Raw genomic sequence first — 70,540 nt, 5'->3', positions numbered from 1 at the left:
ATAATTCTTTTATAGTTTGTGCTTTTTTGTGTCCTGTTTAAGAAATCTTTGCCCAACCCAAAGTCACTTAGATTTTTCTCCTGTGTTTTCTTCTAGAAGTCTTATAGTTTTAGCTCTTACATTTATGTCTTAGACTTATTTTGAGTTCATTTTTGTATATGATATGAGTCATTGTTCTTTTTTTTTTTCCTATATGTATGCCCAATTGTTCAGCTGTTGGGACTACCATTAGTTGAAAAGGTTATTCTTTCTCTCTTAAATTGCCTTGGCACCTTTGTAGAAAATCAATTGGCCATGTCTAAGTGGATCTATCTCTAGGCTCTATTCTGTTCTGATTTTACTAGAAAAAGTAAGATTAGAGCACAGTGCCTCTCGTGAAAACCCATTCATACTTTATCCAATAATGTATTTATCTAGGATGCCAATTAGAATATTCCTACTCCAAAGCTAAAAAGAAGAGTGGATATATGTATATGTATAACTGATTCACTTTGCTGCACGGCAGAAACTAACACAACATTGTAAAGCACTATACTCCAATAAAAATTAATTTAAAAAAAGAATATTTCCATTCCCTCTGAAGAATATAGTCTATTTTTGTGCAAGATTGTAGTGTGCTTTGGTCAAAAGCATTAATATCTGGGAACAGTTTAAATACTGTAACTCATGGAAACAAATGGTCAGAATGGTCTAATGCCTTTTGAGAATGAGATGTGACAATCTGAAATATACATCTTCCCCCTATTTCTGCATTTCTTTATCTGACACAACTCCCAGGTCATTGAGTGTCCAAGAGAACCTCTGCCGTAAACCTAGGAGGACGGGAGCTGGTTTCAAATACGGGTCCCCATCTTAGTGCACCTTAGTAATGCTTCCCAGTTTCTAGGACTATCTTAAATCTTCTCTGGTTGTTCAAATATCAAGCATGAGACTACCTGGGTGAGCTTCTGTTCCTTTACTCAGTAATTAATATGCACGTTCATCTGTTGTAGACAGTCTGGTGTTACGCACATGTGTGATCCTGCATTCCCATCTCAGGGTGTGAGGGGGAAAAAGGTGAAATAGCACTTACATTCTCGCCACCACAAACCATATTTTTGTATTTGCATTTAGTCTCTACCACATGCACAGAAACGTAGAGATACTCTCATAGCATGTTCTACTTTCATGTATATGTTTGATCACATATGATGTTCTCTAGGGCTTCTTACTCTTTGGTGTTTTAAACACTAGCAGGAAAAAAACCCTGCGTGTGTTGGGGGAGTTGATGCTTTGATTTTGTTATAAGGTGATTTTAAAAACCAGCTACCATACGGCAGTGTCATTATTCATAAAAGAAATTTTGGCTCCAAAGGATGAAGACCATCTCAGACTGGTGTTGTCCCTGTACCAGCATCTGAGAACTGCCATTTAGGCCCATGGAAAGGACACAGGGTCAGAATCAGGCAGTCTTGGGATGTCAAGGGTGTTCGAGAGGGGATTCCTGAAGGGGAGGAAGTTATGTTAGGTCAGCCCTCCGGTCCTTTCCAACACAAGGAGCGGTTGATTTCATGATCTGGAAAAAACCTGGAATTGCTTCTAAGTCGTCTTGCTCTGATGGCTCAACCCTCATCCCAGGTGCCCAGTTTCCCCAGAGGAACAGATATGTGAAACTTAGGGCTGGAAGTGTCCTTAGAAATTCAGTTTGCTCTCTTTACTACGGGGAATTGATTTGTCCACGGTCACCCAGCCAGTCAGTGACAGGGACAGGGACAGCTTTCCTGGGCTTTCTAGCCGCTGGATCAGCCAGCCCAGCCTGACAATGCGGCCGTTCTGGCTGCCCGCTTCCTTGCCAGCTCTGTCACCTTCTGGGGTTGCGGAGAGTACGGGACAGTCACCACGCCCAGTTTGTTTCCCCCCTGTCTTTTCACAGTGATCCTTAGAGGAACTGTCATTCCGATGCTTTCTGTTTTCCACTGTTCTATCGCCGGTTCTGATGGGGAGGTGGGAACGTGCGCGGATGCCTGTCTGGGTCTAGGAGAATGCGTGCAGAATCCAGGAAGTGCTTTCAACCTCTGAACTGACATTTCCTATGTTCCGATAACAACTAAGTGCTAATTACACAGGATGAGCGCAAACCGGAGGCGGCTGGCTGGGGTGGTAGCGTGGGGAGCAACGATTTGCTTTCTTCCTTTAAAATTTTCAATATTGCTGAGTCATTAATTTTTAATGAATGGGAAGTTGTGAGAAATACAGAGCGACGTGTATACAGGCTCCACGCTTTTGTTTTTGAGTTTAGAAAAATGATGCCCGAGAGCAAAAGGCTGGACAGCTGCTTGGTCTCCTACTTGCGGGTGGAACTTAGAAAATAAAAGTGGAATTACTTAACATTGTTTTCGAAGCGTTAGTCATCGCAATTCGAAAAAAGGGAAGTCAGACATATACATGGTGGAAAAGAGCAGTCACTATTTGTGGGTGATGTAAGCATATGTGTCATCATATTAATTAATAATTGATATTAATATGAACAGGGAGATGAGTGAGGTGGCCAGTTATAAAACAGCTACTCAGAAATCTGTATTTTCCCTTTAAACCAATAATGATCATTTAGAAATCATAATGGAAAAAGGATTTCATTGTCAGTAACAACAAAATGTATTAAAAACCTAGGAAAATTTTCGTAAAAACGTGTAGGAGCCAAAGTGAAAAAAATCAAAGACTGTTAAAGGGCATAAAAGATGACACGGATGTTCCTGGATAGAAAGACCTACTATTGAAAGTATGTCAGTTCTTCACGAATTATCTATAATTCAAGTGCAGTTCCAAGCAAATTATTCGTGAGCTTTAAAAAAAGCCCCACAATTAATCTAAAGTTTATCTATAAGACCGTACATGGGAGGATGGCTAGGAAATGGGTGTGTGTGTGTGTGTGTGTGTGTGTGTGTGTGTGTGTGTGTTTGTGTGTGTGTGTGTGTGTGTGTTTCTAGCTTCTACAAAATTTATTTTAAAATTTTCGTATAGTAAGTTTCACTTTTTTTGAGGTACGGTCTTTATGTTTTGACAACTGTGTGGGGTTCTGCAGCCACCACCAGACCAGGAAATGGAGCTGTGCCACCTCCCACCCCACCCAGTACCCCGAGCTGCCCCTTTGTAGACGGAACCCCGCTCTATCCCTAATCCAAGGCAGTCATGGACCTCTCTTCTCCCCTCTAGTTTCGCCATTTCAAGAATGTCATATAAATGGAGTCACACACACTGTGCTTTCTTGTGTCTGGCTGCTTTCACTTAGTGTATTTCAGATTCATCCATGTTGTGTGTAATCGATAGTTTGTTCCTTATTATTATTATTATTATTTTTTGCTGAGTAGTATTCTGTTTTATGGAGATGTACCATATACTATCCCGTTGTATGGAAACATACCACAGTTTCTTTATCTAGTCATCCACTGAAGGACGTCTAGATTGTTTCTGATTTTTAGCAATTATGAGCAAAGCTAAAGCTGTAAGTTTTGAAGTTCTGTGCACAGATTTTTGGGAAGACGTGTTTTCAGTTCTGTAGGGTGAGTGTGGACATGCTTGCCTTATTCCTGAACGTAGGGGGAAAGCATTCAGTTTTTCAACGTTGAGTATAATGTTAGCTGTAGGTTTTTTGTAGATGTCCTTTATCAGGTTAGAAAAGTTCCCTTATGTTCTTAATTTGCTGAGAGGTTTTTTGTTTTTTTTTTTTTGAGACTGGAACAGCACAAGCTTTATTCAATGGCCAAAGAATGGAGAAGTGGAAACCTAGTTTGCAGAGGTTTTTTTTTTTTAATGTCATGAATAGATATTAGATTTAGTCAAATACATTTTCTGTATCTATCCAGATAATGATGTGCAGTTTTTATTCTTTAATCTCCTAATATAGTGGATTACAGTGGTTGATTTTCTCATGTTGATCCAGCCTAGAATTCCAGGCTAAATTCTACTTGGTGTTGATTTTTTTTTCTTATGAATGGCTGTGATTTGCTAATATTTTAATGAGGACTTTTGTACCTATATTCAGGAGGGATATTGGTCTGTAATTTTCCTGTCTTGTGTAGTATTTCTCTGGTTTTGGTATCTGGGTAATCCTGGCTGTATGGAATGACTTGGGAATTGTTCTCTTATCTTTTATTTTCTGGAAGACACTGTGTAGAATTCGTATTATTCCTTTATTAAATGTTTGGTAAAGGGCTTGGAGTTTCTTTCTTGGAAGGTTTTTTAAAAATACAAACTCGATTTCTTTAGATATAGGACTATTTAGATGATCTATTTTGTGAGCTTTGGTAGTCTGTGTCCTTGGTCAATTCCATCCAAGTTGTCTAATTTCTCATAGAGTTGTTTATAATATTACTTTGTTCTTTGTTTAATACCTCTGAGATTTGTATGATATTCCTTATTTTGGTAGTTTTTGTCTTTTTTTTTTCTTGGTCAGTCTGGCTAGAGGTTTATCAATTTTCTTGATCTTTTCCAAGAAAGAGCTTTTGGTTTTATTGATTTTACCTACTGTTTTTCTGTTTTTAATTTAATTCACACTTGTTCCTGTCTTTATTTTTTCTTTCATTTTGCTTGCTTTGGGTTTAATTTGCCCTTTTTTTTTTCCCCTCATTTCTTAAGGTAAAGTCATAGATGACTTATTTGAAAACTATATTCTTTTCTAACATAAGCATCTGATGTCTCTAAACTTCCCTCTAAACAGTGCTTTACTGGCATCCCACAAATTTTGATATTTTGTATTTTCATTTTCATTCCATTCAAAATATTTTATAATTTCCCTTGTGACTTACTTTTTGACCCAGGAATTATTTAGACATGTGTTTAATTCCCAAATATTTTTCTGGGGGGGGGTTCTAAGTATCTTTTTTGTCATTAATTTGTAGTTTAATTCTGCTGTGGTCAGAGAACCTACTTTGTATGATTTCAATTATTTTAAATTTGTTAAGGTTTGTTATGTGACTGAGGATATGGTCCATCTTGAAGACTATCCTGTAGTTGTCTGGCTGTTCTGTAAGTGTTAATTGGGTCAAGTTGGTTGCTGTGTTGTTCAGGTCTTCTATATTCTTGGTGATTTTCTGTCTACTTATTTTATCAGTTTCTGAGAGAGTGTTTATGTCATTAAGTATAATTTTTTTTTTTGCCATGCTGCATGGCTTGTGGGATCTTAGTTCCCCAACCGGGGATCGAACCCTGGCCCCGGCAGTGAGAGCTCCAAGTCCTAACCACTGGACCACAGGGAATTCCCCAAAGTATAATTTTAGAATTTGGCCTTTTCTCCTTTCATTTCTATTGTTTATTTATTCAGGTATTTTGATTCTCTGTTTTTAGGTGCATAGACATTTAGGATTGTTATGTTTTCTGGATGAATTTTTTTATCATCATATATTCTGAAGATATATATATTCCTTAACATGGAATGATCTATACAATGTTTTGCTGAGTAAAAAAAGAGCAAATATAATGATTTTATTTGTGTAAATTTAATCTATCTCTCCATCATCTGTCCATTCATTATCTACCTATCTATCCATCAGTCATTTATCTATCCTTCTAATCTATCCATCCATCCATCAATCATTTATCCTTCTAATTTATGTATCCATCCATCAATCATTTATCCTTCTAATCTATCTATCCATCCATCAGTCATTTATCTATCCTCCTAATTATCTATCCATCCGTCAATCATTTATCTATCCTTCTAATCTATCTATCCATCCATCAATCATTTATCTGTCCTTCTAATCTGTCCAGCTAATCTACCTACCTCCAACCATTAGAATAGCAAGGGGTTTGGAAAGATGTTATCCAAATGTTGATGGTATTTATATTGAGTGATTTAATTTCAGGGAATTTTAATTTTTTTCCTTATGCTTTTCTACAGTGTGGAAATTTCCTACAAGTATCTTTTATCTTTATAAAAAGTAAAACCAATTTTAATGGGGGGCTTCCCTAAATTAAATCCATAGTGAAGGTCAGGGAAACAAAGGAATCAGTAAGTGTAAATAAGCAATTTACAGCCTTACATGGAAATTGATCTTTATATTTTCTCTCAACTCCTCAAAAATTTTTTACACATATTTTAAAATATATTTTTACATCCAAAATATATATTAACATCCAATTTTTTTCTACACATGTTCAAGGAAATAGCAATTTCATTTTTTCCCCCATCCTACATTCCTTGGTTAGCTGCTGATTCAACATTTCAGAATTGGAAAGTTTTCATCTCATAAGGTTAATACTTATCATTCAAAGAGTGCATCTAATTCATCTTTTCCTGTTGCCGAAAGTGTTAAAATTTTTTTATTGTGGTAAAATATACATAACATAAAACGTACCATTTTAACTACTTTTAAGTGTACAGTTCAGTGTCGTTAAGTACATTCACATTGTTCTGCAACCATCACCACCATCTGTCTCCAGAACTTTTCCATCTACTCCAACTGAAACTCTGTCCCCATTAAACCCTAACTCACCCTTCCACCTCCCCCAGCCCCTGGTAACCACTATTTTGCTTTCTGTCCCTATGAATTTGCCTATCATTTATACCTCATTTAAGTGAAATCAGCCAGTATTTGTCCTTCTGTGTCTGGTTTCTTTCATTTAGCATAATGTACTTATGGTTCATCCACGATGTAGTGTGTCAGAATTTCCTTCCTTTTTAAGGCTGAATAATATTTAGTTATATGGACAGACCACATTTGTTTATCCCTTTGTCCGTCGATGAACATTTGGGTTGTTTCTGCCTTTTGGTTGTTATGAATTGTGCTGCTATGAACGTGTGTGTACAAATCAGATAATCAATTTTTAAAAGGCAGCGCACGGGGGAGGTGGGGGGAGGAGTGGGTCTAGGGAATTCAAGCGCCCTGCTTCTAATCCGAAGCAGAGGAGGGACTCAGGCTAACGCACCCAAAGTTAGCCATACGAGATGCTGGCAGGTAAAAACCCTTGATAGAAATTAAAATACACAAAGCCTCAAAGGCAGAGCCATAACTTTTAAAACAAAGGATTTCAGTTCATCTCCAGTGTAAGAAGAATGACAATCTGCTCGTCAAGCTCTTGGGACTTGAGTGGGGTGTTTGTCTTTCCCGACCCACAGTCACCCCAGTTTGGTCTTGTGACTCAGAAGGAAGCACATTCCCCCCAGGTCACGCTCCGCCTATCCTGGGATGAGCAGGAAGGACCCTAGTCCCTTGCTGGAGCCACAGTCCTTGTTAGCGAGGTCAGCATCTTTGGAGCAAGATTTTTTGAGAAGTAACAGAGAGTGTCACATGTTCATAGCAAAAAACAAGTCTAGAATGGATTTCAAAACATGACCCTGGAGATCCCCCTACCAACACCATCCCACCTCCCCTGACCTCCACCCCAGGAACAATCCCAGGAGGCCTTCTGGGAGGTGGTGTGCTTGGCAGATCTTTGCATCCTTGATGATAGGCATAGCAATTACAATAACAGCCTTTCCAAGGGAGGAATTTGGAACTCAGCATCCTTGACACAATAAACACTGAATTGTAAATGGATCAACATTTGCTAAGAAGGAGTGCAAATTGAATATAAATTGAAATGGGACACTAAAAGTGTGAAATACGACAAGTGTCTTGGGATCAGTAGATAAGAGTGGAAATGGATGAACAGTGGGTGATAAGGAGGGACTGGGCCACATCCTTAAATCACCACTTCCTGAAGTAACCCTCAGTTTCTCCTGGTGTCAAGGGTGACCCCTGGTCCCCAATCCCTCGAGGGACTGGCCTTTAGGGAGGTGGAGGGACTGCATCCTGCTGGTTTTCTATATCGTGCTGGGACGCAGGCCACCACTTCCCTTTCTGTTCCTAGACTGTGTCCATAGTGGGACGAAGAGGCAGCATATGCCCCTGATGGGCAGGCTTCTCTGCAGTTTTGTTTTGGGTGATTGGAAGGATATTGGGTAGAACTTACATCAAGATAACTGGCATGGGCTTCCCTGGTGGCACAGTGGTTAAGAATCCGCCTGCCAATGCAGGGGACATGCGTTCGAGCCGTGGTCTGGGAAGATCTCACATGCCACGGAGCAACTAAGCCCGTGTGCCACAACTGCTGAGCCTGAGCTCCAGAGCCCGCGAGCCACAACTCCTGAAGCCCGGGCGCCTAGAGCCCATGCTCTGCACCAAGAGAAGCCACCGCAATGAGAAGCCCGTGCACCGCAGCGAAGAGTAGCCCCCGCTCACCACAGCTAGAGAAAGCCCGCGCGCAGCAACGAAGACCCAACGCAGCCAAAAATAAATAAATAAAATAAATAAATTAAAAAGAAAAAGATAACTGGCACATTTAACTCCTTTATTTGTAATTCAAATGCTAAGGCTTATAAAAGGCATTTATAAAAATGGATCATGTTGTATGGATAACCTTTCTTTTCTTTCTTTTTTTAAAATTGAAGTATAGCTGATTTACAATGTTGAGTTAATTTCTGCTGTACAGCAAAGTAATTCAGTTATATATATATATATTCTTTTTCATTTTCTTCCATTATGGTTTATCATAGGATATTGAATATAGTTTCCTGTGCTCTAAAGAATGACCTTGTTGTTTATCCATTCTATATGTAATAGTTTGCATCTGCTAATCCCAAACTCCTACTCCATCCCTCCCCCACCCCCCTCCCCCTTGGCAACCACAACTCTGTTCTCTATGTTGGTGAGTCTGTTTCATAGATAGGTTCATTTGTATCATATTTTAGATTCCAAATATAAGTGGTATCATATGATATTTGTCTTTCTCTTTCTGTCTTACTTCACTTAGTATGATAAGCTCTAGTTCCATCCATACTGCAAATGGCATTATTTCGTTCTTTTTTTATGGCTGAGTAGTATTCCATTGTATATATGTACCACATCTTCTTTATCCATTCATTTGTCGGTGGACATTTAACAACGTTTCTTTTCTTTTCTTTTAAATTAAAAAAATTTTTTTTGGTTACACCATGCGGCTTGTGGGATCTTAGTTCCCTGACCAGGGATCGAACCCACGACCTTGGCAGTGAAAGTGCAGAGTCCTAACCATTGGGCTACCAGGGAATTCCCTAACCTTTCTTTTCTTATAACATGTCCTTGGATATCATGGAGAAGGAGACCAAGAACCCCCAAATTTCCCTAATGACTGCTTCATCACTCATTTCAAAGACCCAGTTCCCTGGGCTTATCAGAGTCAGTTCCTAGAGTATAATCTGAAGGGCGGTGAAAGCTCTCCCTCCACCCCAAAATACTTCCCTGAATAGATCGGCTTATGGTTTTGTCCACATCTGTAGCCATTTGTTTGGTTTAAGACATCAGTGGCCTCTGCTGAAAATGCAGACTTTTGTTGTTGTTTGAGAGGGTAGCCCACCAAGCTGTGGGAGAATGGGCTTTGGGCTCTGATGACCCCGGTTCTCATCCCTGGTTCACGCTCTCACCCTCTGACATTGAACAATTTATTCTGCAAAGTCTCAGTTTTTTCCTCTGAACCACAGTGTAGCACCCACCTCACAGGGGAGCTGGGAGGATTACAGGAGATAATACCTAGATCAGCACCGTCCAGTGGAAGTACAACGTGATCCCTAGGCCTAATTTAAAATTTTCTCAAAGTCACATTAAAAAACTAAAAAGAAACAGGTGAAATCAATGTTAATAATATAGTTCATTTATCCCAATAGATTCCTAATATTATCAATTCAACATGCAATCAATATAAAAAGTATAAAAGAGATAGTTTACATTCTTTTTTTCTTGTACTGAGTCTCCAAAACCTAGTGTGTTTTACATCTCAGTTCATACCAGCCACATTTCAAATGCTCGGTGTCCACATGTGGCTAGTGGCTGCCCTACGGGAGTGGACAGGGCCTGGCAGTAGCTGGTGCTGTGTGGGCTCTTTACCGCTCCCTTGGTGTGTGAATTTACCAGCTCCAGCAGGCCAAGCAGCTAGCACACTCTTGATGGAATGTTACTTGTGTCAGTCTCCTACTGCTGGATAACAAGTTGCCACAAACTTAGTGACTTTCAACAACACCCATTTGTCATCTTGGTTCTGTAGGTCAGAAGTCCACGTGGACCCAACTGGGTTCTCTGCTCAGGGTCTCACGGGCTGCAGTCAGGGTGTCAGCGAGGCTGCGTTCTCATCTGGAGGCTCGACTAGGGAAGGCTCTGCTTCTAAGCTTGCGCAGGCTGTTGGCTGACTTTGGGTCCTTGCGGCTGTAGGACTGAGGGTCCCCGTTTCCTTGCTGGATGTCAGCTGGGACCAGTCTTTGCTCCCAGATACCACCCACATCCCTTCTTATGCTTTCCATGTGGCCCCCTCATGCTTTGACCCTTTGACTTCCCCTTCTGCTACCAGCTGGAGAAAACTCTGTGCTTTTTAAGGGCTCGTGTGATTAGATTAGACTCACCCAGGTAATCTCCCTTTCGATTCACTCAAGGTCAACCGATTACCTTAATTACACCTGTAAAATTCCTTCTGCCATGTAACATAACATAATCAGTGTGTGATATCTCATCACCTTCATAGCTCCAGGGATTAGGGTGGGAAACCTTGGGGGCCATTTTTGTGTTCTGTCGACCCCATTACTGCAAGTGAGGCTCAGTATGTGGCAGGCTCTCCTGCCCGCCTGGTCTGGATGTCACAGGAAGGGTTATGTGGTGCTTTGAAGCTGTGGCTCTCTGGAGGTGAGGAGGGGAAAGTGCTGAAGGGGATGAGGCATCTGGAGTTGATTTTGTGCTGATTCTGGTGATTGCTTCTGGACATTCTCTCTTTTTCTCTGAACTAACAATCTTCCCAAGTGTTTGACCAAGGTCAACTGGTGACCAGTCCTCCTGCTAAGTATACAGACCAGGGGACACTGTGATTTGATGGTAACACTTTTAGTCCTTTTGGGTTTCTGAATGCAGTGGTGATTTTAGGGCCTCTTGAATATTTTGGAAGCAAAACAGTACTTGTTGAGAGGCTGGTCATCACAATCCTTTTTCCCCCCGGTTATGAGGATTGGATCCCATTTCGTGGCGAGGAATGCTGATCAACAGCAGGCTGTATAGATTCACCCTAGGCACAGTTAGGACTTGAGCAGATCCTGTGTTGGAGGCCACCTGGGCCCCTTGAAGAGCCAGCTTTGTACCCATTCCCTGAAATAAAGGTGGTGCGGTGCTTTAGTGTCTTTTACCAGGAAGTTAAATAGAAGATGTTTAACAGAAATGTTTTGTATTTCTTTATCCCTATTACAAGTCATTGTTCAGGGTTTCACATTCCACCTTAGTCACTTGGCACTGAAGTTTGGAATCACATTTTAGTCTGAATGTCCTGGGGAGGAAGCCTCAGGACCCCACTGTTTCCACGGCGGAATGCATACCTGGCTGCCAGTGACAGGTGCCCCCTTGCCAGGCCAGTGGCTCTTCTTAAGGAATTCTGATACATGGAAGTTGTCCAGTTACCAGGGTTTCTGGGGTGTCTTCAGTTACCAGAGAGAGAGACGCGTACATCAGTACAACTGGTTTTTTTTTTCCCAATCCTGTGCATTTCATTATATATGCATTTCAGAAATGTTCTTGATTGCCAGGGAATCTGTACGAGTTTCCTGTGGATGCTGTAATGAATCGCCAAAAAGTGGGGGGCTTAAAAAAACAGAAATGTATTCGCTCACAGCTCTGGAGGCCGGAAGTCTAAGTCAAGGTGTCAGCAGGCTCTGAAGGAGAATTTATTCCGTGCTTTCTTTCTGGAGGCTGCCTCACCCCTGGGTGGTCGTTGGCTTGGGGTTGCGTCACTCCCATCTCTGCTTTCCTCTGCATGTAGTGAGTCCTCTCTTCTTATAAGGACACTCTAAATCCAGGGTTGTCTCACCTTGAGATCCTTAACTTAATTACGTCTACAAAGACCCCTTTTCCGAATAAGGTCACGTTCCCAGGTCCTGGGGCTTAGCCCGGGGCCATATCTCTTTGGAGGGATCACCATTCAACTCACTAGGGAGCCCACAGCACAAGGAAAGGGTAAGAACCCTCGTGACCTTCCTAGAGGATTACTGATCTTTCCTGTCAAAATCTCACTTTTTCATGGTTTTTGCTGCTGTAACTTGCTTGTATTCTTGGCTTGCAAATTGAAAATAACGCCTCCCCCCCACCCCCGCCCCCAAAAGAGCTTCTGGACAGGATTAAGTTATGGTGAGGACTGACCATTTTTTTTTTTTTACTCTCAAACATTATCTAATCGGGAAAGCACTGAGTGGACATGAGTCAAAAATCTCTCCCACATACATCCTACAGCACGAAACGTACTAAATGCTTTTTTGGCAGGAGGAAACTCCCGCAGTGCTTGGGACAGCGCTTCTCAGCTCCAGGCTCATCTGTTTCATGTAGCTCAGTCTCAAGTTCAACACCCACACTCCCTGCCACTTCTCCCGAGACACTGGAAGCCTCTGCTGGGTCGGAGCTGGCCTGCAGTTTTGTAGTTTCCAAACACCTTTCACCCACGTGACTTCAGCGGCCGGGACGCCCGACTCCTCTGCTCTCGGGTCCCAACTTAAATGTCACCTCCTCGAGGCTGCCTGCCCACCCTCTCTGTCCCGAGGTCCCTCGCGTTTTCTCTTCTCTTTTTCCTTCGTCATCCTCTCCTGATGATATCTACGTGGTGGGCAGACAGGCAACTTCAATGCCTAGGGATGACCTAATTTTTAAATTTCCTCCAGTCAAAACCAGAAGAGAGAAGTGGAAAACCTTGGGTGAAAACCATGTCATTCAACAGCTTAGGCAAAGTAAAATTTTGGTGATTTTAGTTTGAACATTCACTTATAATTTTTCTGAAATAGCACAGTAGCTAGGAATCGACCACTGTACTGAGTTTGAAACGCTTCCATCCCCAGACCCACTACCGCTATTTTATGCTGGTTTCTCTTCATTTCTTTTTATTGAGTTAGAATGCACACACCATAAAAATGCACCGTTTTAAAGTGTGCCCTTCAGTGTATTTTAGTACATTCACAAGGTTGACCCAAGTGGTATTTGGGATGCTTGGCTATTGCAGAGGCAAAGCGTTTTAAATTTTTTCTGCTATGGAATTTGTGTAGTGTTTATTAAGGGGCACAGAATTAAAATCACATTTTAAAAAATTGAGGATATGAAAGCTCACTGTTTTCTGCACAGTCTGTTGTGTTAGGAAGGGAGACCTCCCATGGCGGGAGGAAGGGCGACCAGGAAGGGGAGCTGCCACCCTGGAGATCCCCAGGGCCATGGCCAGGGAGACCCACTGCCCACAAAAACTCTTCTCAGTGACACAGTGCGTCCTTCTATCCTGTCGACAGCCCGCCACAAAGGTGCCGCAGAGGCTTCCTGTGATCGAGCCTGGGGACCTTCCCAAGGGACGCCTCGCCTGTGTCCCAGCCCCGCTCAGGAGCCCGCCCAGCACGCCCCCTCCCCCCAGCTCGTCCCTTACTCTCCTAGCTGTAAGGTGGACACCGGCCGTGGGGACACGCCTGTCCCCTGGCATGCTCAGTGTGTTCGTGGTGACACTGCTCTTCTACGCAGGGGGCCCCTTCGGTTCCAAGAATGAAATGAGGCTTTCCACCCCCCGCCCGCCCACGTGGCCCACGGGTCCCTGGCACGAGTCTTTCTCCTGCTTTGGTCTTTTCTTCCTCCACCTGTGAAAAGCCTTTGTCAACCTTTAAGACCCATTGCAAATGCTGCTTCCCCCACGAAGCCTTTCTTGCATGTTCCGGCGGGTTGGGGGTGGCGGGTTGGTGGTGGTGAATTCCATGCAGGGGGTGAGCCCCCGCTTCCTTCACATCAGAGAACCTGGGTCTCTTCGTCCTCTGCTCCTGGTTGGTCGGCTCCTGTTGCCTCGCTGCATCTCAGTTTCTGTGTTTGGTGGGGTGGAATGCTGCTGGCCTGCCGCCTGCCCTGCCTGATGGTCTGGAGGCTCCGGCAGGCAGCCTAGGGAGGAGCTTCGTAGACAGGGTTGCCGAAATTCGGCCTCTGTGCACTGGTTTTGGAGCAAATCTACGAGACAGAGTTTGGGTGAAGTAGAAATTTGCCAGGCAAAGGGGGCCGCAGCGGGCCAGCGCTCTCAAGACTGTGTGTCCCGCCCTGGAGGGGGGCGGGTAGTGAGGAGTCAAGGAGCAGGGCGTGGTCAGCTCGTGGACCTTCTTCTGATTGGCTGGTGGTGAGGTCATCGGGAGTCAGCCGCCTCAACCTGCCGGTTGCAGCCGGTCTGGGGTCCACGTGCTCGTGGGCGGCATGCAGTTAGCGCCTTCCACCTGGTGGAGGTTTCAGTACCTGCCAAACAGCTCACAGGACATGGCGCGCAGTATCATCTCTAGTCCTTGACGGAGAACTAAAGGTCCTTGACTTTGTTTAATGGCTAAAGTATTGTTATTTTGTCTTGCTTGACTGTTTTCCTTTCTTTCTACACTTTCTCACTTCTCCGATTAAATGTATCCTTTGACTGAAGTTTTCTACAGACCAAAGGCAGGCGGAGGACATGGTGGGGTCTATTCTGGGAAGGCCTCCGAGGGTCCTGCTCGGTTACAGCCGTCTCCAAGCGCGCTGCGTCTGTGCGTCCTTCTCTCTCCCTCTGGATTCCCGCCTCGCTGGCCCCACGCAGAGCCTTCTAACCATGCCTAGATTTTGCTTCGAATTATCGTGATTTGTGCACCTGTCCCATCTTCCCCACTCAGCGGCCCCAGGCTTCCTGAGAGAGGAGATACGGTTCCTCTTCATCCCTCCTGATTCCTCAGCATACCCCGCATGCGTACTTTTTCTAAACAGTGAGGTTAAAAGGTTAGTCTTAGGTCAAGGACGAGGAATAATTCTCTCCTCATCCTCGATGTGCCCGCCTCTGTGTTTTGGTGTGAGCACATGGATTCCCGCTGCCTCCTTCTTTTCTTTTCTTTTTTTAAAAAACTTTTATTTATTTATGGCTGTGTTGGGTCTTCGTTGCTGCACACGGGCTTTCTCTAGTTGTGTCAAGCAGGGGCTACTCTTTGTTGTGGTGCGCGGGCGTCTCATTGAGGTGGCTTCTCTTGTTGTGGAGCACGGGCTCTAGGTGCGAGGGCTTCAGTAGTTGCAGCATGGGGGCTCAGTAGTTGAGGCACATGGACCCTAGAGCGTGTGGGCTTCAGTAGTTGTGGCACGTGGGCTCAGTAGTTGTGGCTCGCGGGTTCTAGAGCGCAGGCTCAGTAGTTGTGGTGCAAGGGCTTAGCTGCTCTGCGGCATGTGGGATCTCCCCGGACCAGGGATCGAACCCGTGTCCCCTGCATTGGCAGGTGGATTCTTAACCACTGCGCCATCAGGGAAGTCCTTGATCATCTTTTCATGTGCTTCTTGGCTATTTGGTTAGTGCAGTGGCTGTTCAGTCTTCCTATTTTCTTTTTTAATTCAAGTATCACAATATTTATTGATAGACACAAGTATATAAAATCAGGGCAAGGGCATAACTTCGTAAGTTCAGCAGACTTGATTGCAGACTCTTATAAGAGGGACCAATTCAAATTTACCATTTGTTTTGCACCCACAAAAACCAATTCAAGGACATTGATGATCTCTCAAAACTGATCGGCTCTAGGGGCTTCCCTGGTGGTGCAGTGGTTAAGAATCCGCCTGCCAATGCTGGGGACACGGGTTCGAGTCCTGGTCTGGGAGGATCCCACATGCTGCGGAGCAACTAAGCCCGTGTGCCACAACTACTGAGCCTGAGCTCTAGAGCCCACGAGCCACAACTACTGAGCCCGCATGCCACAACTACTGAAGCCCGCGCGCCTAGAGCCTGTGCTCCGCAACAAGAGAAGCCACCGCAGTGAGAAGCCCGTGCACCGAAACGAAGAGCAGCCCCCGCTTGCCACAACTAGAGGAAGCCCACACACAGCAACGAAGACCCAACGCAGCCAAAAATAAATAAATTAAGTAAAATAAATTTAAAAAACAAACAAACAAATAACTGGTCAGCTTTGTGCAATTCGATTACGTTTCTTTTAAAAAGCCTAAAGCACTTGCCCAGGCTCAAGGCTATGAAAACTTGGCACATAAAAACCCACTGGAGACAGAAGTGTACGGGCAATACACTATTACAGCAACAACCCCCAGTTACAGCTGAGAATTTTCCCATAACAACCTAGTGGATAATTAAACATCGCCACAACTCAAATATGAGCAAAGTGCATTCCTATAGTAGCCACTGTTCCTATTGCGCTTTCTAACTTAAAATTTCTGCAAAGATCCATGCAATAAACTGCCTCTGCCTGAGAATTTAGGATGGAATCTTTTTTCTTATTGAGTCATAGGATTTCTTTTTATGTCTGGATATACGTTTTTTTCTTGGAAACGTGTGTTGGCATTATCTCCTCCCAGTTTTGGCTTGCCTCTGCACTCTGCATGCTGTCTTTTAACGAACACAAGCTCTTAATTTTAATGAAGTCCAGTCTATCTAGCTTTTCTTTTCTAGTTAGTAATTTCTCTGTCCTGTTTAAGACATATTTGCCTACCTCACTGCCATCCCCAACCCTGTTACATTCTTGATCATGAGCTTATTTCTTCGCAGATGTCCTGTCTCATCTGCTCTGAATTCCTGACTTACCGGCTGCCCTGACCCCATTGCACTGATATTCTTCAAAGCCTCTCTTACCTGTCCAGATCAGTGATCTGCTGACAGATAGACCTCTCATTACTCCCTGTTTCTTGGGCCTCTCTCTCTGGTTTTCTGAGTTGTGCCAGTTTTGTGAGTTTTCAGAGTTTCAGCGTCAGTGCCATGTCTTGCAGTTAATGACTACCTCAGTAGTCTCGTCTCGCCGCGCCGGCGCGGTCTTAAGCGGAAACTTCAATTTAGAGTCAACACGACGTGTCGAAGGGGGTCGATTCCATTAGGGTCGTCCTTTATTAGCCTCCTGTGGAAGTATGCAATCTGCAGGAATTTCCACAATTTGCGTTTCCTACGAGTTGTACTTGGAGGACACTGGGTCAGACTGGGGGAGAGGGGAAAACCAGAGGCCTCTTGAGATCCACGCGGCTGACAGAGCCGGGAGCCAGCAGGCACTGCGGAGCACGGGTGGCCAATCCGGAGAGCAGATGAAATTGGGAACGTTAAAGCCCAAAAGAGGAAAAAGGGCTTCCACTCCTGCATGGTTGGTATCTGACGAAGTGAGCCTGCGTGCTGGGGCTGGGAGGAGAAGGCGTTCCCAGGGGGAGAGAGACCCTCCCTGGAAGACTCGGCACCCCACCTGATGCGGATTTGCTCCCACCGTCCCCCAAAAGCTGGCCTGCAGCGGCTCCTTTGTCCTGAATTATGAGCCCCCAGCCTCCGTGAAGCGCAAGAAAACTCAGCCCACCCTAGTTAATGGCAGGTAAACGCAGCTGATGGTGGGTGAATACAGCCACGGTCTCCTTTGGAACGAGCGTAGCAGGTTTTGCATGTCAAAAGCCCCTTCAGAATTAGGAACATGTGCAGAAGAGTTAACACAGCAGGTTCGAGACTGGGGTCTCCAGAAGGGCCACCTCCCAGGGTCGGCCCTCAGCCGGCGTCTGGGAAGGTGGATTTGGGGAGGGTCCCCCACTCCCAGGACTGAGGCGCGGCTCCCTGCGCCTAAGCCGTGTGAACAGACAGGGGGGTTGGGGCCGGACGCCTGCTGTCCTCCTGCGAGTCTGGGGTTTGGGTGCGTGTCAGGCAGAGGGTGCTCGTGTGAACGGCCCCCCGAATAAAGACCCCGCGCGCTGAAGCTCTAACGCGTCCCTGACGGACAGCACTGCACACGTGCTGTCACAGCTCGCGGCTGGGGGAATTCAGCGCGTCCTGTGCGACCCCACGAGAGAGGACGCTGGAGCCTGGTCCCCCTGGACTTCACCCCCCACCCCCTACCCAGTCCCCGGGCTGATCGTGCTCTGCAGCCCCTCACTGTAATAGACCAGCTGTGACGACAGCTCTGTGCTGAGCCCCCGAGTCCTCCCAGCGACCCACTGAACTTGGACGTGTTCTTGGAGACCCCCAACTCAGACCCCCAACTCATATCCTGGAGCACAGAGATGAACAGCTGTGCTTCCAGCCCCTCTTCCGTTGCTCCCCCTGAGATCTTGCAATGAACTTACCCTTGTTATGTAAGGCACCCCTAATTCAGTGCTGTGCTAAGTAGGGGTACTGAACCAGAATAAGATTTTACCCTTCATCTAAAGAAGCGTTCAGTGAAATAATTCACAAATGCATACATTAAGTCCCAAATTATGTTAGAAAGATTTCAGTGTGGCTGGAGTCTGGTGTTTTGAAAATGAGGGTCAGTGAAGGCGGGGGTAGGAAAGAAGATGACTTGAGGTGGATCTTAAGGGTGTGGCAGGCAGAACGGTGGCCCCTAAAGACACCCACACCCTAACCTGTGGGCCCCGGGAATATGTTACCTTACAGGGCAAAGGGGAACACGGTTGCCGCTGGAGTTAAGGTCAGCTGACCTTAAGGTGGGGAGCGTGTCCTGGATTGTCCGGGTGGGATGTGTACAGTATATATGCCTAAGGTAATCTCAGGGTGCTTGAATGTGGAAGAGGGCACACGGACACACGGGTTCTTGGTGCCACCACCAAGCGCCTCTGTTGTCCTGTAGATTTCCAGGGCAGGAGTTGGAGCCCTGCTGTCGGTGACTTTGGTTTTCTCAGGAGAGTTGACACCTGTCCTCTCAGCAGACACACTGCAGAGCTCTCCTGAACCCCCTTTGCTACGCTTGGGCTTGGAAAGTGTGAAGGGAGAGGTGGGGACTCGAAAATGGAAACACTGTCTCCCACGAAAGCTCTTCACCAGTTCCCTTCCCTAGTCGCCAACCTCCCCCAACCCACAGAGCTCACTCAGTCCCCACTAATCCTAAGAGGCAGGAATGATTAGGTTGACCCGTAGAAAACTGTCCTTTCTGTAGATGGAAAAACAGTTGAATATTGGCGATTTCATACCGTTTAACATAATATTATCATCAACGCCATTACGTGGATGAGGAAACTGAGGCTTAGGAAGGTTAAGTCATTTGCTCAAGGTCACACATTTGGTGAGTCAGGGAACGTAGAGTTGAACAGGGGCCTGACTCCGGAACGTGCTGGTCTAAGTGCGGTGACAGGCTGCTGTCTCCAGAAGGGGCTCCTGCTGGACCATGGGGAGAGAGAAGGCTGGGAGAGCACGGTTTTCAGATGCCAGGATGAGCACCTAGACCTGCCGTGGCAGCCACGGGGAAACCAGTGTACGACGGAAAGGCTAAAGCTGGGGGAGCAAAGAGTAGGATAAACAGGGACGTGAGGTGGAGGCAGGAAGGGGAGTGAGTTGGCTGCTGCGGAAATCAGGATGAGTGGGAGATGCTGGAGGTAACTGAGGAGGAAGGAGTGACCAGGGATACTTTGTTGTTTGGGTCTCCTGTCCTTGGCACCGCCTCTAGCGCACAGTAGTGGCTCGATAAGTGCTCATTGCATAAGGGCAGAGCTAAGCAGATAAGGTTAGCAATTGTTCCTAGCATCGAGGAATTACCACGTTGAAAATACGGGGTTTCAGGAGCAGCTTTAATGCAAGCCAGGGTACTGTGAACAGTTCCTGTCATGTATATAGTGACACCTACTGCCAATAATATATGCTGGGACCCTTCCACCAACTTCTCTATATTTGTTGCTCTTATCTTTTTACTTAAGTGGCGCGTTGAGCGGAAATTTGATCACACATCATTGTGCAGTGGACGGTGTTTATAGGTTAGTAAATCTGGGTGGGCTTAAGGGGCCACATAGGTGGAAAGATATGAGGATAAACATACATACAGGCTGTTGTAAGAACTTCTGAGGTCCTAGGCGTCCTGAGTTCTGGATGTTCACCCCACATCATAACAAACATATTAAAATACTCCCACATTATCTAAATACTCTTAAAGAATTTAAGCTTTAAAAAAATAGTTTTCACTGGAAATTATTTGGCAATGGGGCACATTTAATTTATGATTGCTATGACTGCCTGGGAATCATGATATTAGAAAATTCTTACCAAGTGATTTCTAACTCACGCATGGTTTTCAAATATAATGACATGTTTATCAATAAACTACAGTTATGAAGTTGACACGTTATATTTCAGGGATCTTTCTTTGAATATTTATTCACTTCAGATTTGCAGTGTATTTTTTTGCATTTGGGGCCTAATAAAATTTCTTTTTCAGTCCCAAACCTTTTCATAGGTCCTTGAAAAGCCTCATGAAAAAAATGGCCCGATGAACACTGCTGCTTGTGTATGATTGACCAACTAGGCATAAAAGTCAATGAAGAATCTCACGTTTCTCTATTCTAAGGCTACCCCAGAACAGAACATGGAAAAACAAGTCTTCTTCTTTTCATTTCCAGGACTTTCTTTCTCATTTCTGTTCCCCCACTCCACTCCCACGTTTACAATAAGTGCCAGCTGACATGCAGGAGAGGCTGGACGGTGACACAGATACACAGGGGACCCTTCTCAACACAACCCATGTTTTCTGGGGAAAAGAATTTATGATGAAAATTTCCCTAGTTGGACATTCTAGCCTTAACAGCTAGACACTGCCGCTTTTATTTCCGATGTTCAGAGGGCAGTGGTTTCAGACACGCCTTCAGCTGGCCCACAGCAGCTCCAGGAACTTCGGCCACACTAGCAGAGATGACAGCCTGACCCGGCCTGGGTGGTGGCGCGGGGGCCACACTGAGGGGACCCCTGGCCGTCTGCAGCATCGACCTCGGGGCCCTTACCATCCCAGCCTTGACCTGCGCTGTCAGATCTACACCTCGGCCCCGACCTCGGCCAGCTGACACCCACCATCCACCCCACAGCCCTGACCTCCGCCATCTGACCCCCTGCCTCAGCCCCAACTGGCCTGACTTACGCCATCTGGTACCCACCATCCGCCCTAACCTTGACCTGGGGCGACGGACGCCCCCGCGGCCCTCGGGAATTCCTGCGGACACTCCCGGGACCCCCGGAGCGGACCCCGGAAGACTCGCGGACCGTTCGGCCGCCGACGCCTCCGAGCAAAGTGATTTCTCGGAAAGCCGAGTGCTTCGAAGAAGGCGGGCCAGGCGCGCCGCTCCCATTGGGCAGCCCCTCCCTCCTTTCCGCACCTATTGGCCGGCACGGCCGTCGCTCTGCGCGCCGGGCCCGCCCCCGGCCTTAAATTAGCGCGGGCGCCCGGGGCCGCGGCGCATCTCCGGAGCTCGGCGGCGGGCGTGGGAACGCGGGCGGCGGCCGAAGGCTGGCGGCGGCGCAGGTGGGCGGCGGGCTGGAGCACCGGGGGCGCGGGCGGCGGCCTGGGGGTCCTGGGCCTGGGGCGCAGGCGGCGGGCGGCGGCGCAGGTCGGCCTGGGGCGCGGGCGGCGGCGGGCGGCGCAGGTGGGCCCGGGGCCTGGGGCGCGGACGGCGGGAGGCGGCGCAGGTAGGCGGCGGGCTGGGAGCCCGGGCCGGGGGCGCGGACGTCGGCTGGCGTGGAGGCAGCGGCCGTGCAGTCTTGGTCTGCTTTCTCTGTCCTCGTTTTCTCCTGAATCCGAACCGAGCATCCAGGTGCGGCTGCTCCCAGAGATTGGCTGTTGCTTTAAAATAATCTCGTTTTTCTTAAAATCTGGTTGGCATGGAAAACTGTAGAATGGCCCGTACAATGCAGGGAAATATTGACCCCCTTGTTGTAAGACCTTCTCCTTTCCCGCTCAAATCCTACTCTTGGAACAGGGCTGGAGTCATAACTGTGAAACTGCCCCTTGTACAGCCGCGCTGGTGGGGTTAGATTGTGACGGGGCGGGCTGGATTTTTAAATTCTGATCGATGACAAGTAAGACTTCTGAGTGCGGTTGGAGGTCTTTTGTTTCCATAATAGCCCGGTCGTTCCTGGCAAGAAAGTCTGCTTAGGGCTCACAGCTAAAAGAGCATTTTGGTGTAACATGAGCCCCAGGGCAAAGGGCAGACTTTTCTAAGGTGAGGTGTGCTCCTTACCCAGAGGGGCGGTGAAGTGCTTTGTGAATGGAAACTAGAGACTGGATTTTCCAGAGTTTAAACTACCCCCCAACGTATGCGGGATGTAACCCACTTTTTTTGAAAGCCAAGTTAGGAGCCAGCCCTTAAATGACAGTCTTTTTGGATTATGGCAGTTTCCTCTCCAGCGAATTGGGAGAGGTTTAGGTATTTCAGCAAGATTGGGACCAGGAGGAGAAATGGCTTTTGTGCTTTTGGTCTTATGGGTGTCCAGGGCAAATGACCAGGCGCCCTGAGAGACGTGGGGAAGGTGAGTCCTGCACCTGCACCACCTGTCAGGCCCTTCCTGGAATCCGGGTTGGGTGGGCCCAGGGCAGCCTCCTATCACCTCCTGCCTGGGAAGCCTGATCCCCGGCTGATTTATAGGGATGCAGATTAGCTCCAGATAGGACTTGGCCATAAAGAGAATTATTACCTAAAAATCGAGGAAGAGGAAGTTTTAAACATGTGACTGGGCTTATAAACGTTTCCTGGCTCTGTATTTGGTGGAATTTTGTTAGTGTTTAGTAAATTGTTATGGATCACACTGTAAAAGAATCTTAGGCTTTTAACGCCACTTAGAATCTTGGAGGGGGGCTTTCGGTGACAATTTAGGTGAGCTGTCCATATGCTGAGATCCTCTCACTTAACCGTGGCTTTTCTCTGCAGGGTGAGTAAAATGAGATCCTGCTGGGGGCCTTGGGGGTCGGGATGCCTCTCTGGGCCTCAGATTTTTGTCTTTTGAACGAAGCGGGGGCTGGATTAGATGATTTCTAGAATATTTTCATGTTCTGTGACTCACTCTTCCTCTCAATGCCATTCTCTTACTTTTTTTTTTTTTTTTTTTTCTTTTTCTTATAAATCACCACAAGATTCGTCCTTAACAGTTTGGGGGTTATGAATCCATTAGAAATCCTGATGAGAAGGTGTTGACCCGCTTTCTAGCAAAATGCCCGTACAAACAAAACTTTGCTTTTTATTTCAGGAGGCTCCTGGAGCATGGACTCCAGTTTATGAACTTTGTACTAAGGGGGTGAGCAAAATGCTAACAAGCGGGAACATTTCATTTAATCGACAGATCCGCAGACACCAGCCTTCTTTTGTGTTCCGGTCCCTTTGGCCCTCCTCCACACAGCTCCTTCCTCAGGTGAGGGGAGATGCTCCATCTTTCCTCCAGGAAAGCCCTGTGGGAATCTCTGCCCTGCTAAGTTATTTTCTGGGGTGCGTGGTGGTGTCGTTTCATCTCTCTCACCAGGTGTCCCTCCCAAACCTGTCCCTTCCAGTTTATAAACACGAGGGACTGTTTTCAAATTCTGGGACTTTGAGATCCATGCACTTTGCCGATGAGGAGAGCCTCAGAGAGATGGTCAAGTGACTTTCCCAAGGTCTAGTTAGAGAAAAGCCTTCGCTGGGGTCTACAGTTTCCAAATCGAAGTCCGGTTCCCATTTCACACGCTTCACTCCTTTTGAATCCACAAACGGGCAACTGGAGTTAATTGGATGAAAAAGTTACAGGTGGCGCTCATGGGCCCTCACCTCCTCCTACCTGGGACCTGGACCCCTTCTCTGACCGCATAGCCATCTGCGGGGTGGCTGGAGTGTCCAAAACACACACACACTTTTTGCTTTATGGACCAGGATGGCTCTGGATGTGACCATGTTCTTAGGGATGTTATGTCTTGTCACTGCTGATTGTTTCAAATTTGTTGGCCTGAAGAGGTCACATTTTAATCGGAAGAATTGAAATGCTGTTTTTTTTTGGGTGGGCGTCTGTCCAACCGCCTAGGGGATTTCCACCCTGTTCTTGTAAACGTGGGCTGTGAGTCGATACGGTACGGTCGTGCTCTCTTTCTCTGTGCTGTTGGGAAAGCTGTCTGCTCTGGCTAGAATGTTCTTCCCAAGGGTGTCTTTGGGCGCCCGGGGTGGTGAGGCCCCCAGATTCTGGTGCATTCTGGGAGAGGCTAGCTTTGCTCTGTTCTGTCACTGCAGTTGTTTTCCTCACTCTTGTCCTCTATCTCCCAGTTGGTCATAAGAGTTCCTGAGGAGGCAAGTTGGGACAGTAGTAACAACATGTGCTATTGAAAGAGAATCTTCTCAGGTCCAGGCAGTGTGTGAGGTGCTCTATATGTGTGGTCTGAGTCCTCACCATGACAACGCCCGGTATCTGCAGTTATCCTGGTGTGTCAGCCAGCGTAGCTGCCACTCCGAGGTTAAATGACGATCCAGGCTCACCCGGCTGAGGGATGGTGAGACTTGAATGGGACCCCAGCTTGGTCCCATTCCCAAAGCAGCTGTGAAGGGGCAATCTAGAAGGGATAGCCTTGAGGATTTCTTGTTTCTCGGAGAGCACAAATGTCATATTTGCTCTCGCATGCTGGTCCAGTGGGGCATTAAGTCATGGAATTGGCTCTCAGAGCGATCGACTGCTCATTGAGGGCACCTGAAAAGGTGAAAGTGATTTCCCCCATCTCCTGCTAAAAATGGAACGATGAGTGACGCTCTCAGATGCGGCTGTGTTTGCGTGAAACAGAACAGGGGGTGAAAGCTGGAAAGAGCACAGCCAGAGCCTTAGTTGGGGCCACATCTCTGACGCACAGCTGCAGATTTCCCAGTGAGCTTTCAGTTTCCATTCAGGGCTGGAGGTCCTGGAAGCCGGCATTGTCTTCTCACAGCAGGTGGCCCAGAGTTCCTGGATCCGTGGGTTTCCCCCAAGCCGGCACCTGTGTTGTGATCCTCTGATTTTCCTGTTAGCAGTTCTTGGCTGTTGAGTACCTGGGGTGCTGTGAGTAATTAGACAGTGTTTGTAATTTCACAGGCTATGTTTTCTCTTTCCAAGGATGTGTGACCGCAACGGCGGCCGGCGGCTGCGGCAGTGGCTGATTGAGCAGATCGATAGCACCATGTACCCAGGGCTGATCTGGGAGAACGACGAGAAGAGCATGTTCCGGATCCCTTGGAAACACGCTGGCAAACAGGATTACAACCAGGAAGTGGACGCCTCCATCTTCAAGGTAGTGGCTTGGCCTCCCTGCCACCTCGTGAGCTCCTGGGGGAGCTGTGGAGTGATTGCTGTCTTTCTTATTTGCTTGAAAGTTAATCCAATTTTTCTTAAAACAAATGAGTGCCGAATGTGTCTCAAAAAATATAGTAGGTGATTTTACACCTGTTATACGATTTAACCCCATTCCAGGTTAGTTGTATATTGTTGGCATTTTCCGATGAGGGAAACCGAGGGCACTTTCTTCCCTTGCGCTACCATTTCTTTTGCATGAGGACTGGCAAACACAGAGAGAAAATACTTCTTTTAGACTGAGACCTTTTCCCCCGGGCTGCCCCCTAAATTCCATTTAGAATTCTAGGAAAGGCTTAATTCTTCATTCTTTCAGAGTTGCTACTTCTGCTTGGCAGTGGAGGGTCAGCTCAGATGAGAGAGACACCATCTGTCATGACTTCTGGGGCCAGGTCATGTGGGTGTCCTGAACCTGCAGCCGGTGTCTAAAACTAGCCCACTTCCCTTGAGAATCATCAGTACCCCAAGCATGGAGCGAGCTGCTGTGTAGTTCCACCACGTGCACTGAGACAGCGGCGCTGACTGAGAGTTTGCTCTGTGCTAGGCCCAGCCCCACGTGTTTTATTTGTTTTCCTCCCACACAATCCTATGCAGTAGGTGCCGTTCCTGTCCTTGTTCTGTAGAGGCTCCAAGAGAAGTGACTTGTCCAAGATCTCCCAGCTCTTGGATGGTGGAGGCAGTGTTTGAACCCAGGCATCCCAGCCGTGAGCCCAGGCTCCCAACCCCTAGCCGTACCCATCACCTAGATTCAGGCAGAAGAGCTAGGGCATCCCAGCTCTGCAGCCCAGCCGGCTCATCAGGATCCCCCGTCGGTCATCAGGGCCACAGAAGTGTGGGCTCCACCCCTTGGGAGATTTGGAGCCCTAGGTCCAAGGTGAGCCCAGGCCTCCATGTTTGCAAACAGACATGTCAGAGGTGATCCGACTCAGAATCTGGGTTGCAAACTGCTGCCATATGTGCTTGTTGTGTGGGCATTTGGGGGCCAGAGTCCGGGGAGGGGAGAGTGAGTGAGTGTGGGGAGGAGCCAGGAGGCTGAGCAGGGTGGGGGGCGGGCAGAGCCAGACCCCAGGCGCGCATGAGTGAGGGGAGCAAAGGCCTGCAGGACCCCAGCGCAGCACTGGACCCTTAGCCGGGATGACTGTCCCCGACACAACCAAAATGACAGAGATTGTACCTTGGCCCCGGAGCAGAGCACTGATAGGTCAAAGCTGGCTCATGAGGCATTTCAGTCCTTCACGTCTCTGCCTGGTGTTTGCAGGGGGGCTGCACGTCTTAGCACTTCTGTTACTGTGTAACCCGGGTCACAGAGCTCTTTGACAATCTGATGCCAGTTGCCTGCCCCTCCAAGAAAAGTGGGCGCGTGCGGACGTTCTGCGCTCACCTTCAAGGGGGCCCTCGTGGCCTGGACCTCCATCCGGCAGGTTTCTTCCCTTCAGGGACCCCAGGTCGGGAGCCTGGGCACTGCTCATGCCTCCTTTCTCCTCCTTGGTGGCATCGTGGATTCCTCTCTTGGAGAAGCTTTTTGCCTTTGGCATCACAGTGAATTTCTCTTGGGAATGGCTCCATCTAAATTTTAATATTGCCCAAGGTGCAGCCAGTCGATTGGGAATTCTAGATCACAGATGGCTGTAAGCCAGGGCTCCGCCACCTGGGGCCAGATTGTTCCTTGTGTGGCTCCGTCTTGTGCACCTCAGAGGATGTTAGCGTCATCCTGGCCTTGACCTTCTAGATGCCGGTAGCACCCTCTGCCCCACTGTGACAACCAGAAATGCCCCTGACGTTGCCAGATGCCCCCTCCCCACTGAGAACCCTGCTAGGAGCGGACCGTGGCCAGGATGAACAGATTGAAGCGGAGGCGTGGGGGTGCTGAGGGCACAGTTGGAGGCTGACCATCCGTAAAACTGCTTCAGGAGGGGGCTGGGGGCGGGACCAGTGGCTGCACGGCCCCGCTTGTGGCTTGCCGGCGGAGATGCAGGCCTCTCCATTCACCCTGCTCCCGCTCTGCTCTGGGGGGTAATGAAATAGAGCCCCAGATTTATACAGCTTATGCAATGTTCTTCATGGCCGTTTCAACAGCGTTGAGAAAAATGTGCAAGATTCCCAATGTTTCCGTTGATTACGCAGTCCCTCAGTGTGGCAATCTGAAATGAGTCTACAATCTCGGCAGGAATGGGGGCGGGAGGGAGACCGGGCGCCCACCCAGAGCTGGGCGGCCACCCGAAGGGCGACAGCCTGGGCTGCTGGACACGCACATGGTGGAAGGACCCGTCTGGCCCGTCCCCACGTGGTGCTCACTTCCATCCACCAAGGGGCACGTCTCTGCCATGTCCACCAACAGAGCTCTGCTGTTGGAAGAAGCCAACAGTCAGGCCTTGAGCCATCTTGAGGATTTTCTGTTTAAGTAGAGAACCTTTTGTTTCAAACATTCAAAGAAAACCTTTCAAAAATTTATGAGTTAAGAGAGAAAAAAAAAAAATGAGCCTGCTTTCCTGCCTTAGTCAGGGATCGTAAGAAGCCACTTATACCAGAGAATCCTTCATTGTCTGCAGGTGTCATTGTGAGGTCAGCTTCGTGGTGTGGACCAGAGACGGGAGATTGAAAAAGACATTAGTTCATTTTGTATTATCCCTGACTGTACTGATGAGGCCCTGATATCAGCTCATATTTATTCTTAAAAAAGTATTTTGCCTCCTTTTCATAAAGTTGAGGGGGAAGATCTAGTTAACTGAGGGTTATGACTCGTTAATTGTTCTGCCATTGACCAGGCTTTGTGACAGGTCTGAATAAATTAGAACTTACTTAGTAGCAGATATTTCAAATTCACTAGGCCTTCGAGGAAAAAAATCACATTTGACTTTTAAAGCACAAAATGAGACAGTAATGTTTTTTGTTTTCAAATTTTATTGAAGTGTAGTTGACTTACAATGTTGTGTTAATTTCTGCTGCACAGCAAAGTGACTCAGTTATACATATATATATATTTTTATATTCTTTTCCATTCTGGTTTATCACAGGAAATTGAATATAGTTCCCTGTGCTCTACAGTAGGGCCTTGTTCCTTATCCATTCTGTATTTAATAGTTTGCATCTGCTAATCCCAAACTCCCAATCATCCCTCCCCCTTGGCAACCACAAATCTGTTCTCTATGAGTCAATAATGTTAAATGGGGAAGAGCCGGTGGTCCCGGGTTTAACGCTGGCTGCTGACGAGCGCAGAGCAGCACACGGGCAGGGGAGACGTAGGTTCCGGTGTATTCTGAGCCGCTGCGTGGCTGCTGATGGCCTCAGATCACTCTGTTCTGTCTAGCATTTGCTCTTGAAGAGTCCTGAGAGATCACCCAGGTAAGCTGGTACTTGCGAGCTGGCCAGAGAGCCCTGCAAGGGCTCAGGGCAGGCTGGCGGTGGGGCGCCCGATGCAGCCCGGTGCACGTCCTGACTGCGGGGCCCTGCTTTGCTCTTTGGATCTGGCTTTCCTGATGGGGTGAGTGTGAGCTTTGAATGGACGGGTGCCCACGGCAGTGCCCCGTGGGCTGTGCAGCTCTGGATACACCCCAGCTGGTCTAACATGGCCCCCAAATCCACGCTCTTCCAGGCCCATTGGTAACGCGGATTACCAGCTCAGTGGTTCTCAAATGAGGGTGTGTGTGAGTCATGATAGTACTTCCTTAGGGGACACTTGGTAGTGTCTGGAGATGTTCTGGGGGTCACAGCGGGGAGAGGGGATGCTACAGGCACTGAACTTGTCTTACATCAGGGGAACAAGCCAGGCCGATTTTATAAATTTTATTTATTTATTTGGCTGCGTTGGGTCTTCGTTGCTGCGCGCGGCCTTTCTCTAGTTGAGGCGAGCGGGGGCTACTCTTCGTTGCGGTGCGTGGGCTTCTCATTGCGGTGGCTTCTCTTGTTGCGGAGCACAGGCTCTAGGCACGTGGGCTTCAGTAGTTGTGGCATGCGGGCTTCAGTAGTTGTGGCTCACGGGCTCTAGAGCTCAGGCTCAGTAGCTGTGGAGCACGGGCTCTAGAGCGCAGGCTCAGTAGCTGTGGCGCACGGGCTTAGTTGCTCCGCGGCATGTGGGATCCTCCCAGACCAGGGCTCGAACCTGTGTCCCCTGCCTTGGCAGGCGGATTCTTAACCACTGCGCCACCAGGGAAGCCCTACCAGAACTATTTTAAATGGGAATCTGACTCAAGGTGTTATGGAGTTCCTGGCCACCTAAGTCAGAATCACTGGGATGTTGGCTAAAGATACGGGTTCCCAGACCTAACCCACAGGTACCCAAGGAGACTCTTGAGGGGCAGGGCCCAGGAATCCCTAGCTTAACGAGCTTCCCAGGGGATCGGTACATGCGTTAAGCTTGGGAACACCTGCCTGCTGCTTGCTGAAGTAGAAATTCCTTGGGTTGGAAGTCGGAACAGCTGGTTTTTAATCCCACACTGGGTCACCTTGGGAAAGTCAGCTCTTAGAATTTCATTTTCCCGGGTGAGGGTTGAGAATTCCCTCCAGATCTCCTATTATTTTAGGCTGGAAGACATGTCTGATTTTGCCTGACACCAAACGTTATTTTCACCTGACAGTAGTGACCTCCTGATTGGTGTGTCTGTATTCCAATTTTGAAATCTAAAAACTGTGCCCATCCACGTTTTTAATTTTTTTTTTTTTAAATACTGCCCCATTTTACATTTTGACTTAAAAGTTTCCAGCTTTGAATTTCTGGTCCTAGTTCAGATTCTAAGGTTTGGAGAGGTCAGAAAATGGAGCTGTAAAAAAACCCACAGAGAGGGAAAACATTTCTTTGCATTTTAAACAGTACCCTGGGGAGCGGTAGGGGAGAAGGGGGTGGGGAAGGTTAGAATAAATGCCAAAATGCAAAACAAAATTGCTGTTAAAAGTAGCAGGGCAGTGGATGACCGCAATCAGACTTTTTTGCAAATGTTCCCTTTTCACGCTAAATTTTAGCTAGAGGTTGATTTGAAAAGGCAACAAATTGCTCTTTGTTTTGAACATTCTAGTGAAACCATGTGAAGCTTCCTCTTTGTGCTACTTGACCTCGGGCTCCTCCCGGCCCTCTGGTCCAGGGGAGGATTTGCAGGGGGCAGAGCCAAGATACGTACGTACGTGTGTGTGTGTGTGTGTGTGTGTGTGTGTGTGTGTGTCCCTCCGTCCTTGGGCCTGGGTCCGAGCAGGGGGCAGAACCAAGATACGTGTGTGTGTGTGTGTGTCCGTCCGTCCTTGGGCCTGGGTTCGAGTTCCGGAACGCCCTCCCCCCGACCTGGGTCTTTTCACTTCTGTCAGAGGAAGTGGTCTGCTTGGGGTCTCTGAGCCCTGAAATCCTGGACTGAGGACCTTCAGGAGGGCCAGCAGAGCAGGTCCTGCCCGTGGCCCTGGGTGTGTGTGGTCCCGGGGCCAGCTGGGTACTTCATGGGTTTTCTTCTCTTCCTTCAGGCCTGGGCCGTTTTTAAAGGGAAGTTTAAGGAAGGGGACAAGGCCGAGCCGGCCACATGGAAGACGAGGTTACGCTGTGCTTTGAACAAGAGCCCGGATTTTGAGGAAGTGACAGACCGGTCCCAGCTGGACATTTCTGAACCGTATAAAGTTTACCGAATCGTCCCCGAGGAGGAGCAAAAATGTAAGTATCCTTTCTTTATGGGCACTTGGCCCAACGGAGGCCGCCTGGGTCTGGGGTTCGAGTCGCCGCCCACGGGGTCCAGCTAAACAGATAGTTCTCTCCTTTACGTCAGCAGAGGTTGAGGTCTCCTTCCGCTGACCTCACCCACCATCTGCTGACTGTGGCAGCTTCCAGTTGAGAGGCAGCGGACGGGAGGAAGGGGCGGGAGACGGGGTGGCAGCTGGCACTGCCGCTCGCTGCCTGTTGGACCAGGAGCGAGCGCTGGGGCCTCTCTGGGGCGCAGCAACGGGCTTGGATGGGAGCAAGGCTCCCCGAACAGTGCCGATGAGGGATTCCTTTTGTTTTCTAGCAGCTTGCAGAGCAGGCCAGGAGAAAATAAGGCGGACAAAGAAGGGATGGCTGATAGGGGTTGAGGGCAGAGTTCTTGAATGAACTTGCAGATGGCGCGCTGTTGGCTTCATTGCTGGAGATCGGATATGCTTCTAGATACTAGATCCTGGCCGTTGTTTGGGAACCCCCAGATGTGATCATTCCTGAAGTCTCCTCCCGCTGTAAAATCCCAGGAAAGCAGTTGTGAGGAGATTAAAGCAGAATAGCAAAAACCTGCCTCACATCGCCCCCGCCCTAATGTCCACACTCTGCTCTGGTCAGACTTCACTAATCGATCAGGATGTGTTGAGCTCAAATCTGGCCTCAGGCGTTTTCAAAGTGCTGTGCTCTGCAGCTGCTACAGATTAGAGCTGGCCCAGGAGATGAAACCTAATTACCACCCCTAGTTAAAAACATTCTTTCAGCAGGTTGACTTTCTTAGCCGTTTGATGTAGCAGTTAGAATCTTGGCACAGCATCCTTTCCTCCATGGCCGCTTAGTCAGTCGTCCAGTAATGCTGGGAAGAAAATAGAACCCTTGAAAACTGCCTAGGGCTGGGCAGGAATTCTGAGTTTCTGAGGGGGCTCTTCCCACTGCAGGGAGGTTGAAAATGTTGGTACGTAATTTTTAAAAAGTTAAGATCGTGACTCTCAGAAATAAATGGTGAGCCTGGGTCGGAGAGTAGTCTAACTCATTAACGAGGGCACCAGCGTGCCGTCGTCTAAGATTGCTTCACAGAACATGCAACGCAGGTGCGCACGGTCAGTGAAAGGCAGAAGGCTGAGCCGAACCTGTGAGTGTCCTGCCCGGGCAACACAACCATGCTTGGGGGTGATCTTCTCTAGTGATCATTTGTAGCTTAGTTGTCTGTGAATTAATACCTAACTCTACTGAGTCTGAACCCTAATGGATAATCAGTAGGAAGTCAAACAAACTGACCTTCCCCATGGAGAATCAGATGGCCCTGAGGGGGACACCTCTTAGCTAATACTCTGGGGTGCTCTATTGCCGTCTGACTTCCAGTTTTGGATAAATTTTTCATCATCACAAAGTATAATAAATTGTGACTTGAAGGAATAGAGAAGTTTCTCTTAACCCTCCCACCCACAGGGTCAGCCAAGCTTGAACGGGCAGGTTACCCTGGCTTGTTTATAGCTCGGAGCGCAGCCTGTATCACCTGCAGGGGTGGATGTTACAGAAGCAGCGGTTCTCAGGGGGCAGAGAAGCCTCGCATTTGCATAATGTCTAGGTGGGCGCACTCTCCTCTGTACCTCAGTGGTTTGCTGGCTACTCTGGGGGTGCCCCACCTGCCCCCTGCTGCCCCCATCAGCAGCTTCTGAGTGATTTTTTCAAATCAAAATCAAATCAATATTCAGTCCGGATGAAACAGTGGGTCAATTCTACAGATGATTGGGACCGATGAATTCCAGCAAACGAGTGTTTGTTGGTCATAATACATCTCACATGGATAAATGTAATGAGGTGAGTTTCTGGCTGGGGAAGAGGCCTGAGAGGGGGGAAGAAACTAGCCAGTCCAGAGTGCTTGTCGTGGGAACGCTCGTGTGCCTTTAGACGGTTCCTGCCGCAGGCGGGTTCCAGCCTGGGCATCCGCGAGCCTTTATGGTGCGCCACGTGCGTGCACAGATGCACACATGTCTATTGGGAAAGGCCAAAATGAGATTTCCTGCCCATTAACTTTAAAAAAAAGACTCCAACCTGCAAACACATTTTGTCAGGAAATCTTTGCGTGTCAGATGCCCTAGCTTGTAACTCTAACCTCTGTTGGTTGTAGAGTAGATCTGATTTGAGTTCATCTTAGATCTCAGCAAATAGAAGGAAGATACCAAAGTGCTGCCTTGGTCCTCTGAGTGCTGGACACAGCAGCAGCCGACTTCTCTTGTGCCTGCTGACCAGATGACTGAAGCAGCGCGGGAAAAAGGTTTCTAGGCCTTTCCCAAACCAATGAAGACGCACATTGGCTTCTGTTTCCTTCAGCCTAGCCTTAAGAAAAAGCACTGACTGTGGCCCTGACGATGGTTGTGATGCCTCAGTGCTGGTTGTCATGCGCTTGTCCGGTTTTCCGTAGGCAAATTAGGCGTGGTGGCTCCCGGCTGCATTAGTGAAGCCACAGAGATGGAGTGCGGTCGCTCCGAAATCGACGAGCTGATCAAGGAGGTGAGTGGCGGCAGCGTTTCCAGAGGTCCGGCCCCGACAGAAGCTGCGCGTGTTCGGTGGAGAGCAGCGCCATCCCGAATGCTCTGCCGAGGCATCCGGGGCCGCGGGCTCTCGCTCGCTCAGGGATGGGGCGTGAGGACCTGCCATCCTCGCGAGGCCAGCCTCGAACCGCTGGTCAGCCCCCTGCAGCTTACAGCTTGTCCTTCATCCCAAGGGCTGGGGCCGAGCTGCCTGCTCTGCAGCAGTGAAGTTCCCTCAAGCTCTAAGCTTGTCATATTTTAAACATTTTGAATGGCACCGTATATTCCCTTGCCTTTTTAGGCAGGCTGTAGTGAAAAAGTAAACGTTCTTTGCTGCTTGGGGTTGTCGTCATGATATGGATTATCATACAGCTCTCGCACTGGTTACTAATATGCAGCTCTTAGTCCTTGATGGGTTGGAAAGCCATACAACCAGGCTTATTAGAATTGGACACAAGCTCATAGTTCATAGGCTATAAGTGAAGGCTTAATGGGGTCTCCTTAGGCAAAACACGTGCGTTTTTGAATACTAATTTTAGCTACCTTTAGCTTCATAGCTATGTTTTTGTGCATGTTGCAAGGCCGACATTGCCGAGCTAAAATTATTCCGCACAGCCTTGCAAAAGGGGGTGTGGGTGCTATACAGATTCTTCTCAACACTCACATGGCACTAACAGAATCCTCTGGAGTGCTTTGAGGGAGAGAATGTAGATAACAAGGTGTAGCCTCCTCTGGGCTGTCTGGCTTTCCTGCAGATGGCAGCTGTTAAGTCTCTGGGTGGGCTCTGGCAGCAGACCCAGTGAATTCCTGGCTTCATTTCTTTCCAGTGATGTCCCGTTTTCCATACAAGGCTTTCCAGCCAACTCAGCTGAGAGAGATACTTGCGTTGGCACGTGAGGATCCCAGCGAGAGCAGGTCTCCAAACGTTTTCTCACTGGGTTTGCCAGCCTCCTTTAAGGACTGGGTCAGAGATGGAAAGTCTAGACGTGGTGCGTGGAGTGAGATTGGCTGGAGCGCGGGAGACTGTGTCTAAGGTCACCATGTGCTTCCCCAGGGCGTTAGGGCAGCTGGGTGACCTGGCCATTCGGTTTTGCAATAGGCACTTCCATGTAAAAGGCCAGTAAACACATGAGGGGCCCCGCGAGGCTAGTGATTCGGTCTCGTGGTTTGACCACTCAGCCTGGTGGATTTATTGTCTTGGATCTTTGAAGATGCAGAGTGAAACTTTGCTTCATCTCGTGCGATAGAGATGACAACGTGGTTTTAGTTAAGTCTGGAAGCCCAGTGACAGCACCGCTCTCCTCTCTCGCCCCTGCCCCAGCCTCCCGTGGACGATTACATGGGGATGGTCAAAAGGAGCCCCTCCCCGCCCGAGGCCTGCAGGAGTCAGCTCCTCCCAGACTGGTGGATGCAGCAGCCCAGCGCAGGTGAGGGCGGGGGCCCCCCCGCACTGCGGGGGATGGGGGGGGGGGCAGAGGTGTTCCCATGGCTACCGGCCTTCACTCCTTTCTGCTTGGGGCGGGGTGGGCGGGGAGGCTACCGTGATCCCTATTTTCCTGAAGGTGACTGAGCCCAGAGAGCTGGCGTGGCTTCCGGCCCCGAGGGCGCAGCCCAGCCACGCCTTTGCGCCCCACTTGCCACTGTCCCCTGGAGGCACAGTGTCCTTCCCGTAGGCGGTGGCGCGCCCCGCTGTGCTCCTGGGAAGGGCGGACGGAGGGGCGGGAGACCAGAGGGAAGATGCAGCGGGGCTTGTAGGTCCGTTAGGACAGTCTTGTGACATGAGGACCCCTGAGAGCCAAGGATAGCCGAGGGCATCTGAGATGGGGAGAGCTCGGAGCCCTGGATTCGAATCCCGTGCCAGGAAGTTGCATATCTTATTCGAGCCTCAGTTTACTTGACTATAAAATGGAGACACCAGGACCTGCCCCCAGGGTCGTGAGGACAAGCGAGGCCTTCGCCCTTTTCTTAGCTTCTGATGCCCCCGCCCCTTGAAACAACCCTCCCTCCTGGGGCACGAGCGTCTTTGCCTCCTCCCTCGCCTCTTTGCCCCACCGTCCCCTGTGGGAGACCGGGAGGTAGCGGCCTCACAGTTGGCCAGGCTGCTGGGGGACGATGTCGCCCCGAATCCCTCTGCTGCGGCAACGCGACCGGAACACTCGCTGGGCTCCGGGCTCCCCTCCGGGGCAAGGCCTGGGTGCGGGGCCGCAGTCCAGGGTATTCCAGCAGCAGACCCTGGGGCGGGAAGGAAGTGTGGCCCCGTGGTGTCACGCCGACACGCAATCAGAGATTCCACAGCACAGGGGAAGGCTCCGCCCCCTGCCCGCCGGTTGGGTTGAGGTCTGGCTTTATGAAACAAGGGTCGCTGTGCCGGGAGGGAACACCCTGAACGCGGCGGAAGCCTGCGGCGGGGCCTCAGGAGCACACACGTGCGGCTCCTAAGGAGACTGGGTTCCCGCACACGGCTGGGGGTCTGGCTGGGTCTGAAGCTGCTTTTGTCTCTCTCCAGCAGGCCTGCCGCTGGTGCCAGGGTACAGCACCTACGACGCGCACCACGCAGGTACGGAGGGGCGCGGGGCGGGCTGGGGGCGGGCCAGGCGAGCTCTTTGAAGACAAAGCTCTCAGGACCCGTGGGGGCCCACGAGGGTTGTGGACGAGCGCGATCCGGTGTCGGAAGTTGGGAGCCCGATTCCTCCTTCTCACTGTTTGGCTTGCGAGCAAGTGGCGGTCTTGAGCTTCTTTTTGGGTTGAACTAACAGACAGATCCAAAGAGTTCTTTCTGGGTGCAGTTATGCAGGAGAAAGAGCATGGGCACAGACACGCTCAAGGCCCCGCTCTGTGCGACCCCAGGTGGAGGAGCTGAACCATTCTGAACTAAAGGCTCCTGCCCTGTAAGGTAGGGACAGTGGTGACAGCCACCGCAGCAGGGTGCCGTGAGGTTCTAACGGGGTATTGTTACAACTTGCTGGTAGGGACGTAATTGGTCAGTGTTACTGGGGTCAGTTTCCTTTACTGACATACCCTCTCCCACACCCAAGCTTGTAGCGATAAGGCTACTAATAACAATGATGACGACGACAGTGGTGATGGTGTTGATGATGACGGTGGTGGTGCTGGTGGTGAAGATGGTGCTGGTTGGGTGCCAGGATCCGTGCTGAGACTTTCATGGCCTCATCTCATTACGGCACCACCTCTAGGCAGGTGCCGTTATTGTTCCCACTGCACAGGCTCAGAAACCCTGGGTCATGCAGCTTGTGGGCCGCCGAGCTGGTCCGTTCTGTCTGTGCCCGTCTCTTGCGGGCAGAGGTGGCCTGTGCCACATGGTTGTCTAGTTTTGCCGGGGATTCTGGAATTTACATTCAGGCTCATTGGTGGCATCTTCAGGGCAGAGGAAGGCGGTGTCTTCCCCAGTAGCTGCCTAGTTCTGTGAGAAGCGAGCAGCTTGACTCATCAAGATGGACCACAGGACGTTAGGGCTCCGGGCTTCAGGCCTCCTGGTGTAGCAGAGGAAACGGGGCTCAGGGAGCAGTGTCTCGACCAAGGCCCTCACGGGATGGGTATATTTGGGGGGTGGGTGGAGCCAGGTCTCACCCAGGCCAGAAGGTTATAAAGAAAACAACCCTCCTGTTCTCAGAGCTCTTATCCATTGCACGGCAGCCCTGCGAGCTGGGGGCTGTTAGAACTCCGGCTTCACAGAAGAGGAAACAGGCTTTGAGGTTAAATTGCTGGCCCGAGGTCCCACAGCTGGGAAGCGGGGTGCAGGGTTCAAACCCAGGCATCTGGTGCGAGCCTGTTGTTGAGACCGGTTTATGCCTGGGTCACGGGGCCGTGGCCGGGGGAGTCTGCTGACTGATGCTTTCTGGGGGCAGAAGAGTAGCTGGGCACAGGGCTGCGGCATCTGGGTGAGCAAAGACAGTTTAGGGAGGAAGTTTCCTGGGTTGTTCCAGAGCTTCTCAGCACCCAGCGTGTGAGGAGACTCACAGCCACTGCCTCATGCCGAGAAAGTCCTGAAACGTTCTTGTAGAAGTTGTGGACTTTGGTCCCTCTGTTCCGTTCACACACACCCCACTAGGTGAATAAGCTGTCAAGGGTTCCCTGTTCTTAACCCTGCAGGCAGGAGGCAGTGAGTGAAGCGGACACGTGAAAGGCGCCAGGGAGCGGTAGGGAGTGTGGCAAAGTGGAGCCCCTTGCCCACTGCGCTGCCCTTGGACCCGCAGACCCAGCCAGCCTCGCTTTCCCCATTTACTGTAGAGAAACCAGAGGTCTGGATTTTTATGTGAAACATCCCATGTAAGACGCTGGCAACAGACACGTGTTGACAGCACCCCACTGTGCTGGCGGACCCACACGCGCCTCAGGCTGCCAGCGTGTTCTCGACTGTGTTGTGGAAGTGACTAGGCTCAAGGGCATCGTCTGGAACTGTCAGAGTGGCAGGAGTGGCAGGCATGGAGCTGGCCTGCTGGGGAGGGCTGGGTCCAGGCCCCCAACTTGGCAGTCGCGTCGTCAGGGCGAGCGCCTTCACTTGTCTATGCCCCGGTTTCCTTACCTGGAAAATGGTGTAATTGTGAATAGTCTCCATCTCAAGGGGGTCGCTGTGAGGACTCAGTATACTAATGGATCCCAACCACTGGGCTCAGCACCAGGTACGGCTGTGAGACCAGGGATGGGACACAACTTCAGGGCTCTCATCTACGCAGCTCGTCTTTTGTCCTGTCATCCCAGTTTATTTAACCGTCACTTACATGGTGCTTACACGCGCTGGGCACAAATGCGAGCTCACACAGTTCTCACAGCTGCCCGGGGGTGGGGCCATCGTCTCCACTTTGCTGATGGGGAGACTGAGGCTCGGAGTGGTGGAGCCGCTGCCCGGGCCACCCAGCTGGGGCCACACGCCAGGTGGCCAGGCTCCAGAGTCCGTGCCCCTGGCATCTGTGCTGAGCCGCCACCGTGGTCAGACTGTCCCCCAGCAGGGCTGTCCTTGGTGGGCGAGTGGCTAACCCGGGCGCAGGACGGGGTTGCCGGTGGCCGGGCTGAGGCGCTTCTCCTCCGGGGCCTCCACCGCTCGGCTGGAGCGGCCGTGTGTCCTTGCTCAGGCCTTCCCAGCCCGCGCCACCCCTCAGCAGGGGCCGCTTGCACAGCCCTCCTGGGCAGTCTGGAGCACCTGTGCAGCGGCCGTTCACACGGCCGAGAGGCGCTGGCATGAGATAAGGCCTGGGCGATGACAGGGCGGAGGAGCAGAGCGGTGACAGAGTCAATCTGGAGCATTTCATTCATTTGGGACAAAGGTCAGAATTACTCCGGAGTGTAGGGAGCGGAGCGTGGAGCGTTAGGTGGTGCAGACACGGCACGTGGGGAGGGCGGTGAGCGGGGGATGAGACGTGGGCTGGGATGCGGGTGCTGCTGAGCCCCCCCGGGCCTCAGTTTCCCCAAATGTCAAGGAAACGAGTTGGACTGGACCACCTGAAGCCCCAACCCACAACCCCGCATGATTCGGGAACACCACTGAACTCCGACGTGGGAGAAAATGGAGCAGGGCGTCTCGCTGTTTGAGCGGAGCCCAGTGGGAGGGTCCGAGGAATCAGGAGTGCGCGGCACGTTAACCCCGGCCGGGCAGGTGGCTGCTCGCAGGGCCGCCCCTGATGGTGGGGCAGGTGGGGCCCTGCACAGCTCTCGGGGGCACCATGGAGTTGGGCCACTCACAGCCCGTGTGGCTCCAGAGGCAGCCCTCGGCGGGTCTCGGGCACTTGGAAGGTGCCCTGAACTCACCAAGCTCGTTGGTAGTGCGTGTACTTCTTGTAGCTTAAGGTATTAAGATGCAGGTCCCGCTGGGGGTGTCCCTGGACTCCCTGTTGTCTTCACTCCCACCTTAGAGGTTCCCAAACAAACAGTAGTCACGTGAGCCCCACCTTCGCAGTTGGTTTTCATACCTGGGTACCGCCTGGACTATTATTAATGTCTGACTTTTCTCGAAGTTTCACTTTTAAAAAATTAAGTTTTAATTTAAATGGGGACCATCTATCATTGCCTGTAAAGGTGGAACCAATGCCACTTGCTGTAAGTAGGAACTCAGAGGCCAAAGCAAAGTCAGTGGAAACCAGACACACTGTTCAGAAATTCTGGCCATTATATTACCCCCACCCAAGGCTCAGAGGCTCAAGTGCTCTGCCTCGTTTGAAAGGGAGGTTGTCAGAATTACGTATTAAGGGTCCATCAGCACCAAACAAGGGCTTTCTTTGATCAGAGATGGAGAGAATATTGAAAATGGAATAATCTTTTCATTTATTTAATGCTGTCTCCCCCCGCCCCCCCCCCCCCCAATCATCTTATGTGTGGCACATTTTGGGAAACATTGCCTTAATTTGAGTACTTTTCAGACTTCTTCCTGAGAACAGGTTTGGATGAAAGGTTTTGGAGAGATTCTTAATTGGAAATTCAGGGAACCCCAAGGCGACTGTGGATTTGTCAGAAAAAAGATTACATCTTTGTTTTCACTAACCTGGAAATCAAATCTAGCATTTCTTTCCATTATGAACGTAGGCAGTACTGCGTGTGTTTGCGTGTGTACATATATATGTACATTCATATATGTGCATGTGTATATATGTGTTTGTTTATACATCTAGTATAAATTGTATGTTGTATACATGATAGATAGTGGTAGAGCAGGGCCTGTGAGATGGAGTTATTTTCCTAAGAATTTAAGTTGTCACAACATCGTTTACCCTCAACCGTGACTTGTAAATTACAGCAGTTACGAGACCCTCCCCAGAAGGAGGGAGGACACTCCAGCAGTTTTTACTATTTTGAATCATTGGCTTCCTTAGTGATTCTGTGTATTTAGTCATGCTTATAGAAACCGTGAACTTGCCCAGAATGCCGAAGAGTCCCAGGGCTAAGCCGTCCCCCCTTGGGAGAAAGGCAGGCTCCGGCCATGTTGGCACAGAAGGGACCGGGGCCCCTTCTCCCGCAGCCCCTGACCTGACCCCGTCTCCCCACAGCCTTCTCCCAGATGGTCATCAGCTTCTACTACGGGGGCAAGCTGGTGGGCCAGACCACCACCACGTGCCCTGAGGGCTGCCGCCTGTCCCTGGGCCAGCCCGGCCAGCCCGGCGGCAAGCTGTGTGGGCCCGAGGGCCTGGAGCTGGTGCGCTTCCCGCCGGCCGACGCCATCCCCAGTGAGCGGCAGCGGCAGGTGACACGGAAGCTGTTCGGGCACCTGGAGCGCGGCGTCCTCCTGCACAGCAGCCGGCAGGGCGTGCTGGTCAAGCGGCTGTGCCAGGGCCGCGTGTTCTACAGCGGCAACGCCGCGGCGGGCAGGGGCGGCCCCAACAAGCTGGAGCGCGACGAGGTGGTCAAGGTCTTCGACACCAGCCAGTTCTTCCGAGGTCAGTCCCGACCCGCCTCCCTCCCGCCTGTGTGTCCAGGGGTGGCCCGCGGAGGAGAGGCCCCAGCCAGGGGGCAGCGGGGCGGCCCTGCGTTTGAACCCTGCCCTGCCCGTTCTCCCGGAGCCACCCAGGCCCCTCCCTGCCTGACTCCCGGCGTCTGGAGGGGGTGCCCGCAGAGGGGGCGCCTATGCGGTTCTTTCCTTGCGCAGCTGTTGGAGGATTAAGGAACTTAGCGCCTTGCCACGTCGTTGTGGGCTGTCCCCGGGCCCTGGTTACAGACACAGAGTCTCAGGCCCCAGCTCGGGCCTGCGGGGTCAGAATCCGCATCCTGGCGAGGTCCCCGGGCAGCCGTGTCCCCGTCCTGAGATAGTGACCTTGTGCACGCCCGCACAGGAGCGCTGCCCGAGGCTGCCGTCATCCTGGGAGGCGTGTGGCTAGGATCCCACGCCCGGGAGTTCCTCCTGGAAGGTTGGGACGTGTGAAATCAGTCACTCTGGTCCCCTGAGGCTGCTGGCCAGAGAACTCCCGGGGGCTTTCTGGAGAAGGGGCCCCGTGAAGGGGGACGAGCTCAGGTGCGAAAGCCCCGAGTCCACCTGGCCAAGGGGGTCGCAAGGCCAGGATTCGCAAACACCTTCCCCTGCGCTGGTGTCCCTCCAGAGCTGCAGCAGTTCTACAACAGCCAGAGCCGGCTTCCCGACAGCAGGGTGGTGCTGTGCTTCGGAGAGGAGTTTCCAGATATGACCCCCTTGCGCTCCAAGCTCATTCTCGTGCAGGTGAGAACTGGCGGCTTCAGGGCTCGCGTCCAGACCTTGCAGCCTGCACGTCTGGCTGGGGACCAGGCAGCAGGGCCCGGGGGGCTCCACCCGTGTGCAGGCCTGGACGAGCGCTTCAGGTGTGGGAAGGAGACTCTTTTCATCCCTGAACTATCGTCTCATGTTCCAGGACTCCCACAGTCCACGTTGTTTCCACTCCTTTTGTTTAGTTCATTTTTTAAAACTCAAAACCTCCTTTTCAGAAAGAGTCCCCCTGTTCAGTTGTCTTAAGGTCTAAGTTGACAGATTAGGGCTTTGCCAGCCCTTGTTTAACTCTAGTCAAAGAAATGAACTCTAATTGGTGGAATTCTGGACCCTGGCTCGCCAGACTGGAGCGCTACTGGGAGAGTGTACATAGGAGTCTTTGCAGGAAGACTGCTTGCTCGTTCATTCATTGGAGGCCTGGAGGTTCTGATGGATGGCTCTGGAGCCGGGTAATCAGAGAGGCCCACCTCACTCCCCACCTCCATCTCTGACCTTGTGGTGCATGTCCCTCCAGATCGAGCAGCTCTACGTCCGACAGCTGGTGGAAGAGGCTGGGAAGAGCTGCGGTGCCGGCTCCATGATGCAGGCTCCCGAGGAGCCCCCGCCAGACCAGGTCTTCCGCATGTTTCCAGATATTTGTGCCTCACACCAGAGACCTTTTTTCAGAGAAAACCAACAGATCACAGTTTAAGTCTCTCTCTCGGGCACCCCGCCCCGCCCACATCTAGAATTTCATTATTACAATTACTGTCGTAATTATTTAAGGATGTGGATCCCTCTGACCTGGGGTGGAAGGCTTTCCCCTGCTCTTCATTTAGTAAGGGCGTCCTCTGAGTACTTGACAGGGAAAGAGAGCTGTGCCCCACTTCTACCGTTCAGATGTAAGCATCGAAACTCGCACCAAATGCTCTGGAGGCTGTAACTGTAACTTGTGATTAAAACATTTATTTCCTGCATTCTTCCCTAATTACCATTAGTTGCTATGATTCTTTCAGTATTTGGAGATACTTGATATTTCCAAAGACCTGGCGTTCAATTTTATTAGCAAATAGCTGTTTCCAGAACAGAAATCTAGAGTAGAAGATCAATTTTGTTTTTAACTTTGGTTAGAGCTATAGAGTTATGATTTCATATGCTTGATTCAGTGAAGTGTCTTCTTTTAAGCATGTTAATAAGATTTAAAGACACCTGGATACCAGCCTTCCTTTAATAAGTGAAAGCAAAACTCTTGGGTTTTTAGAAGAACGCACTGTCTTCCTAGAATTTGGTGCCAGGAGAGCATTTCCATTGCCAGGTGAACTGGTGTGTTTTCATCTTCAGACAATGAAAACTTTCCTTTTGGGCCTTTGTTGCCAGGAAGAGCCTAGAGCTAAATTTATTTTTTCATTTCTGTAATTAAATCATCTGACATACCTCTCTCTTCTTCGTTCTAAATGGTTTTGACCTGTTTTTAAAATATTTGTACTTTTAATTGCCCTTTTTAAGTTAATTGTCCTATTGTAAACTGCCTTGAATCTTTTTTTTTTTTTTTTTATAAAGTGGGCAGGCTATAAACCACAAGTTCAAAAAATAATTGTGGATGGCACCAGCTTTTTGATCGTGGCTTTGATTCAGTCAACCCATTCGTGGGCCAGCGATGTGGAACATGGGAGGGCAGCTGGAGTCGATTGGGGAACACTGGGTGAGATATGTCAGCTTCTCACCACTACGCTGGTCCCCTAGCCCCAGTACTCCTTGCAGTCAGAGATGACCCCACTCAGTGTGGAGAAAAGGGAACCCTCCTACACTGCCAATTGCAAGGAATGTAAATTGGTGCAGCCACTATGGAGAACAGTATGGAGGTTCCTTAAAAAACTAAAAATAGAATTACCATATGATCCAGCAATCCCACTCCTGGGCATATATCCAGTCAAAACTATAATTCGAAAAGCTACATACACCCCTATGTTCATAGCAGCACTACTCACAGTAGCCAACACGTGGAAATGACCTAAATGTCCATCAACAGAGGAATAGACAAAGAAGGTGTGGTACATATATACACTGGAACACTACTCAGCCGTAAAAAAGAATGAAATAATGCCATTTGCAGCAACATAGCTGGACCCAGAGATTATCACACTAAGTGAAGTTAGAGAAAGACAACTACCGTATGATATCACTTGTATGTGGCATCTAAGATACAACACAAATGAACCTATCTGAAAAAGAAACAGATTCACAGAGAACAGACCTTGTGGTTGCCAAGGGGGTGGCTGGGGGAGGGATGGATTGGGAGTTTGGGATTAGTGGGTGGAAGCTATCATATATAGAATGGATAAAGAACAAGATCCTACTGTACAGCACAGGGAACTATATTCAAAAATCCTGTGATTGATAAACCATAATGGAGAAAAATATGAAAAAAAATATATAATTGAATTGCTGTGCTGTACAGTGGAAATCAGAACACTAAATCAACTATACTTCAATAAAATTAAAATAAAATTTTAAAAAATTGTGGTAAAATACATATAAAATTAAAAAAAAAAATGACCCCACTGCACACCAAATTCTACCCTTCAACATAGTGGGATTCCAACAGAAAAGTCCCAGTTTTAGCCCTGGAAGAACTTACCCTATTTCCTAGCAAATAACATGCATCTACTCCCCAAAAAACACCCACATGTTTTCCCTCAATCATGATACTAATCAAAAGCCAGCTAGAAGCCTGAAAACAATGGCTTGCTTGGCTTTCTGGTTCACAATATGGCACTAACCTTCCAATGTGCAGGATAACATATCTCTACAACCACTTAAAATCACTTTCGTAATTACAAAGCACTTGATACCAATGGCATTTTTCACAGAACTAGAACAAAAAATTTTTAAATTTGTATGGAAACACAAAAGACCCCGAACAGCCAAAGCAATCTTAAGAAAGAGAAACAGAGCTGGAGGAATCTGGCTTCCTGACTTCAGACTGTACTACAAAGCAACAGTAATCAACTCAGTATGGTACTGGCACAAAAACGGAAATACAGATCAATGGAATAGTATACAGAGTCCATAGATAAACCCACACACCTATGATCAACTAATCTATGACAAAGGTGGCAAGAATATACAATGGAGAAAATACAGTCTCTTCAATAAGTGGTTAAAATCAATCAATCAATTGCTAAAAAAAAAAAAGCAGTGGTGCTGGGGAAACTGGACAACTGCATGTAAGAGAATGAAATTAGAACACTCTAACACCATACACAAAAATAAACTCTAAAGACCTAAAATGTAAGACTGGATAGTCTAAAACTCTTAGAGGAAAACAGACATAACACTCTCTGTTATAAATCACAGAATATCTTTTTTGATCCACCTCCTAGAGTAATGAAAATAAAAACAAAAACAAATGGGACCTAATTAAAAGCTTTTGCACAGCAAAGGAAACCATAGACAAAGTGAAAAGACAACCCAGAAAATGGGAGAAAATATTTGCAAACAAAGTGACTGACAAGGGATTAATCTCCAAAATATACAAACAGCTCATGCAGCTCGATATCAGCAAAACAACAACAAGATCCCAATAAAAAAAAGGGCAGAAGATCTAAATAGACATTTCCCTAAAGAAAACATACAGATGGCCAAAAGGCACATGAAAAGATGCTCAACATCACTAATTATTAGAGAGATGCAAATCAAAACTACAATGAGGGCTTCCCTGGTGGCGCAGTGGTTGAGAATCCACCTGCCAATGCAGGGCACACGGGTTCGAGCCCTGGTCTGGGAAGATCCCACATGCCGCGGAGCAACTGGGCCCGTGAGCCACAACTACTGAGCCTGCGCGTCTGGAGCCTGTGCTCCGCAACAAGAGAGGCCGCGACAGTGAGAGGCCCGTGCACCGCGATGAAGAGTGGCCCCCGCTCGCCGCAACTAGAGGAAGCCCTCGCACAGAAACGAAGACCCAACACAGCCAATAAATAAATAAATAAATAAATAAATAAATAAATTTATTTTAAAAACCAGGCAACCAATGAAAACTGTAAAAAAACAAAACAAAACAAAACAAAAAAACTACAATGAGTTACCACCTCACACCAGTCAGAATGGCCATCGTTAAAGAGTCCACAAACAATAAATGCTGGAGAGGGTGTGGAGAAAAGGGAAACCTCCTACACTGTTGGTGGGAATGTGAATTGGTGTAGCCACTATGGAGAACAGAATGGAGGTTCCTTAAAAAACTAAAAATAGAACTACCATATGACCCAACAATCCCACTCCTGCACATACATCCAGACAAAACTATAATTCAAAAAGATACATGCACCCCCCGATGTTCACTGCAGCACTGCTTACAATAGCCAAGACATGGAAGCAACCTAAGCGTCCAGCGACAGAGGAACGGATAAAGAAGGTGTGGTACATACATACAATGGAACACAGCCATAAAAAAGAATGAATGCCACTTGCAGCAACATGGCTGGACCTAGAGATTATCACACTAAGTGAAGTTAGAGAAAGACAACTATTTACCATATGATATCACTTATATGGGGAATCTAGTAAAAAATGATGCAGATGAACTTATTTACAAAACTGAACAGACTCATGGGTATCACAATCAAGTTTTTCGTTACCAGAGGGGAAACATGGGGGGAAGTGATACATTAGGAGATTGGGATTAACACATACACACTACTGTATATAAAATAGATAACCAACAAGGACCTACTGTACAGCGCAGGGAACTCTACTCAACATTCTGTAATAACCTACATGAGAAAAGAATCTGGAAAAGAATGGACATATACATATGTACAACTGATTCACTGTGCTGTACACCTGAAACTAACACAACATTTTAAATCAACTATACTCAATAATTATTTAAAAAATAAGTAAATAAGCACTTGGACATTTTTTCTAAAAAAACAAACGTGTTTTGCTAGATGGGTGTACCCAGGGGCAGGCCAGGATTGGACAGGCACGGCGTGGCTGGGCACCTGCAGGCCCCCCACTGCTTGGGGTCATGGGGGCATGGGGTCTGTGGGCTTGGCCGAGTCGATCCCACAGTCCGTGGAGACACGGGGCAGGTTTGGGGTGGGGGCATTGGTGACGGTCCGTTTGCTTCCCATCCACTCTCTCCAGGGTGGGGGGAGAATTTTCTATTCGTTCTTCTTTCTCCCAGCCTGGGTCACCACCATCCCTGACTCAGAATCTCATGAGGAAAAGGCAAGAGGGGCTTCACCTGTCAACCCTTGTTTTGAGAAGTGAGAGAAGTTGGGGTTTGGGGACACGATTGCCCCAGCTCAGCCAACCCGGTGGCCTTGTAAGAGTCCCTAATAAAAAAATCTGAAAAGTCAAAGAATGCCCTTTTATTCTTCCTGTTGCCACTTGTACAAAGGTGATGGAGATGTGGTGTGAGCGAGATTCCATCACAGGTTCTTCAGGCGTCTGGAATTTACATGAGAATACAGGAAAACTCCAGGAGGCGTGGCTTTTCCTCTTGGGCCAGCAAAGCCGGCATTACATTTTTAAGGATAACAGACCTGTTTTCTGAAGTTTTGTCAGATAAAAAGAGGCTTTAGTCTCTGCTCAGATGACTGTCAAAGCAGACATCTTTAATATGCCGAATTAAGATTTATTTTTGCATCCATTTAAAAAGTTTATTGATCTCTTTATTAAAATAAAGTGCTTTTTTAAACGCTGCTGTGTTCTGTTTTTTGTTTGTTTTTTTTAAGTCATTGTCAAATCTTTTATCATTTTCACCAAATTCTAGATTCTTTAAAGGGGGAATTGCAAAACGATATTGCACTGTGATTTTTTTTAAAAAAATATTTACTTACTTATTTGGCTGCGCCGGGTCTTAGTTGCGGCATGCGGGATCTAGTTCCCTGACCAGGGATCAAACCCAGGCCCCCTGCATCGGGAGCGTGGAGTCTTACCCACGGGACCACCAGGAAGTCCCTGCACTGTGATTTTTAAGGAGTTTTTTGCTTGTCTTTTACTCCTCCTCAGAACAGCAGCAGAAAGGTCTGGAGACTTACAGACCGTACAGAACTTTTTGGAGAAAGGGTGGTGTGGGCACACCATGTTTTTATGAACCCTGAGGGTTTTCTCATGCTTGACTTTCCGTGAGCTGACTGGAGAGTATGCTGGGGTGTGGAAAGGGAGGCGGCTGGCCCTGAGCACCGTCCTGGAAGCTGCTGGGAAGGATCTGTTGGAGAGCCACCCGTGATGGGGGAGGGCCTTCTTCCACTCACTCACACGCTCATTGTGCTGGTCCTGGGGATACAGCGGGGACACGGGGGGCCTAGTCCAGCCGTCATGCAGATGTCCTCATGGGACGTGCCCACTGAACCACCCAGGACAGACTGATGGATGGCAGGGCAGAGACACGCTACCCGACACACTGTCTGCAAGGCCACGGGCCTTCTCCCTCCGGCTCGGGCGAGCCCAGCGGGATGGGACGGTTCTTACTCTCAGCTTACAGATGAGGAGACCGAGGCACAGGGCCATGCGGGGCTGCCGCTGGGCCCTTTGTGTCCTGGGGGCACAGCTCTTGCTGCACTGCTTCAGCTGGCTGGCTGGCCGGCCAACAGCCAGGGAAAGGCAGCGGGCAGGCAAATGGCTGGCTCTCTCGGAAGCGGGTCGCGTCGTTCGTGCACGCCACAGCTCGGGTTGTGTTTACAAGCAAGTCCTCTTCTGTCCTGTGGATTCCAGGCCAAATGTCGGTACTTGATAAAGTCTGCTTCTCCCCAGAGTTCAAGACCCTGAGGCAGACAGTTGACAAATCCTTCCCACTCAAGTTCTTGCAGGAACCTCAGAGAGACAGGCGGGGAGCCGCAAGGGCCTTCATTTGCGGAGGAGGGATTTCAAGGATGAGATGCTTCAGTATAAACCAGGGCGTCTGCAAAACATTGCTAAGGTCCTAGATGTGAACTAAGTTTTGAGATGTTGACCCCTCTGGACAGTTAGCTTCTGGGATCTTGAAAGGCAGCTCGTGGGAATGGGCTGATGAGACGTTCTGGGAAACAAGCAGCCTTCACTCTTTGTGTTTTAAAATCATTAACAAAATTAAGATATTTTAACACTCACTTTGTGGGTGATTGCCACTTGGCGTACTAACTTGCAAAATCCCTCTGTGATGCAAAATTTTTTAAAATTAATTTTTATTGGAGTATAGTTGCTTTACAGTGTTGTGTTAGTTTCTGCTGTACAGCAAAGTGAATCAGCTATACATATACATATATCCCCTTTTTCGGATTTCCTTCCCATTTAGGTCACCACAGAGCACTGAGTAGAGTTCCCTGTGCTCTGCAGTACGTTCTCATTAGCGAGTTATTTTATATGTAGTATCAATAGTGTGTATATGTCAATTCCAGTCTCCCAGTTCATCCCACCCACCCCTCACCCCGGGATGCAAAATGTTTGTTTTCCTCTGTAACGTTCAGATGGATTAATAAGATGATGGACCCTGGGATAAGCGTCCACAGGATCTGCTGGGCCCAGGGAAACCTCCTGAAACCTGGAGAATCCTCCTGAAAGGGACAGACTGGGCAGGCATGCCTGTGTGCTACCGGGACAGTTTCTCTCCACAAAGAAGCAATTGTGGGAACCAGGAAGAAATTGTTCGTGTGAGTGATTCAGACTCTCCATGATAGAAAGTTTTGCAACTCAGCTACTCAGAAATATTTAGAAATTCTTGCTAAAGAATGATCTATAACTAATGACTGTAACTTTAACAGCTCAGTGGGTTGAGAGTCAGGGAGGTGGTTTCTCAGTGGAAAGTCTGGCTGCTTTTACCAAAAGTGGGAGAGAAGCCAGCAAATGTCTCAGCCCACTCACAACCGGTATCTTCCTCTCGGACATGTGCACTGTTCATTGGCATTTTAGAAGTTCACTCTTAAGGCAAGAAAGTCGTTTAATCCAGTGTTTCTTTAATTTACGTGCTCTGATATCACGCCTCGCAGTGTGCCTAGGGTGTGGTGCCTCATCCAAGTCAAAAACCTTAGGCATCGAGAGGAAAGTGTGCGTGTTCTTTCCTGTTCTGGTTGGGCTGCCTTCAGACTGGATGGAGTCTGCCCCGGATGGCGACGGCTCCACGCATCTCCTTCTGTGTCACAAGCAACCCTCAGACTTGTTGGTATCAAGAACATTTTATTTTGCTCACAGGTTTTGTGGGTCAGGATTAAGACAGGGTACAATGGTGTCCATAGCATCTGGGGTCTTAGCTGGGAAGACTCGAACAGCTGAGGGTGGCTTGAGTGCCTGGGGTGGCATCACCTGCAGGCTTTGCATCTACGTCTTGTCTGGGCGTGGAGAGGGCTGGAGGGCTGGGTACAGCCACGACTGTCCCCTGGGACGTGCTCTCTCCGGGCAGCTTGGGCTTCCTCACAGCATGGCAGCCCCAGGGCAGCCCAGTGGACACACGGGAAGCTGAATGGCTTTTTATGACCCAGCCTCAGACATCATTTAGCATCACTTCTGCCACCTCTATTGGTCAGAGCAGTCACAAGGCTGTCCAAATTCAGGAGGATGGGCAGAGCCCCACCTCCTGAGGACAGGAGTGTCAAGGAACATGCAGTCATATTTGGAGCCCAGAAGCATCTTCTCCTTTGCTGCTCATCCCACTTTTTTTTTTCTTTTTTTAAAAATCTTCTGCCCTTGCCCTGGAAGCCCTGGCTCCTTTCTGCCCTGACTCCTTGAATCCCAGGCAGGTAGACTTTTCTCACTCCGACTTGGGAGCACGACAGGGTCGCGTACCTTCTTCTGAATGTAGCCCTTCTCTCGTGTGACTGGGTTCACACACCTCTCAGGGCACGATCTACCTCACGGTTCTCCACCCACGGCGCTAGGGCATTTGAGCTACCGTGCAACTACATTTGGTTGCAGAGCTATGTTATATCAAGAGGGGCATCTCTGAGACTGAGCCCTATGGTTCCTGGCTCTTTAAGGGATACACACGTACATCAAGTGTCCAGTACATGTAGTTGTCCCCTCCTTCACCTCTGTATTAAATTGTAAGGACCAGACTGTGTTAGAAAGAATAGAGAATCTTGAAAAGAAAAATCTCTCAGAGAAACACAAGAGGGAGAGACTCTGTTTTCTTGAAGAGCTTTTGGGGGAAAAATCACAGTGCACTTAGCAGACCAAGATGTTATCTCTCCATTCAGCATTTCCCTTCCTGCAGCATCTGCAGAGCCCTTTCTTCTGACCTCCTCCCCGGCTCCTATGTCTGAAACACGCATTGAGCAATCAGGCCAGTTAGAAATCCTGAGCCCAGAAATAAAGTGACTGTTGCTTTGGTGTCCCTGCACGTTTGCTCTGGGTCCCGACAGAGGCAGAAGGCAATGTTTGGAGGAAGCAGATGGCCTGGTCTACTGTACATTTCAGAATATTTCAACTGCAAGGCTGGCGGCGGCTGTTGCATCACTGGGTCAGACAGGGCCACGGGACAGAGGCAGGGAGCCCTGGGGGCTGACCACTGGGCGGCAGGCTCAGTTGTCCAAAGGCAGGCCTCGACGGGGGCGGGGGCGGGGGTGGAGCTGGAGCTGGCAGAGGAGAAGAGAAAGGGGGGAAACAGGTCGGGCAAAGTGCCTGAATTCTTCCCCAGGTCCAGTATGGGCTGATGCAAGGGGCACATCTATGGTCCGTGAAGTCAGCCAGACCTGGGTTCAAAGCCTGACTCCGCTGCTGACGAGCTGTGAGACATTGGGGTGATGGCTTTCCTTCTCTGAATTTCAGTGTCCTTGGCTATAAATTATCCATCATTCCTGCCTCATGTGGATGCTGTGAGGATTCACTGCCCTGACCTCGTGGGGTTGTTGTGAGGATTCACTGAGGTCTTTCATGGGCAGGTGACGTGGGCAGCAATTTGGGACACTGCTTAGTGGGCGTGGAATCAAACAGAAGGAGCTGAGAGATCTTCCAAAGGGCCTGTCCGCGCAGGTGGTGCAACTCAGAGTGGGGATCCACGTGGGCACACAGCATTCTAAGCTCGTCATGCTGGATGTCTTCCATGGTCCCCAGTCTCCACCCTGCTCGCTCTCTGGAAGGCTGACCGCCACAGACCACTAACGGCTTCCCTACTCTCTGGCCTCCGGCCGAGCTCAGCCAGTGGGAGCCCCAGCAGGAGATGAGAGGAAGGAAGGTGGCATTAGTGTTGGTGAAGAAGGGGCCACGTCTGTCTTGCTTGTTACTAAGTCTCCAGCATATAGTATGTGCTCAAAACAGAGTTCCCGATGAAGGAGCAAATGCTCAGGGCGCCACAGGAACGGGGCTGAACGTGCTTCCCAGATCTAAGGCACTGCGTGCCCCACGTGCAGGGCGGGACACGGCCCTGCGGGCTCAGAGGATGGAAGCAGAGGGCGACTCTGGGGGACTGGTGGAGCCCCGACAGAGGAGGAAGATGGGGTGGCCCGGGGGGAGGCACCTCGGGCTGGGGCCTGGAGCCTGGACTCAGAGTGGGTGGGAGATGGGGGCCCAACTGAGGGTCTCTGGAGGCAAACCAGGGCCTTTGTGTGGCCAGAGGGAGAACAAGACCCCAGACGGCCGCACCTGCCTGGCCCAGCCAAGCTGCAAGGCTTTACTCAAGACAAGCGTGCTTTCCGGAAGTGTCGGGCCAAGGTGTGGGACTCGGCCGTTCCGAAACTCAAGGTAATTCTCTCAACTGCGCCTTTCGTTTCCTGATTGTGAAGCGAACTGGGATCACTTCCCTCCTTCTCAGACGTGAAGAACTGCTGGCACCAGAGGTCATCAGTGACTGCCCCCTGGAACCGCTGCCCACAGCCTGGGGTGCTCTGCCCCACCTCTGCCCCGTCTGATGGTGTGACCTCTGACCCTAAGTTTCCCCGTCTGGCAAATGGGTGCGAAGCCACAGTGAGCTGTTTCGTTGAAGGGCCTTGGATGCTGCAGAGTAAGTGGGGAGATGCGCCCTCACTGCTTGGGCTCTGCTGGTCCCGCCTGGTCCCCGTCAGCGCCCTCCTCTCCCCTGTTGGGGGCAGGGGGTCAGAAGGACAGCGTTGTCCTGACTTTCAGGGTAACCGCTGCCCTCCTTTTCTTTACACTTCTACCCCCAGTAGCCCCTCAACACACTCCTGTTTGGGGATGTTCCACAAGAGAGCTGTACATCTGAAACCTCCACGTCTGGCTTCACTCACCCACCTTCACGCGGGGAGCGTCACCTGCTGTCGTGCGTTTGTTCCAACGCGGTGTCGCGTCCGCGTGTGACAGTCGTGACTGTTCCCATCTTCCATGGATGGGGCGCTGGCTATGTTTCCTGTCTGGGGCTGTGCCTGATGGTCCTGCACCGAGGCGTGGTACCCGCGCCCCCTCAGGTTTGTGTGTCGCGGGTGTGCGTGGCTGGCTTGGCTGCCCTCCCGCTGGAGCATGAGCGTCCCCGCCGCTCCGTGTCCCCACCGACACTCGGCACTTTCAGTCGTTCGTGTTGTGGCCATTCGGGTGGTGCTGTGATGTCTCTGTCTGCTGTCACCCGGCATCTCTCTGATGGCTAATGGGATTGGGCTCCTCGTTGTCTGTTTATCAGTGAAGGGCCGTTAGTTTGAGCTCTTGCCCACTTTTTCACTGGGCTATCTTTTCTCCTGGTCTCTGGATGGGAGCCCACGCCCATTCTGCGGAGCTGGCATTGGCTCTGAGTGGTTGGGGCCTGGTGGGATGTCAAGGACTCCAAGTATCTCCTCAGACCCCCGCTCAGCCCAGGGGTGCTCTCTGGGTAAACAAAAGCTGGGGGTGAACCCAGCGGAAGCTCTGAAGCCACGAAACAATGCAGGTGCCACACAGGGCGCAGAGGGAACTCGCCAGGGACACTAGCTCGCTCTGGCGTTTATTCCGGCTCCTCCTCCAGGTCTTCGAGGCTCCTGGCACCTCTGACCCCAGCCCTGGGCTCCTCTCCACGTCCGCCTGTTGCTGCCCCCCCCGGACTGGGTGTCCAGTCAGCTTCAAGCTCAGGCTCCCACTGTCCCATCTGGCCGCAATCTCAGCCCAGCCTTGTCTGTTGCCCACATCACAGGCCCTTGTCTCTGGCGCGGCAGGTGAGTGTCCACAGAAACACATGATACATAAACTGGGCCTTGAGGAAGAACAAAGCAGGGGGGCTCATCAGAAGGGAGGGAAGGGCATTCTAGAACAGCACGAGCGGGCATGGGGGTACGCGTGCCATGGGTGATGCGGGACGGTGCTGGTGTAGGGAGTGGTGGCGAGGCCTGCGGTCGGAGCTGCAGTGGGGGTGGCCTTGATGCCACGTTTGTGCGTTAGATTGATCCCCGGACAACGGGTGCCATCAGAGGTCGAGGCCGATGACGCGGGAAGCACCGAGTGTGGACCCGGCCCTGAGGCTTTCTGGCTCCGAGGGTGTGCGACTCACCGGCCTTTAGGAGCCTCAGCTTCCTCACTTGCAAAACAGATTTGGTCGTAATTGGCTCTTCTCCCAGGGTTGCCGTGGAGATGAGACGACGGACACACCCAAGGTTCTCAGAGCAGGGCTCTCAGGGATGCTGCCTATCGCCAGGTCGGGGCTGGGCATGCTGGGACAAATGGGTGTGTGTCCAGGAGGCCCCTCGGCAGCGTGGGGCTGCCAGATCAGAGAAAGGACAGACGGGGCCGGAACCCACGTTGAGGACCCAGGAGGCGTCCAGCGGTCCACTGAAGGCTCGGGGAGCCCAGGCTCGGCGCTAGGACACGGGGCCAGTGGGGGCACGTCACTGTTTGGTCCCCCTCCCCAGCTCACGTCTAGGAAAAGGAAAGTATGACAGCAGCGTGGACTAGGGCAGGATGGAGATGCCCACCGGGAGGAGGGCCCCTGACCCACTCTTGGAAGACGGGGAGACTGGCACAGGGCTTCGCCCCGGGATGTGATAAACACGGAGGGCTCAGGATGGCGAGAGGGGAGCGGGCACAGCCAAGGCACATGATCGTGGGGTGTGGGGACTGGTGAGGGCAGGGATGCCGAGCCAGAAGGGCGGTGAGAGGCGGCTGGGTCACCACGGGGACAGCTGTGGGCTTTTCTGCCTGGACTCCGTCCGAAGTCAGGAGCTCAGACAGCACCGCGATGCCCGGTGGCGGCACCTCAGTCACCTCCACGCCCCCGGACTGCCCGGCGACTATGACTGAAGCTGCTACAACACCCGTGCACGGGGGTTTGTGTGGACGTCCGTTCTCAGCTCCTCTGGGTGACTACCTAGGAGCACGATGCTGGCCACACGGTTAAGCCCATGTCTGGCTTTGTGAAAAGACCACCCAGCCGTTTTCCAAAGCGGCTGTGCGTCCTGCATTCCCGCCAGCAGCGAGTGGGAGGTCCTGTGGCTGAGTCTGCTTTGTGAACCTTTGATCCCAGTTGATTGGATGAGGCAACACCCGGGCGACGGTTATGGACGTGGCCGACGGCTCCGGCTTTGGCAGGAGGTGGGTTCAGTTACCCAGCTCTACTGCTCACCTCCACGTGAACGTGGACAGGCCAAGTACCACCCCACCCCCCAAGCCTCACTGTCCTCGTCTGTGCACGGGAGATGCAGATGCGCCCTAACTCGGGGGATGCTGGTGGATTGGATGGGGCACCTCGGTAACCGGGGGTGGGGAGCAGGGCCCGCGTGAACGTCAGCACCGCTGTAACTGACAGCAAGCTTCATAGAAGACTCAGCTCTTACCCAGGCTCTTAGAGAGTTCAAGAGGGAAGGAACTTGCAGTAGGAAAAATAATGCTCCCAACGTGTCCACATCCTAGTGACCTTCATGGCAAAAGGGACCTTGCAGATGTGAAAAGTTAAAGACCTTGAGATGGGGAGATGGTCCTGGATTCCCCGGGTAGATCCTGTGTCATCACAAGGGTCCTTAAAAGGGGGACGCAGGAGGATCAAAGTCAGAGACTGAAAGATGCTGCCTGTTAGCTTTGAAAATGGAGCCAGGGAAAGCGGTGCCTCCTGAAGCTGGAAAAGGCAAGGAAACAAACGCTCCCCTGCAGCCCCCAGAAGGACACAGCCCTGTGACACCGTGATTTTAGCCCAGTGAGACCCGTGTCAGACTTCTGTCCTCCAGACCTGTGAGAGGATGGACGTGTGTTGTTTCAAGCCACTAAGTTTCGGGTCATTTGTTACAGCAGCAAGAGGACAGTGATACAGAACCTTAGTGAGCTGGGGAGGAAAACAAGGCCCAGAGAAAGGGTGTCACGCGGCCAAGTTTCCACGGCGGGGACGCACCGCTGCAGGCGCCCTCCTGCCTCTGCTTCTCAGACCTGCCTTCTCTTCTGTCCTGGGTCCAGGGCTCTGACGGTGTTCATACGGGAGTTACACTGCCCAGAACACTGGGGACAGGGGGTGAAAACCCCAAGGTTGAAAATAGCTCTGTACCCGGTGTGGTTCAGTTTCTGCTTCTCGGCCTGCTGTGAGGTTGACAACTCACAAAGCCACTTCCTCCTGACTCGCTTCTGCCAGCTGTCTTCACTGGCATTTCCCCGCGCTCCCATTCCTGCTCAGCTCAAGTTCTCCGAAAGCCAAGCTCTCAGCCATTCTGGGGTCAGGATGTGGATCAACCTCAAAGTGTACTTCCTTGGAAAAATTCCTGACACGGGTCCAGGCCAGCCTGCAACCAGGGGTTTCTGGTTTAGAGGACTGGTTTTTTTTTTTTTTTTTTTTTTTCCTTTTTTGTGACTATTATGATCTTCCTCGTTTTGAGGTTAAAGTCGGTGCTTCCTTTCTCTGGTGTGAAATTCAACCATGATGCTGTTATAGTCAAGATATTTCCATTCAAAACCACTGTTAGCACAGCCCTAAGAAATTTTCCTTTGCTTCCATTGAGTTCTTGGGCTTGACCTAAAGGTGATTTGTACTTGGAAAATCTGAACAACATCATCTGACACCTCGTCTTAGGATGTGTGGGAGGAAAGGAATTATTTTCTAAATGAGGCTTACAATTTGTTTCATTTCAGACAGGAATGTTTCCAAAATGCCAAAGATGTTAAAAAAAAAAAAAAAAAAAAAAAAAAAGCCTGTGCTCCCCATAAAGACTCAACCTAACAGTGGCCAACGAGGTGCCCAATTTACTCCCTGGCACATAGTCAGCGCTCAAGGGATGTCTGTTGAATGAACAACCAAATGAATGAATGCGTGAGTTGGGCAGCAATGAATTCTGAAGCAACTGAGACACTCCAGAGTTTACCCTCACGCTCTGCCTCTCTTTGAACCGTTTATCAGGTGGAGCCAATGACCCCGCGTCTTGCTTAACGTGGACTAATGAGCATTTCCCTGTGGCTCAAACTCCCTGAGTCAGAGGGCCAGGTGGGAGCAAGCTTCCCAAGTCTGGAGGAAACAGAGAACCAGGCTTTGGCTCACTAAGTACACCAGCGATCACAGAAGCTCTGAGGGGGATTAGTGTGTAGGGAACCCTGTGTGTATCAGGTCGACAGCAAGGCATCTTCCTAACTGTGAAAGGAACTCACAGCTGTCGAGAGCCTATCATCTCATCAACAACCTTACCAGAGCATTATTCCCATTATCCAGATGAAAACACAGACTCAGCGATATACAAATAAGCAAACTGCCCAGGTCTGGGTGACCAGAATTTGCCTCAAGGTTGGCCAGTGACAGGACATGGCTGTTTGAGGGCTGACATCCATCTCCCCGCTCTGGGCTCTTGCACCTTGAGCCCAGATTTTTGTTCAGGCATCTCCTGCTCTACCTGATTCAGGGAGGGGATCCCCATCCTCAGACCCAGCTATAATTCTTGATCCCTCTCTAAGACAACAGTGTCACCCATTGCCCTTGACAGTCAGGGGTCAGGAAGGAGCCTGGGGCTGAATAATGGTGATGGGCTGTGAGGAAAGCACCTGCTGGAGCTTCTGGGGCGTCTTCTCACTCCTGTGAGAGAGCAGGTGCCTCCTTCCTTGGCATGTGGCCGTGTCTGGGGAGGTGGTGGAATTGCCACCACCATCCTGCAGCCAGCCTATGGGTGACGCTGACACCTGGAGGGGACGTGGCAGAGGAGCGCCAGCCCCAGGCTGCCTCAGTTTAGTATATTTTGTTTTCAAGGACAGATATGCCCTTGAACCTGGAGTTTTCTGCTCCTTGCCAAAGCATCCGAAAGGACGCCTCTGGCTCCTCTTCCTCGTCTCCTCTCAACCTCCCTCCTCTACCAGCCAGAAAAGCACGAGGACTCCTCGGCGTCCTGCTCCTGACCCCGCCCCGTCATTTACAGAAATCACCTCCCTGGGCCTCTGCTTGCTCAGCAGTAAAATGGGATTCTCCTGCGTTGCCCACTTCACTAGCGCGGCCAGAGTGTAAGTGAAGAATCAACGCACAAAGTAACGCACCCTCAAAACTGTCACCGTGCTAGAAAACGTGCGGCGTGTCACTCCACTTACCTGTAGCGCCATCTCTGCCGCTGACACGCGTGCTCGCGCTCCGGGGAGTCGTACCTCTGTGGATGGGCGTCCTTTCCCAGTTCTCCCTCAGTGCTCTGTGTGGTTCCCATGACGGCTGATGACAGTCAGTGATATGGCAACGCCTCGCCTTCTCCAGTCCTCTGAGGGCGCGGGCGGCCGGAGCAGGCCGGCGGGGGGGCCTCAGAGCTCCTCCGAGGCCGGCGTTGCAGCCCTGCACGGTCCAGGCCCCACGCGCTCTGAGGGCACAGCCACTCTGTGTGAGTACCTGCACGCCGGAATCAAGCAGAAGCGTTAGCTGAGAACAGCAGACACCAACTGCCGTTGAGTTTCGCCAAAAAGGAGCCTGTTGCGAGGACGCCAGGTGTACGGAATAAACGGCCCGGGGCCGGGAAGCCGGCCCCTCCCTCGCTCCTCGCGGCCAGGTAGCCTAGTCAGGCAGCGTCTGATTGGTGAGCCTGGGTCACATGGGGGCTGCAGCTCTGCTGCAAGGGAGGCTGGGAAGTGAGTACCAGCATCTGATTGGTGATCCTGGGTCACATGTTTGCTACTCCCACCCCACCCCCCACCCCAGGATGCTGGGAAGTGAGGATTAGCATCTGATTGGTGAGCCTGGGTCACATGGCTGTGCCCCAGCTGCAAGGGAGGCTGAGACGCGAGGACTAGCGTTTTCTCCTTGCCTCTGCAGGATGGATGGTTCCCAAGGCAGCAGAAGGTCTCTGAAGGTGGGGTGGCCCAAGTCAGGGACGAATGAATATCCTCTTCAACCTGGCAAGCAGGTGGCCCAACCGTCTCCCATCCATGCTGACTGGCTACAAGAGAGGGAAGGTGATGGTCTACCGCCAAGATGTCTTTGTTCAGCTGTGTGGATGGGACTAGCGTCTGAGAGTGGAGGGGTCGGAAAGGGACTGACCAGGGCTCCTGGGCATTTTCCTTTTGGTACCTTACGTTTGAACACTGGAATCTGTGGCCAATCACGTGAAAGATTAGATGCCTCAAAATAACAGGAATAATTGGTCAAAACAGCATCGAGTGCCAGCGAGGGTGGAGTGTGGACTCAAGTCTGGGTCCATGTGAGTCCCAAACCTGCAAGTAGAGGCATTTGGCTGCATTTCCTCTTAGACTGGTTCTGTTAGCCGTCAAGTGATGGAATTTCCAGAACTACAGTTTGTTCATTAACTCATTCACCCACCCACCCACCCACCTCTCCACCTTCCATCCATCCACCAATCTTCTGTCCATCCATCCATCCACTGAGCCAAGCATGAGGCCAGGTTTGGGACACAGTGTTAAAGGAGTTGCCTCTGCCCTAAAGGAGCCCACAGTCTTGGTGACCCCCCCATAATTCCAGGCAGCTCCCGTTTGGAGCTTCTGAGAACTTAGGACTTGGATACCTCTCTCTTCAGTCTCTGTGTGGCTCCCCTGGGCTGGGCACATACAGATGATGGTTCAAGGCTGGACCATCACATTTGCATTTTTTACCCTTTTCGTCTCAGCTTTGCAGAGGAGACTTTTCTGGAAGTCTTAAAAAAAAACTGAAGAAAAAAACACACAGGAAGCCGTGTCTTGTGCTCTTTGTAGCGAGTCTTGTGCTAATTTTGAACCAAGCTTTATTTTTCTTTATTTTTAAATCCTGAGTCTAGCGTGTGAAGAGAGAAGCTTGTGCCAGTGAAATGGCAACCTCAGCCCTGAACCTGCAGTGGGGCAGCAAGGGTGAAATGCACACAAAGAGCCTGGCTCAGACCTGGCAGTGACATAGCTCGACACATATAGCTGTTGCTATCCTGATGGTCATCTGTCGAGGCAGTGTGAGCCCGCTGCTGGTGTCAGAATCGAGGTGGCCAGGTAGGAATTTGTTATTTCATCTGCCACCTCCTAGGATTGTGCCATCTCTTAGGGTCTCCTCACATGATACAGCCACCCTTGGCTGACGACATCCAGATCCACATCTTTAGCACCAATGTGATAGATTCCCGAACTGTCTAATGAATCCCCCCTTGACTTCTCTGCCAAGACAGCCCACCGGCACCTCAAACTCAAATTGTCTTAACCTGAATTCCTTATTTCAACCACTGCCCTCAGCCCCAGAGCCGGCTTCTGCTCTTCGCTTCTCAGTTAAGGACAGCTGCAGAGTCTAGAAACCTGAGTGTCACCCTTGCCACCTGGCTCCCTCTGGGCCCCCACCATCTCTTGCCTGGACTAGTACCCTAGTGGAGTAACTATTTTTCTGCAAACATGTGGCCACGAGCCACACAAATCTGATCACATCACAAGTCCCCAGCCTGAACCCCATGATGGCTCAGTGCTGTGCTGTCCAACGTGGCAGCCACTGGCCCACGTGGCTATCTACATTTACGTTAATTATAATTGAGTCGTGACAGCCTCCCACCTGGTCTCCAGGCTGCCTGCTCTTCTCCATCATCCACACAAGAGCTAAGGAGAATGACCTAGAACCTGGCTCTTAGGGGGCCAGTGGCCAACTCCCACGCTCTGCTCAACCATCAGTGGCAGTGCATTCCATGGCCCACGCTCCTGGCTGCCCCTCACCCACCTGTCGGCCTCCTCCTCCCTGTCTCCCTCCCACGTGTGTCAGTCTCAGTCCCCTCCCTGCCCTCTGGTTCCCTTGGCCTGCCCTCCATCCTCTCCTCTTCCTCACTCCTGCTGCAGGGTCCCAGGGTGACACGCGCTTTCCTTGCATGAGGAGGAGGTCGAGGCCTAGGCCTGGGCTCACCCAGCCTTGGGGGGATCCTGGCTCAGCGACAGAGGTACCACGGGGCTTGTGAAGCTGACATTCTAGTGCTCCTTTCTTGCATGGGTCCTTTACTGGGCTGGGTGCTGAATTTTGTATTCTTTTTAAAATTTTTTTGAAATTCCATTGATTTTTGTTTTCTTTATCTTAAAGAGGACCTAAGTCGTCTAAGGCCCACAAGCTTAGATCCACTCTGGGCAGGCCACTCGGCCCTAATAACCTCAGTTCCCTCATTTTAAAACTAGAAATAAGAAGACCTCCTCAGTGGATTGCTATAATGATCATATAAGGAAAGGGGGCAGCTCTCAGCATGATACCTGGAGCATGATGGGGTGGAACAGTTAAATGTTGGATCATATCGCTTGATAGAATACATCGGTGCTCAGCAATTACAGTCACTGTTAGAATTAACAGTACCAATTTATGGGCATGCTGACTCGGTCCTCTACAACCTGGTGGGTGGGTGTTACTGTCACCCATTTTTCAGATGTGGAAACTGAGGCTTAGGAGAGAGGAGTGATTCTGCGTGTCGGGCAGTGGTCCACTGGTGGAGCCAGGTCTCCGTGGCTCAGAAGCTGGGCCGTTGCTGGGCCGATGCCGATTCCTGGGGAGGCCTCTGGGAGTGGGATCCCCGCCCGGTACAGAGACCCCAGCAGGGGCAGCCTGGGCTCGGAGCGCGTGACCGGCTCCCGCTGGGTCTCCCACTCTTCTCCTTTCTATTTCGGCTCTTCTCATTCTGAATTTCGTTTCAGCTCAGGCCCCTACCTTGACGCGCACACAAGAGAAACAAGCGAAGTTTCGAGGACCCTGAACACCAAGGTAGTTCCACAGCGACAAGGTGCCCGGCTCCCGGGATTAGTCATGCACCTTTCTGATAAGAAAAGCGAAAACGTGAAGTTGCAAACTGTAGGCGCCCTGCAACTTCCTGAATCCAGCGCTCCACGTCCTGCCCGAAGGAACAAGCGACTCCCCGAAAGGAGTCCTGGGTGGAAGTCCCATGTTTCGCTGCCCGTGGAAGGAGAACTGGCTGGGGAGGTTGGTTTCAGGATCTCACCTCCCGGACGGTGTGGGGTCAGGGAAGGTCTCCCGGGGGCAGGTCTGGTTGCCCGAGGCCCTGGCATCCCCGCCGGGCGTTGCTGAGGCGGCCTGACCCCTGGCGACACCTGTGCCCGGCCACCCGCGGCTGTGTCTTCCTGGGCAGCTGCCTGCTTGGCCGTGTGGCAGGGCCGTGCTGTTGCGACATGGGCTGCTGAGGTTTCTGCGGCCCCTTTGGTCAGAGGCAGCCCAGGTGCTGTGGGCAAGACACGTGCCAGAGACCGAATTAGACCCCCTTGGAAAAAAACAGCACCCCGCCTAATTTTTCACAGGCTGGTCTCTGGACCCACATCCCATAACTGACACACACGCCTGCATTCAGGGGATCAGTGGCCAAGACTCTGGACTCTTTGATGTCCTGCGTTAGGGTCCTGCCCCCTCTCATTACATGCTGGGTAATTTCGGCAAGCCATTCCCCTCATGGGCCTCAGTTTTCCCATCTGCATGATGGATCAATTAATAAGATTTAGCTCACAGGGAGGCGCTAAGGATGGAGCAAATTAATGCAGTAAAGTCCTTCTCATAGACACACGTAAGGCTCAGAATGAATGCAGAGTCAGTGCCTGTTGAAGGAGGGAGGGGGCGGGGGTCGCTAAAGTCCTGCCCACTCGAGACAGAGGAAGCTGGTACCGCCACTTAGGAAACTTTTTTCGGGGGGACGCAATTTTAAGTGTGCAGAAAAGCTTTAAGTATAGTGCAAAGAACACTCTCCTACTTTTTTACCCAGATTCACCTCTTTTTGGTAATAGCTCTGAGGCCTAACTCACTAGTGTACAATTCACTCATTGAAAGTGTGCCATTCCGTCCACGGCCTTTGGTATCACAGGTTGTGCAACCGTCACCGCAGTCAATTTTAGAACAAGTTCATTGCTCCCTCCTCCAGGCAACCCCACACCCCTCGGCGGCCACCCCTCACCTATGGTTAATATACGTATATATATTTTTTTAACTGTTAATACCTTTATGCATCCTTTTGATCATTTTTGAGTCGTAGAGACCCTTTTAAGTGTTAAAATACTCTGCAGAGGCCTCTCATTCATTTATTCACTCAACACGTGGTTATTGAGCACCTACTGTGTGCCAAGCCTGGTGGCTGCAACAGAGAACAAAACAGACACGGCCCTTTCTCTAGGGGGGAAACAGACACCATCAGACGCTGAGAGGAATCCACGCAAATCACAGCGTGGAAGGTGCTGGAAAAGAACGAGGAAAGGGGCACCGGAGAACGGAGAGAAAGAGAATGAGAACACAGCAGGGACCTGGCCTCACCCGGGAGGGAGGGAGGGTGGACCTGGGAGCGTTCCGACGGAGGGAACAGCAGGTGAGAAGCCTTCCCAGGGAAGAAGCTCGCTCGACAGCAGATCTGGCAAAGGCCAGTTTCATCTGGAGGGTCACCTCAGGCTGCCGGAGCGTGGAGGGGGGGTGAGAGCAGACCACCCAGGGCTCATAGAGGGCTTCACGTTAAATCTCCACACGCTGGGAACCTCCATAATTATCTGACACGGCTGAATTCTGTTACATGCTTTGGCCAACAGATTTGTCCTTAATTAATCACAGCAGCTTCTGGCCATCTGTCCAGTAGTCATGTACGCATGTGCGAGAAAGAGCGGGATGGGAACCCCTTGTAAGTATCCCCCCGGCCTTGGGACCCAAGTCCTCCCAGCTGGACACCATTGTTTTAGAACCCCCTTTGTTTCAGCATTGTATAAACTCTGTTCCATAGGTCACTGCACCCTGAAGAAAACAAAACAAAACCCCAAGTGTTATTCTAGCCAAACAAGTTTCGAGAGTACCCCATTTCTTTCTGGGCATTTCACAATGTACTGAAGCATATTAAAGGCTCTGAGAAGTCCTGCAGCAAAGAAGCCAGTGCTTCCCAAACTCAATAGTCCGGGGAACCCTTTCATTCTGTTACTCTCGTGAAACTAGTGTTATGTAGAAAATGCTTTGGGAAACAGGGCTTAATTCTGCAGATGAGCCAGCTGAGTTGTGGAGCTGGGAAGTGTCTAAGGCCCCCATCCGGAGCCCGCACAGAGGGGAGGCCAGCGTGCAAAGCAGGAATTGTAGAGTATTTGAAGAAGGGTTCACTCTAGTTACTCTTGAGGAAGCAAAAGGCCCCCCTGACATCCGGGCACTGGCCTGGCTCCCAGCTGGGCCATGCTATCCTCCTGATGGGCATCAACAACCCCACAGCACCCCGACCTCAGACAAGGTCACGATAAAGCGAGGGAGGTCACACACGCAGCAGCAAACCTTGTCTCTGCTCGGCTAAAATGAGGGGTTGCTGCTTCTTTACCCATCATAGCTCCCCCCACCCTCCCTGTAGATGAGTCAGACCCTCATCAGAGGACTGCCCCCCTTTCCGACAGCACCCACTCCAGAGTGAACCCCCTTCCTCAGACCCTCCCCGAACCACCCGCCTGCCCAAAGCCCACTCCCGCAGCAGGCTCTTTCTGACACCCCCTCGCTCAACAGTTCCCCATAGGGAGGGTCCCCTAATGATGCAACGGGGGAAAAACCCAATTGTTCCATCGCTGGCGCTCCTGGTGGTCTTGGCTGGGGGGCTTCGACACTCGAAAACACATAGTCCTCTGAGCTAAACACATCCCCACTGCATTATACATGAAACATCTTTTTGAAAATATGTGGAATTTATTTTGTAAAGATATTCATTGTGATAAGCCTTGACTCAGGGAGACTGTGTTTTCGAAGCAAGCCATAGACCAAGAAGTACTCTACAATGAGTGACGGAAAGGGACAGTTTACTCCTCCCTCGCCAAGTCCAAACTTAAACCCAGGTCTCCCTAAACCGGAGTGAGCCTCTTCCACTGCGGCCCCCATCTGCCATCGGGCGCTGGAGGAACTGGGCCGGGTGGCCAGGCCCCGCAACGCTGCATGGAGCCGGGTGACGACTTTCGTGCTTCTGGGGGAAAGACGGTGATGTCGGATGGTTATGATTTCAAATCTGGGCTCCATCTCTCCATAACTGAGTGACCTTGGGTGAGTTTCTTCACGTTCCTGAACCTCAGCTTTCCCATCTGTAAAGTGGGGGAGCTAATATTAGCACCAACAACTGCCATTTGCTGAAGGACTTAGTAGACAGCATATAAGAGCCGTGTAGCCCAGTGCCCCGTCAACAAACAGTGACGCCATGGTTGACATCATTGTCCTTAACTACATAGTAAAGATCTGCTGGGTAGGCCTGCAGTCCGCATTCTTTCTGGATTAGATTAAGTCCTCGGCTCTGGCCGTCCATGGGAACTACCTGGGAACTGTAACAAACACAGATGCCCCCGCTCCACCTCCCACCCCCGAGGTTAGGAATAAGTCAGTGCCGAGAAAAACTGGACATGGCCTCCCTCCTCCTTAAGTCCATACAGCTCTGCTGCGCGAGCAAGAATGGACGGTTCTGATGGTCTGTTCACGGTGGCCAGGGCCCAGTTTTGCACCCCCAGGGCTACCTTTAGGAGGTGCACCCCGCTGGCTGTGCCCAGGACTGCCAGAACTGGGAATGGTGGGTGTTACAGGGAAGCGGTCGGTACCAAACCCCGAATCCCCCTCACGTGTGATGAAAATGGCCAACATTTGTTCGAGTGCTTCCAGCATACTGAGGGCTGGAGGTGCAGACATTCCTTTAATCCCCACAAGCCTGCACGGTGCGTGAATGAGTTTCCTATGGCTGCTGTAACCAATTAGCACCAGCTTGGAGGCTTAGAACAACACAGGCGTATTATCTTACAGTTCTGGAGGTCAGACGCCTGGCGTGGGTGTCTCTGGGCCAAAGTAAGGTGTCCGCGGAGCCGTGTTCCTTCTGAAGGTGCCAGGGGAGAACCCCCCTTCTTGCCTTTCCCAGATCCTAGAGGCGCCTGTGTGCCTTGGCTCACATTCTTTCCCTCATCCTCAAGGCCAGCACAGGCAGATGGACTCCTTTTTCCATCACTTTACTTTGACTCCCTTTTCTACCTCTCCACTTTTTTTTTTTTTTAAAGGGAACGCTATTTATTTATTTATTTATTTTGACTGTGTTGGGCCTTTGTTTCTGTGCGAGGGCTTTCTCTAGTTGCAGCAAGCGGGGGCCACTCTTCATCGCGGTGAGCGGGCCTCTCACTGTCACGGCCTCTCTTGTTGCGGAGCACAGGCTCCAGACGCACAGGCTCAGTAGTTGTGGCTCACGGGCCCAGCTGCTCCGCGACATGTGGGATCTTCCCAGACCAGGGCTCGAACCCATGTCCCCTGCATTGGCAGGCAGACTCTCAACCACTGCGCCACCAGGGAAGCCCCTGTCTCCACTTTTAAGGACCCTTAGGATTACACTGGACCCACCTGGATAACCCAGGATAATTTCTGTCTTTAAATCAGCTGATTAGCGAGCTAAACTTGTCTTCAACAGTAATTCCCCTTTGCCGTGTAACCTGACACACCCACAGGTACTGGGAACGAGGGTGGGACATCTCTGGGGGGACCACTGCCCAGCAGTTTAAGTTCAGCTCATGCCCATTACGGAGATGAAGACGCGGAGGCTCAGAATGGCCACGTGGCCACACAGCGAGTGAGGGCTCCAGCGAGATCCCTGGGCCCTTCGTGTGGAGGCCAGGGGCCCACCGTCCTCTCTCTTCAGCCTCTGCAGGCCTAACTCGGGCTGCGGAGTTCTGCACCCTCGTGTCCGAGTCACGGAGGCTCAACCCGCTCCTGCGGCCAGAGCAGATGCAGAAGCTACACGCGAAGCCGGGGAGGGCCCCTCGCTCCCCACCCCATTCCCAGCCTTCTCGATTCACAGATGGGCTTCAACCAAATACCTCGTCACACCCTTCCAAGCCAGTTTCTGTTCATTGAATCGGGCCCGTTGCGTGTTGAGTCGAGACCAGCTGGGAGCGTGGAGGGGGGTAAAAATAAGAAACTGTTCAGACTCTGGAACTCACCCGGAACGGTTTCCAAAGCTTGTAGCTTTAGTTTTGGAGATTCATGAATCAGAAGCCCTCACCTCTTTGATGACTGGTTTTCCTTCTGGGGGCCATTTGGGGTGGGTTCGGGAGTGAAAGCTACAGAGTCAATATTCATCAGCATTTTGGGTGAGGTGTAAGTTCTGGAGGGAGCAGCTGAAGTCATAGAACAAAATCTTCAGTGAGGTGGTGTTTCCGCCAAAGATGATGTGTATCTGTGCCACTTGACGTGGAAGGAATCAGGAAAACAATACTTGAGGCAGAATCCCAGGGCCTGAAGGCCGCTTAGAGACAGACAGACCTCTGTGTGTTGCTAAGGACATGGGGTCCCCAAGGGCCCTGCCCGCCCAGGCCACCCGGCGAGGGAGCAGGGCTTTGAGACACGAACCCAGGCCTCTGCGGTCTCCCAAGGGCAGGGCCACCCGTCGGGGGCTGCCAAGGCTTGTGACCCGTCTCAGAAGACTCTCCCTCCCCGCTCCCTCTCCTCTCTCTCCCGGACTCCTCTCCTGCAGCCCTGCCTCCCCTCAGAAGATTCTGGCAGGACGTCAAACACTTGCAAGAAAGCAAACACTTGAAGGTGGAAACTCTGAGTTCCCGGGCACTGATGCACCCTCTCGGGGGCCTTTGGGACCTTCCGGGAACGTGCACCTGGGGGCCCTTTAGCGGTGCCCCCCGCTGCCTCCCTGGACCCAGGAATCTGAGAATCCCCGTTTAAAGTTCTCTTTAAAGTTTCCAGAGCCTTCTGAGGGTGGGTGTCGAAATGAGTCCAATTTGGGGTTTTGTCTTTGTATTTTTTTCGTGTGTTTTTCGTTTTGTTTTTGTTTTTGCAGTGAGCATTAAAAAAACAACAACAACAGGAGGACACAATTTATACACTATTTCCATTTGGGAAAAAAGAAGCCACGGCTCCCATCACGTGGACGCCTGTGTGTGTCTACAGCTGCTGGACACGGCCCCCGTTCAGGCCCCGCAGGGACCTGGTCCGTGCAGGCTCAGACATGGCCATTCTGGGGGGCTCACTCAGCAAACGCCAGGTCCCTTGCCTGCTGGTGGGTGTCACACCCAGGACATGTTACCCGTGTGGGGCGCTGGGTGGGCTGGGCGGGGCCGGCCTGGTTCTGCCCTCTGGCGGCTGCAGGGGCTGCCTCTCCGTCTGTGCTGCTGGCTGCCCGAAGGGCTTCTCCCCACCGAGCTGGCGACTGGGCTCTGTCCCGTGACTCCATGGCTTTCTCAGCAGGGGCCCTCGGCACTCCCGAGAGTGTGGGATGGGGACGGGGCACGTAGAGAGGCTTTTCCCCTCAGGCTTGCCGCGATGGGTGCCGGGGTGGGCAGGAGAGGCCAGGACAGGGTCCTGATCCACACTGGGATGTGGTGAAGTCAGGGAGGGCTGCTTGGAGGAGGGGACATCTGCGCTGAGTGTCAAGGGCTCAGCCAAGCACAGAGCTGGGCGGGCAGAATGCTTTAAGCCCAAGAAACAGCAGCTTAGTGGGTTGGCTGGCACCCGGGGAGGGGGCAGCCTGGGAGAGGGGACAGCGGGAGAAGCAGGAGCGGGGGCGAGGCTTTCTGAGTCCATCAGGGCTTCGTGCCCCTTGCGAGGGCAGCCGGCGGTCCACAGGGCGTTTCAGGGCAAGGCAGCCTCCGATTTGCCTGCAAGCCTGGGGACCCACGGCAGGAGAGGGCTGGGGGGCTGTTTAACCCCCTGGGCCAGAGGCAGTGAGCCTGGAGCTCGGCTGGAGCTGGGGCCAGCCTCGCCTTGGATTGAACACGGCCCCCATCAGGGTTTGGGAGGAAAGCCCTGGTGACCACATGAGTCTCAGATGGTGGGAGGTCAGGCAGAAACCAGGCGGGTATTTGGGGGCGAGGTTTTTCCAGCTGTCCTGTAAGAACGCACCCCCAGCGCCCCGCACCTGTTCTGGACATGACATCTAGTTATGCTCTGGGCAAGACGGCTACTCAGGGGGTAGGATTGTCACATCCCTGAGGATCCATGCTGCCCTTTGGGGCTGAGTGTAGCGCTGCCCGGGCTGGCTGGGTTCCAGGAGGTGGTGGTGAGAAGACCTGAAACATCGGTGCGGGGGGTTGGTATCATGAGGAAGGGAAACCAGCCTTTTCGTTGCCTCCACCATTGGTTTGGTTTGAACACATTTTCCCCCTTAATTTTTTTTACATTATAAAAATAATACAGCAACCGCATTATATAAAATTTGAAAAAGGAAAAAAAGAACTGTCCTCCCATATCCCGCCCCCCACCCCCGCTCTAACCCAACAGCTCCTGCCTGGTCCCCATTTTGGTGCGAGAATGTATTTTTGAACTGTGAGTTTTTTAAAAAGCGTATTATATCATGCATACTGTCCCCGTTGCTACCAAATCTTCACAACTGTCTGGGGAGTTTGGGTAGCACCCAGCGGCTGGTGTGCCATCCTCTATGACACTACCCCCGTGTTGGTGGCCATTTAGGTGGAATGGAAACTTCTGGTCCTCTGGGACGATGCCGCAAATGCCTGTGGGTGCGTGTTTTTGCTTCTTTCTAATTGTTCTCTTAGGATAACGTCCAGGAGTGGCATTACTGGGTGGCCAGTATGATCTAGTCCCTGGTCACTTCTCCAAGTCACCCCCCCTCGCACCCCTCACCCCTCTGCGGCCACACGGGGCTCTCTGCTCTCCTCGTGGTCCTGCCTCAGGGCCTTTGCACGGCTGCTCCCAGAATGCTCTTTTCCCAGTCTTCATGTGGCTTTTCCTTTTCTTCATCCAGGGGTCTGCTCAAATGTCACCTCTTCAGAGAGGGCTGTCCTCGCTTTCTCTGCCATGGTCTGGCTTTATTTTCTCGGGGGCACTTGTCACCACGTGACATGAATGCAGTTGGTGGCCCCCCGCTAGACAGCACGCGCCCTGAGGACTCTGTCTGGTGCATCATCCCATCTCCAGCTTCCTCCAGGGGCCTGGCGCACAGGAGGTGCCCGAGAGCACCCACTGGACAAACATTCGAGTACACGGAGTTGGTACGAACCTTCCAGGCCTCCTGACATGGATTTCCAAACTGTTTACAGAAGGTGTGGCTGTTTCCCGGCCCTCGGCAAAGGCTCTTACGAAGGTGCCCGGGATTCAGGGGCAACTTCAGTTGGGGATTTTCCCCGGCACATTCATGCCTCCAAAAAGGTGGACGTGAACACCTTCTGGGTGTTAGTTTGGTAGGTGCTGGGGTAGGTCCCGGGTGGAAGAGTAGGTCTCTGCCTTTAGAAGCAGCATTTTAGGCCCTGTTTGACCACCGGCGTCCTGGAGATTTCAGGCTGCAACCATGGTCCGAGGCCCCTCACTCCCCACGGCAGGGTGACCCCGCTCTAGAGGCCAGAACACTGTGGCCCAGGTGATGCTGACCTGCCCCTGGGGCGGCCTGACCCAAACTTGCCCCGAACCCAGACTCGGGTGTCTCAGCTCTGGGGTGTGACCCAGATGAGGAAGTAGAGAAGCCCGAGTGTCCCAGGAATCCGGCTGCCTGGATCCTGCCGGGCAGTGACCCCACAAGGGCCAGGTCCGGGTGCTCCCAGGAGCGCACCCACATTCTGAGGGCTCGCAGGTGCCCAGTGCTTTCCAGTCACGGGGTGTCCAGTTTGATTCTCCCCACGACCCTGTGGAGGGAGCATCTGCCCCATGTTTTCAGCTGAGGACACTGGGGCGCAAAGAGAGGGAAGCGCACACGGCAGGTAATGGAGGCGGCTTTGGCCGCCGGGGCTGCCTGAGTCAGGAGTCGGCGCTTTTCCATTAGCTGATATGGACACAGCCCAACAGTCCTGCGGCTCTTGGGATGGACCCACGCGGCCCACCTGGACCGCCGGGCTGTGCGCTGGTCCACTGCAAGCAGAGATCTTTTTTTTTTTTTTTTCCTCTAGTTGGTTTTAATGAATGGCAATACCACATCACATGCTACACCAGCTCAGGATGAGAATTTTCTCATAAACTTTTTCTGATACTAAAACTGCTTCCTTTCGTATCACCCAAAGGTCCACCCCAAGCTG

General features: G+C 50.9%; 1 protein-coding gene across 5 annotated transcripts; it reads left to right on the top strand.

The window, feature by feature from the left end:
- Positions 1–21,126: 21,126 nt before the first annotated feature.
- Positions 21,127–45,363, top strand: IRF8 (interferon regulatory factor 8). Of its 5 annotated transcripts, none has more exons than XM_082367040.1 (9): positions 21,127–21,205; positions 24,775–24,949; positions 30,451–30,634; positions 33,090–33,178; positions 34,520–34,625; positions 35,705–35,755; positions 40,194–40,580; positions 41,238–41,353; positions 41,892–45,363. In XM_082367040.1, the coding sequence occupies exons 2-9, from the start codon at positions 24,776–24,778 to the stop codon at positions 42,066–42,068; spliced, it is 1,284 nt and encodes a 427-aa protein (XP_082223166.1). In that variant the 5' UTR covers positions 21,127–21,205; position 24,775; the 3' UTR covers positions 42,069–45,363. The 5 variants fall into 5 exon arrangements, with proteins under 5 accessions (XP_082223166.1, XP_082223167.1, XP_082223164.1 ...); XM_082367041.1 differs by lacking the exon at positions 21,127–21,205 and adding an exon at positions 23,067–23,085; XM_082367038.1 differs by lacking the exon at positions 21,127–21,205 and adding an exon at positions 23,118–24,613 and having other exon boundaries at positions 35,708–35,755.
- Positions 45,364–70,540: the final 25,177 nt, after the last annotated feature.

Source organism: Balaenoptera borealis, assembly GCF_965194805.1.
Source record: "Balaenoptera borealis genome assembly, chromosome: 19".
NCBI classification, from domain to species: Eukaryota; Metazoa; Chordata; class Mammalia; order Artiodactyla; family Balaenopteridae; genus Balaenoptera; species Balaenoptera borealis.
This window is presented reverse-complemented; position numbering and strand designations above follow the sequence as displayed.

Excerpts from the sequence above, each read along its gene's own strand:
- IRF8 (XM_082367037.1), top strand. The coding sequence starts at position 24,444 with ATGCGGCTGTGTTTGCGTGAAACAGAACAGGGGGTGAAAGCTGGAAAG. Across the intron at positions 24,950-30,450 it reads TGGACGCCTCCATCTTCAAG|GCCTGGGCCGTTTTTAAAGG; the intron begins GTAGTGGCTTGG and ends CTCTTCCTTCAG. Across the intron at positions 41,354-41,891 it reads CCAAGCTCATTCTCGTGCAG|ATCGAGCAGCTCTACGTCCG; the intron begins GTGAGAACTGGC and ends ATGTCCCTCCAG.